Here is a 63,239-nt window from a genome sequence, read left to right as displayed (position 1 = left end):
AGACGTGCCAAGTCTCCTTGCACCGCTTTGAGATCTCAAATAAACTTTGATTGCTTCTCCACCCTGGTGTGCTCATTGGCACGACGCACACCGGGCAACGAACCCCGCTGTTGCTTTCCTCGGGCACTCTGTGCTGGCAACATTAACAAATATACAAATATCACTTTTCACAACAGCAGACTTACTAGCTAGCAAGTCTTAAAAATTAAAAGAAAATCAACCAAAAAAAGCAAAACAGGCAAAGCACCTTATTTGTGTTTCTATTCTGTTTAGGTCTAGTAAAGAATAGGGACTACTGTACATTATTTTTATTATTGAGTCTGCAAAAAAAACCCTACATAGATAAATTACAATGATTTGCACATGTATATATGCATATTTATTTGTTTTATTTGTTTTTCCTAAAGTTAACTAAATAATTTAGGAAAAATTGTCAGAGTGGCCACCAAAATTTTTGTTGTGAGAACCCCTGCACTAGGTCACTATTACCAATGTGCCTGATTTAAGATGGAAAAGTCTTCTTTAAATCCTTTAATTTTCTGTCTTACTGTACATTCCTCTTCATCAAAGGGTGGAAAAGCAGCATTCTGCAGATAAAGCAGGCTGACGTGTAACTAGTTCATTATACTATCCTGCAATTCATTTGTAGCAACTAACCCCACAGTAGCACTGGAAATCATCTTTACTGGGCAGTTTCCATTTACTAATGCAGTTCCTTGAAATCAGCTTGGCTTTTTTCCTCCCACTTCGGATTGTGCAAACTAGAGGTATGTTTCTTTAAAGTCAGATCAGGATGACCAGAAAGACAATTGCATTGCTTTGTGAGCACAATAAAAAGTGAATGACAAACACTGGATCTAACTAAGGCTACGTTTATGTCACGGAGGTCATGGAAGTCACGGAATAACTGACTTCCAGAGACCTCTCTGACATTCTCTGCTTCAGCCCCAGGGGCCAAGGGACTGGAGCTGGCAGCCAATGGAACCCCAGCAAGGTTCCAGCAACAGGCGACAGCTGAGGGGGCCCTCCTCAGGGTTCCAGCAACGGGCGACAGCCCAGGGTGGGGGTGAGGGAGTAAGAGGGAGGCACGTTGGGCAAGCAGCTGGCGGTGTCTCGTTTTCTCTTTGGGAAATATGGTCACCCTGCAGCTCCCAGCCACCGTGGGTGGAGGGGAGCCCCTCTGCAGCTTCCAGCTGCCGTGGGCAGAAGGGGTACCCCACAGCTCCCCGCAGGGGAAAACCATGGAGCCACAGCAGCAAAAGTCACGAACAGGTCACGGCTTCCGTGAATTTTTGTTTTTTTGCCCGTGACCTGTCCGTGACTTTTAGTAAAAATAACCACGCAAAATCTTAGTCTTAGATATAAACTGAAGATTAGAGAGTTGTGCTCTTAAAACTAAACAGTGCATCAATTTTAATGCAACTAAACTTTCATGCATCTGTAGCAAGTACAATGAAGTTTTAAAGCTGTTACTCTGCAGTATAGTTTTTGTGATGCCCTGTGTGGTTCAGATAGTTCAGTCAGGCTCAGAGACGTGTTTATAAGCACTGAAATATTTGATGAAAATATAAGAAAGCATCTGAAGTGAACTGTCAGTCGATTCATCCACAAGCAAAGAAAATGGCAGTGTGTCAAGGTCATTGAGCAGCTGCTGTTTGAAGTGCAGGCCTAGAAGCAAATCAATAACTGCTGTATACTTTGGTTCATCTGAAGTGATCCAATTTCATCCTTGAGGATTTCTGCCATCTTACTGACAGTATCTGTGGATGTATTGTTGGCCACACAGGGGATTATACTCAGTTCCCTTCATTTGTGGTTCAGATCTCACCCCAGATAATAATATGCACAGATTTCCACCTTACAGTACTTGCAAAGCGACTATTTAGTACAGGTTCAGATTCCTGTCCTTTTCTGTACATTTTCTTATATTGAGCTTCCTTGACCATGCTGGATTTTAATTTGCAGCAAACTGAAGTTCAAGCTTATGAGGTACAACAGAGTAACTATTAATATGCTCTACTCTAGAGGCTATCAGCTCAGCAAAGAGAAGAGAAATTCTCCCTTCTCTTGAAGCAGGAATAGGCATTGATGCATCCCCCAAACTGTTTACTCCAGACAAAATTCATACGGCCCACAAATTTCTGTGCCCCCCGCGCAGAAAAATGCAAAAGAAATCAGCGGGGGGAGGGGGAGGCTGGCTCTTACCCGGCAGCCCAGGCAGTGCGTCTGCGCCTGGAGCAGCCTCGGAGATGCAAATCACTGGGGGGGGGGGGGGGGTAGGGTAGGTGGGCAGGGCTTGCATGCCTGCGGGGCGACGTTGATCCCCGTCAGGGGGTGGGGCTGGGCCTGCCTACAAGCAACGTGCCAGTGCCTGTTGTGAGGACCAGAATACAGTATGGTGCAAACAATAAAAGGAACCACAAGAACCAGAAAGTGAAGAAGCCAGATTACAAGGTTGCGTACGTGCAGCTGGGTCAGGGACAAACCTTTCAGTTCCCAAACCTATTTCCAGAGAAAGAAGAAACCCAGAACCTGGCTCTGTCGAAGACATCCAGAAGCAATTGATGGAGATCGAGAGACAGAGGCAGACAGCTGACCCCAGGCGAGGAGGAGTCACCGACTGGTTTGGACTTTGATGGAACAAGGCAGCTGCCTTTCTTTATGCCTCTCTGATGGATTTGAATGAGCGGAACCTGCGTCTTTCTCTCCCTATGACATAGGGTTTATTTTCGAGCAGCCTAACTGTGCAGAACTACGACAAAACGGCACAAAAGAGAAATCAAAAGAAAAGACCCGCCTTCCAGAGCTTTCTGAAACAAACGAACAAGCCAGAGACTGGTCTGGCTTCACTAGCAGTGTGAAAGCGCCGCCGTGGCGGAGCGCTTTCCCGGCGCGCTAAAAACCAGCTCCGAGCCCTGCAAGCTGGTACTTGCACCCCTGTAAACGGGCTGGTGGGGGCGAGATTTAGTCTCTTCTGGCCCTTTAACTAGGCCCCGCCCCATGACAGCCCGGGGTCACCAACAGGGAACAGCAGCAGGCCACGCCCCCCCGCAGTGCCCTGCGTCTCACGTCGCGGACGGTGTTCGCGCGGTGTGTTCCACGTCACCAGTTCACGTGCGGTCGCTTCATGTCGTCACCGCGTCGGCGCAGCCCCTACCTGGGCCCGAGAGCCAGGAGCCAGGCGCGCAGCCAAGGAGCCGCCCGGCCGGGCTGAGCGGGGCCGCGCACCGGCGGGGGAGGGGCTGCAGTCAGGGGGCGGCCAGGTACCACGCGGAGGAGCGGGCGGGGGCTATCGGGCGCGGTATGGGGGGGGGCTCCCTGCGGGCCCGCGCGGTACAGGCGTCGGGCGCGCGCTCAACGTCCGTGTCGCGTGGGGCCGGGCCGCGTCTGACCCGCTTCCTTAGTCCGCAGGCGGCGCCCGGCGCGGAGCGGGATGGCCCCGCGGCTGCAGCTGGAGAAGGCGGCCTGGCGCTGGACCGAGACCGTGCCGCCCGAGGAGGTGACGCAGGAGCATATCGAGGCGGCCTATCGCATTGGGCTGGAGCCCTGCCAGCGCGGCGTGTGCAGGTACCGGGCCCGCCCCTCCCCCCAGCGGCCTGAGGAAGGCCCAAACCCGCCCGTCCCCGCGGCGTCTGGGCCGCCCCGAGGCCAGGCTCTCCCCGGCAGGCTGGGGAGGAGCGGGCGTTCTCTCCAGGAAGAGCCTGGCGGGGCCCCGCCAGCCCTGAGGGGAGCGCCTGGGCCCGGCTCCGATGGCAGGAGCGGGAAGGGGCCTCCCGCCAGCCGGAGAGCTCAGCGCGTCGCTGACATGGGGGGGGGGTCGCTGGTTCTGGGGCGACTCATGTTCCCTTGGCTGCGGAGTTCAGCCCCTTCTGAGAACCTCCCCTCCCGCGGCCCTGCTCCTTCCTCACGCCCAGCAGCGCCCAGACTGAGCAGCTGGCTAGAGGGGACCAGAGCCCTGGGCAGGACATAGAGCGTAAGCACTCTGAAGCAAAGAAGATCTATTTTGTCAGTTAATTTTTCTGCGTGTTTAAGAGTAGTAAGTAAAAACAAAACATTGGTGACGTTTAAGGTGGCACTGGTCCTTTAATTTTCAATGTCTTGCCAAAGTTATTAACTTTGGACTTTATGCCTGGTGGAAACCAACCTGTTCAAACTTCAGATGGACTTACCATAACTGCAGCAGAGCTATTTCTGTGTCCAATATTGGGGGGGGGAAGGTTGTGTACAGAAATTTCTTTGAAAACTCTCATACCACAGGAATAAATGCCTTTAGGTAGAAAATACACCATTAATGCATCCAGTTTAGTTTAAGTATGTTAAAATAAAAAAAAAAAACTGTTCTCTTCTCCCCCCCCTTCTCCCCAATGGGTTATAAGTGCCTCCTGAGCAAGTTACAACATTAAGCCCTTTCCACCCTCTCTGACTTGTCACCATATTCTGTGTGGGTGCGCAGGATGAAATTGTACATAGCTGGACAAGGCATAGGAGCATTGTCAAGAGCAATCAGGCACAGTCACCATGAGCTGTAAATTGTCTTTGTAAAACAAAATAAAAATGCCCTGTGTGGAGAAAGTGGCATTTCTGCTCATTTCGACAACTAAAACAAGGATTTTGTTTGGGCGAGCTGTACTGAGATTAACATTAAACGGTATCTCCAAGCCTGTTCAGTAAAAACCAGAGCCTATTGGTCATAAATTCAAGAGCACGTACTATTAATAAAGAGAACTTCTTAAGTTACTTCTGAGTGTTCTTTATTCTGTTTGCTGTTGCCCTTTGTTTTGCAAATAAAAATAATTTGGTTCACCTTGTCTGTTGCCTGTTTATGCACTAGTTACAAATGGCAAATGTATGGTCTATATTTTAATGTTTTCATAACTGTTTTTGTAGAAGAAACTGCAGAGGAAACCCAAACTGTTTGGTTGGGATTGGTGAACATGTTTGGCTAGGAGAAATTGATGAAAATAGCTTTCACAACATTGATGACCCAAACTCTGAACGGAGGAAAAAGGTAAAAGAAACTCATTTTTGTCATTCAAACTGTAGCTCTAGTTTGGCAAATGCTTTCTACTTATGTGAGTAAAGTTTACATATGTGCTTAAGTGTTTGTAGGTTAAGGGCCTACATAGAAGAACCCTCTTCTTCAAAGAATACCGTATTGACAGGATTCCCACTACTGGGTTTCAGCTCCCTAGCATGAGTCTGGAATTCCCTTAGCTTTCAAAGATTTGAGGCACTAGCTGCTCATTCCCCATCTGAGACCAACTCTGAGTGCTCAGTGCCCTAGAGCAGTGGTCTCCAAAGTGACGTGCGCAAGAGGATCCTTGGGGGTGTGCGGCAGGAGGAGCGTGGTTTTTTTTTTTTTTTTTTTGCTTTGGCTTTGGCAAAAAGGTAGAGCCGGCGCGGCAGGGGGTGTGTGCTTAAAATTTTTACTGATAGGGGTGCGCGATCAAAAAAGTTTGGAGACCACTGCCCTAGAGCATTCAATTTCATTTCCTTGATGAGCAGAATGCAATAAGCTCTCTATATTCTAAGGGTAAGGGGCATCCAAAGAAATCACCAGAAGAGAACTACACTTGGGGGGGAGAAATCGATCTAAGTTATGCAGCTTCAGCTACGTGAATAACATAGCTGAAGTCGATGTACTTAGATCTACTTACCGTGGTGTCTTCACTGAGGTAAGTCGATGGCTGATGCTCCCCCGTCAACTCCGCTTGCGCCTCTCGCCCTGGTGGAGTACTGGAGTCGCCGCGATAAATCGACTCTCACTGGATCGATTGCTGCCAGTCGATCCAGCCGGTAATGTAGACAAGCCCTTAGAAGTTCAAAATGTTACATGCTTCCCTTCAGAGTTAAGAAACAGGACAGGGACGTATGTTAGTATAAATGGAGTCAGATGATATCTGCAGATAAGCAGAATTACAGATGAACAATTGTCTATTTAATGACATCATGTTGATCGGACACGTACTGTTGGCGACTAAGAAGTTTAAAGGAAAACTCCATAAACCTGTAGAGTCTCAGCACCAATAACTAGTTACTAACTCAGTTAAAAGCAGTAGTGTAGAAAGAGCCTAATTGACAGTCAGTTTTATTAATCTGCTCCTTTTAAACAGGAATTAATTCATATAATGTTTTCTGTTTTATGTTAGAACGCCTTTGTAGGCCTAACAAACCTTGGAGCCACATGCTACGTGAACACTTTCTTGCAGATGTGGTTTCTTAACTTGGAACTTCGGCAGGCCCTTTACTTGTGTCCAAGCACCTGCAGTGAATATGTGACTGGTCAAGGCATCCCAAAAGACCAAGGTTAGTGGAAGGTCATAGCATCTTCTAAGCTTTTGTTTTGTTATAAGCAAAAGTTGCTTTAATTATCTGAGCAAAGAGAGAAGTTTTAATGTATTTGAATGAGCTACTCTGAAATTTTGTGAACCTTATGGTGTGAAGTCATTTTCTGCTTTATACAGTGAAACATGGTAAACAATATAAAGTGACTAGAGAGGGAAAAATTATAAGAAATATTAATTTTCATGTTTCAGGACATTATTCTACCACCAGCTGACTGGGGTTAGGAAGAAGATTCTACCCATAGGCATATTTCATGCGAGAACTTCAATCCCACATAAGGAAATTATGTAGAAAAATCTGGCATTGGCCACGGTTGGTGCCAGAATAATGTACTAGATTGTTCACACCAGATTAGACCAGTGGCCCATGTTTTTTGTTTAATGTGCTATAGGTGTGCTTTGCAGTTAATGTGGCTTAACAGTACGCTGCTTTCTGTTTTACACCATGGATTATTGCATGGTAATATCTGTTTTACCATGCTGCTTAAATTTACTATTGCAGCTGGTACTTCACACCAGATAAAATGAATTTTTGTCCATTTTTTGTGAGGTATTTTTAGCCCATCGTTTCATTTGATGGAGGAGGTACTCAGAAGATATGGTACTTGAAAGCAACAAAATACTGTGGAAAACCTCAAGTGTACAACATAACAGAATTTATTATTAACTAATAGCCTTAGGGCCTTCTCCCCCTACTGAGTGTTGGCTGTGGGAAAGGCAGCACAGTCTAAATGGGAAAATCTGTCATCTTTAGAACTGATTTTCTGATTCTTAATTTAACCACTTTAGAACTCATGACGATTTATAATCTGAGCTGTAAACAAGGACAGCTTGTTTCTGACCATGAAGATGTGTATTAAAAATAGTTTAATCCATTGACTAACAAAAAGTAAATTATTCTAATTGGAATTACTTTAATTTTCTCTTGTATTGTTTTGAGAAAAACAGTAACTTTCTGATCACTAACTTGGGCATGTTTTTTTTCCCAATAGATTATGAACCCCAGACAATTTGTGAACATCTTCAGTACTTGTTTGCGTTGTTACAGAACAGTAATAGACGATACATTGATCCCTCCGGGTTTGTTAAAGCGCTAGGTTTGGATACAGGACAACAACAGGTAGTCGAGGTTTTTAAATTTGGCGAGCTTTCCTTTTGAACAAATTGGGCATGGTGGAACATTTATCCTGTAACAGAGCATAAAAACCTGTTGATTGGATTAAATTGGCATTGTTGGTAGATTTAATTGGAGCTGTGCCGATTTACACCTTGAGGAGCTGCCCCTAGATTTAAAATGAAACAACTGATTAAAATCATACTGTCTTGTTTGCTTGTGCTTCTACTTTTCTGTTGCTTGACTAGAGCTATCATGTAAACAGAAGTAACCTGTATTTGTGTGCTGAGACACTGCAAAGTGGTGTCATGATGGGTCTCAAAGAGGTATGAGAAACCCAGAAGGATAATGGAGCCACACTTGGGTGATTGTTTTTTCTAGAGGTCATCTAATGCATCCGAGGGTGATGAGGGAGTTGGCTGATTTGATTGCAGAGCCATTGGCCATTATCTTTGAAAACTCGTGGCGATCGGGGGAGGTCCTGGACGATTGGAAAAAGGCAAATATAGTGCCCATCTTTAAAAAAGGGAAGAAGGAGAATCTGGGGAACTACAGACTGGTCAGCCTCAGCTCAGTCCCTGGAAAAAACATGGAGCAGGTCCTCAAGAAATCCATTTTGAAGCACTTGGAGGAGAGGAAGGTGATCAGGAACAGTCAACATGGATTCATCAGGGCAAGTCATGCCTGACCAACCTGATTGCCTTCTATGTTGAGATAACTGGCTTTGTGGATATGGGGAAAGCGGTGGACGTCATGTATCTTGACTTTAGCAAAGCTTTTGATACGGTCTCCCACAGTATTCTTGCCAGCAAATTAAAAAAGTATGGATTGGATGAATGGACTGTAAGGTGGATAGAAAGCTGGCTAGATCGTCGGGCTCAACGGGTAGTGATCAATGGCTCCATGTCTAGTTGACAGCTGGTATCAAGGCTGAGGGAACTGGGCTTATTTAGTCTGCAGAAGAGAAGGGTGAGGGGGATTTGAGAGCAGCCTTCAACTACCTGAAAGGGGGGGGAGGTTCCAAAGAGGATGGAGCTCGGGCTGTTCTCAGTGGTGGCAAATGACAGAACAAGTTGCAGTGGGGGAGGTCTAGGTTGGATATTAGGAAAATCTATGTCACTAGGAGTGTGGTGAAGCACTGGAATGGGTTCCCTAAGGAGGTGGTGGAATCTCCATCCTTAGAGGTTTTTAATGCCCGGCTTTACAAAGCCCTGTCTGGGATGATTTCGTTGGTGTTGGTCTAGATGACCTCCTGAGGTCTCTTCCAACCCTAATCTTCTATGATTCTATGATTTTAATATTCAGTATGGCAAGTGTGTTCTGGCCTTTTTAAAAGAAATGCCATAAAACATTATTTTGAGAAGATAAGAAATGATGGCATGAAACTGATTGAGTATTGTCACAAATTGTTACTTAAAAACATAAGAACTGCCATACTGTGTCAGAGCAATGGCCCATCTAGTTCAGTATCCTGTTTTCCAACAGTGGCCATGGCCAGGTGCTTCAGATTAAATGAACAGAACAGGTAATCATCAAGTGATCCATCTCCTGTCATCCACTTCCAGCTTCTGGCAAACAGATGCTAGGGACACTCAGAGCATGGGGTTGTATTCCTGCCCATCCTGGCTAATAGCCATTGATGGACCTATCCTCCATGAATGTATCGCTTTCTTTTTTGAACCCTGTGATAATTTTGGTCTTCACAACATCCCCTGGCAACTAGTTCCACAGGTTGCCTGTGCATTGTGTGAAGGAATACTTCCTTTTGTTTGTTTTAAACCTGCTGCCTATTAAATTCATTTGGTGACCCCCTAGTTCGTGTTATGAGAAGGCATAAATAAGACTTCGTTATTTATTTTCTCCACACCAGTCAAGATTTTATAGACCTCCATCATATCCTCTCTTACTCATCTCTTTTCTAAGATGAAAAGTCCCAGTCTTTTTAATCTCTCCTCATACAGAAGCTGTTCCATAACAAAGGAAGATTAATACACTTTAAACTACTGTGTGCTGTTTTTACAACATAAGCAATGCTCTGAAAAAGCCTGTCAGTCAAATATTTGTTTCAGTATTCTTCTGGGGAAAAGATTGGTTCACAATGTGGAGTTATAAAGTGAGAATAATGGGATTTATACAGTATATAAGCCACTCCTATTGTTCAGAATCCTGCAAATTGCAATGCAGAAATCAAACATTTCTTAGCTACCAGCACTGTACCAATTTAATTCATGCTGCTGTTCTCATACTATGTGTCTTAATCTCCCTTTAGTCAAGTTCAATTTTTTCTTAGCCCTCTTGATTTGTATTTTTCTATTCATCGTGCTCCTTAGTAAGCTTTTGTGTAATTTGGTATGTGGGTCTCCATCACTGACATTTCAAGTAAATTAGAGAGGTAGGTTCTGACTCCACTTTTGAGTTGCAATATATTACCAAGTATTGGTGTTTTGTTCTAGGATGCCCAGGAATTTTCAAAGCTATTCATGTCACTACTAGAGGATACTTTGTCTAAACAAAAAAATCCAGATGTACGGAACATTGTTCAAAAGCAGTTTTGTGGAGAGTATGCGTATGTCACTGTGTAAGTAGTTGGTTTAATTCTCTAGTGGTGCTTTCTTTCTCAGTGTGTTTGCCTATTCTTCTGGTCACCTTTCTACAAATATTGAAGGCTTTCTTCGGGGGGGAAGGGAAGGCATAAGTGGGAAGGAGCCTTTTTAAATCTGTAGCAGAAGGGAAGGTGACTTTCTAGTTTAAAAATAATTTAACAAATGTTTTCAGTGTTTTTAAAGTCTTGAGTTTCTTAAAAATAAGGTGGCATAATTTTTAACATTCTACAGTTTGCCTATTTTTCTGTAATTCATCCTTTAGTAAAGGAAAGTAACTCACAAATAAATAGCCACCTGAATTAAAGTATGTGGATTAATTCCCTATATCTAGAATATATGGTATTAAGCTGCCCCAATGCCTGTTTTGTTTCCCGGTAATGGACTCGTAAACTATATTTGAAACATAGCATAAATATCAGTTGTAAATGGGCATTTCTGCACTCCTGCTAGATGCTGTCTTCTCTCTGTACAAGGTCCTCTTCTGTAACCCATGCAATTTTGGAAACAGTGTATTGGAGATCATTTAATCCAGTCTCTCTCCTGGTTTAACAATCAGAGGAAGAACTTCAGCAGTAAAGTTTTATGATGGTTAAATGACTGACACGTTAAGCCATGTACTGATCTGTTTTCATTTATTTTTAATTCTAGCTGTAACCAGTGTGGCAGGGAGTCCAAACTCATATCGAAATTTTATGAACTGGAGTTAAATATCCAAGGGCACAAGCAGTTGACAGACTGTATCACAGAATTTCTTAAGGTACCAACTCCTATGGAATCCTACTGTTTCTGTAGCACCCACAAAGCATTAGTCTCCTTGCCTGTTGAGAGGGTGTTTAAGTTTTTCCCCCTTTTGTTCAAGAAGTGCTTTAATTTTCAACCTGGTATCACAGCAAAGTTAGTTGTCAGAGCTTTGAATCTACTCAGTGGGTTGACTAGAGTAACAATTTGAGTTTTCTATCCTAAATGTGGGCCCAGTCCTGTACTCCCAATTCAAATAAAACGTCTAATGAAGTCAGAGAACAAGATGTGTGGTAATGGTAAAATAATGGCAATTAAAGAGAGACATCTGAAAATATCACACCTGTCTGAAAATATTCCACCTAAAATTACTAGAACGGATAGATTAGAGAATATTTCTCAGTTTGTTTACTTTTTAGTTCATAGCACTCTGTATATAGTCATTTTCCTTGCTTCCCTGATTTATCAACTGGAGAGCTTTTTTTAAATCTAAAATATTGGCAGGTGGCTGGAGAAGCAGCATCAGCACCTATATCTGCTTTTAATGCATGTTTAAAATTTGGCTAGAACTCAAGTTAAGGGTGTTTAAGGTTTGAGTTATGAAGATCATTAAAAATATTAAGGGCAGAGTTAATTAAAAGTTTAGTCTTTTGCCCTGTAAATAGTCAGATAGTTTGGTGAAGCAGAGTGACTTGCTTGACCAACAAGTTGCTTTGCTTGTGGAAGGCCTTCTACAATAAAAAGCAAACAATTTAATACCTGCAAATCTAATAGATGCATTAGGAGGCTACCACACCCCAAGACTACAGTATCTTCACCTTGCAACAATGAACTTGGGCTTGAAAGTTTGCCTTACAATTAAAAGGAAAACCTTCTCGCTTACATTTGGCCCTTGTTGATCCACATTGGAGTTAATTTGGCTCAGCATGGGGAAAAGGATCCATCTATATGGGTCTCATTGCATGTTCATTGCTAAAATATGGCTTTCTATTAATTCTGGCCATATGGCCATGCCACACTACCTATGTGACCTCATTAAAGTAGAATTTTCCACCATCTTTCTGGTAGAAGCCAAGTTTGCACATCTCTCTGTACTGTGGAGGGCAATTTTGATAATCTGCCTGATACTGCAACTAGGGCTTCTGACTTCAGTCTGGAAGACATGTGGTTTACTCAGACTGACAGCTGCCTATTAACAGCTCTGATAATTTTACCAGGTGGTGAACCCAGAGCTTTCAGTATCTTATATGCTGTCTTGTACTATCATTGCACAATATTTTGGAATACAGCTTGAATGATCTACACCTCTACCTCGATATAACGCTGTCCTCGGGAGCCAAAAAATCTTACCGCGTTATAGGTGAACCGCGTTACATCGAACTTGCTTTGATCCACCAGAGTGCGCAGCGCCGCCCCCCCCCCCCCGGAGCACTGCTTTACTGCGTTATATCCGAATTCGTGTTATATCGGGTCGCGTTATATCGGGGTAGAGGTGTAGTTAGAATTCTCACATTTTAACTTGGTTTCTTTATATAGTTTTTAATCTCAGGCTAGAGCATAGAACTAATGTTGCACTCTCTTAACATGTACTGATGACCTTTCTTTTTCTCTTGGTCAGGAAGAAAAGTTAGAAGGGGACAATCGTTACTTTTGTGAAACTTGTCAGAGTAAACAAAATGCAACAAGGAAGATCAGGCTGCTTAGTCTTCCATGTACACTCAACTTGCAGCTGATGCGTTTTGTGTTTGACAGGTAAGTGACCTAACCTGTATGTGTTGTAAACATAGGAAGGGTATGGGTCACTCAAAAATGCTTGTAGTTACTTTCTCTGCCATGGCTTTTACTTCATACAACTTGGTTCTATTCAGATCATTTAACTCAATTCAGACTTGCTGAATTTGAGCATTTGTGCACTTAATTTTTTGTGAAGTTCATTTAACTATCCAGTAGTCTCATCTGTTAAAATACAGTAGTGATTTGCAAATTAAAATTTTAGATTAAATATGCAAAAAGATGTTTACTCTCCTTGCTGCATTGAATACTTGTACATGAAAGTCTCGTAATTTGTTTTTGAATAGACAAACTGGCCATAAGAAAAAGTTGAATACTTACATTGGCTTTTCTGAATTGCTTGATATGGAACCTTTTATGGAACAAAAAGGTGAGTTATACACAAAGTATTAATTTACTAATTGTACCAATACAGCCATTAGCTGCCAAGATCTTGCCTGAACCTGTCCTCTAGCTGAAAACAACTAAAATGGTTCTGCTAATAAATAAGTCATTTCTGGCTCTTAACCTTTTTATTTAAAATGGAAGCTTAAGCAGTGCTTGTCCTCATTTGATAAACCAGCAGTTGAGATTAGGTACTTTAACAAAAATTCCTATATTTCAAACTGGTGTTTGGAGTTCTGCTACCAGATTTGTGAGTTAAGAATGCATACAGCACAGTGTTTGTGGTACTGCTCTCTTTGGGAAATAATAGGGAAAAATTATACTGTTTTGTGTATAGGTCTTGTATAAAGAAAGTCTTGGTACAGTTCTTAAAAGAACTTATTTGCTGCTTGTTTTTCACCTTAGAAGTATCAGATGATCAAATCTTGTGTTCTTTGTATTTCCTGGTGGATTAAAAAAACTGCCTGTTCTCTTTCAGATGGTGTCTATATATATGAACTTAGTGCAGTTCTTATACACAGGGGAGTGAGTGCATACTCTGGTCACTACATTGCTCATGTGAAAGACCCACAGACTGGTGAATGGTACAAGTTTAATGATGAAGACATAGAAAAGATGGAGGGGAAGAAATTGCAACTAGGGATTGAGGAAGATCTAGGTAAAACCTTTAAGTTGTGAGTGCCCTTTTAAAATAACTCTTTTCACCAAAAACATGGAGGCTAAATCAATTGCCCTGATATATGTATTGAGTGATTTGCAGTCATAACTTTTACGTTTTTTTTTTTAAGGGTAACTAATGAAATTGCAACTTAATTAGTTGCAGCCAATTTTTAACCCTCACCCCAACCCCATCTGATTGTTGAATGTCTTACGGGTCTGGTGATGACTGACTTTACTTCAGTTCTCTTATAGATTGTAATATGGCAAGTAGTGTGCACGTCAACCATTTTTTAAACAAATAGGTAACTTGCATATCGGTAAAATGTATGCAAAGCTGTTTCTTCCCAAACCAGCATTCAGAATGGGGCTTTATTATTAGACAGCAAGATTATTTTTATATATTTTGTATATTTACTTCCATTGAGGAGTTTATTCTTTATCTTTTTGAAGGGGAACTGAAAAGTTTCCATAAATCTCAAAACCAAAACATTTTTGGAGCAAAAACTACAAAACAATGTTTTTATCTTTTATGTCACTTCTTTTCCTCTTCTTCCCGCCCCCTTCCCCTGCCAACCCCCCCCCCCCCCCCATATCTGTTTACATTGGCACTGTTGGTCTTGACTTCCCTGAGTTTGCTGAAGAACTTCAGCTTGCTCTGCTTGCAACTGATGTGGAGACGCTATTAGGTTCTAAACTAACAGTCTGAGTGCCTGAACCTGCAAAGTCCTATGCCTGTGAGTAACTTCAGTGAGTCAGTGCTCGCACTTCTCAAGATGGGTTTGTAGGCTTGGGCAGAGTACTGCAAGCGGCATTTAAGAATCCCCATTCTAGTGCTTTAACAAACGCAGGGAAGTGTAAGACCAGATTTTTCTTATATAAAAAGCAAGCTGACTAACTTAAAAGGCCCTCAGTTTTCTGACAGAGCACCATAAATATGGCCTTTAGGATTTTTTAAATCTATTTTTTTACCTGAGCCATCATTTGTTTTATAAGTTTTTTTTCTGGGGAACCCTGAGAACAACACCAAACATGCTCATACCTCCCCTGTCTTCGTGCCTCCCTCCTCCCCGACTTCCTCCATGCACACACCTATCTGATGTCTCTTCATTTTCAGCTTTGCTGCTTGTTGCTGGTAAAGTTAGTCGTGAAGAGCATGTATGTGAACTCCCACTAGAGCTGTGATGTTGTCATGCTTAGTGCATGAGTGATGAAATTGACCCTCAACAAAATCATGAAGCTGATTATACACAGTGCTGTCAAATCCTGAAACACAGAAAAATGGTTTTCTTTGATCTTTGTTCTGTTAGCCTCATGGGTTACTCCTTGGTTTACTTGTAACATTTGCATAACATTAAAACATTCAGATCACAAACAATATTAGGCCAGGGTCCCACAAAGTCTCATCCATATGAGGAACTTAAGCACAGATGTAGTCCCACTGAAGTCAGTAGGGCTACTCAAGTTCAGTAGGACTAATCGTGTATGTTGATTAATATTTGTGGTATTGGAGCTTTCATGTGCAAAGAGTTATAAATACAAACTTTGTTCAGTGTGTGTTAGGGATATTCCTAGCTCCTCCCAAGACCTGAGTTCAGGTTTCTCCCGTAAGAGCAGATGCCATCCCAAACATATACAGCAGTGGAAGGAGTTCTGCTTCAGGTATTGGAGGTCTGCTTATCTGCTGCAGGGAAACACTCTTAAACTCTGGCCCTGCGGGGGGGGGCAGATTTACAAATAAGTGTGAATAGTTATGCTGGAGGGTTAAGCGTTTGTGGACCCTAGCAATGTAGTACTGGAGTTTCCCAAGAAATAACAATATATGCCTACAGTATTTTCCATGTGTTGTATTAAAGGTTTGATCATAAGCAGGTTTTTCCTTCATTTAAAAAAAAAAAAAAAAAACTTTTAAAATTGCAAATATACACACACTTTTGTAAACTTTCTTTTTCTGGCAAGCTGGAGATTAAGATAGAATTACAGGTTCAGAAATATTGGTTGGTAGTATATGGCCAAATTCTTTCCATCTCTTAAATCCAGTTAAAGGTGGAAGTTGAACCAGCCATTCTGGAATAACTCTTTATTTCCTGCACTGCACTTCGATATTTATAGGTGTCATGCAGTGGGAATGGACACGTTTCTGTTATGTGCATAAAACAATGTTTAAATTCTCTGCAACCCAATCTGAGTAAGCATTAGACAGTGTTACTTGGTATAAGGAAATCTGCATTGATTTGACTTGTACACAGTACGCAGGCCAAACTGTCCATATTATGTTGGAGAAAAGTTCTGGTGAGGTTGGAGGTAATGTGTATGTGTTAGGGAGGAATTGAAATGAGATGTGATACTCCCCATTAAAGGAGAATAAATATGTTGGAATACATGTTTATTATTTTTTGGCTTCTGTACCTCAGCAGAGCCTTCTAAATCTCAGACTCGTAAACCCAAGTGTGGGAAAGGAACTCACTGCTCTCGAAATGCTTACATGTTGGTGTATCGACTGCAAACACGGGAAAAATCTCTAACAGCAGAAATCCCAAGTAAGTGAACTTGGACTCTTCAAACCTATTCCTGTCAGACGTAGCAAGGCCTCATACGTCTGTTTGGGCCAGTTCCAGAGGGAAATTAGCACTTCCTCTTAAATACTTTTTGCAGCACTGAGTCCAGTAGAATAAAAGCTTACCTTAAATGCTCCAACAATTATTCCAATAAGCACTCACTCTATAGTACACTGGTAATTATAACTGATACTTATTGAGTAGTCTACTGGTCCTGATACACACACCAGCAGTGGCTTATTGATATTTGTTACTATTTGACTTGCTAAGTACACCTCTACCTCGATATAACGCTGTCCTCGGGAGCCAAAAAAATCTTACTGCGTTATAGGTGAAACCGCGTTATATCGAACTTGCTTTGATCCACCTGAGGGCGCAGGCCGCCCCCTCCCCCCCCCCCCCCAGCGCTGCTTTACCGTGTTATATCCGAATTCGTGTTATATCGGGGTAGAGGTGTATATGCAAAACTTAATTCTTTAAAAAAGTTATGTAATGTATTCTTCCACTATGAAAAATAGTTCCTAGGAAAGTGGAAAAAATAAGAGCAAAAAGGCCATACGTACCTTTTTATCTATCTATATATATATATATATATATATATATTTAATATAGTTGTGTTGTTTTTTAACCTTTTGTCTTCCACCCCTACTGTGCTCTTCTCCTCCCTCTCTAAAAGCCAAGCTGTCCTTTCAGCAGCAGTTTGTGGCCCATCAGCCAGTCTTCGCTCATTTTCTTTTACAAAATTATTTAGAACACTGGCAAGTTACCCCAGTTAGCTTTTCACTAAAAAGAGTGGAGTGTCTGAAAGGATATCACATTGCAGTTCAAATGACAGTTTGACACTCTGTATGAAGGAGGGTAAGTTTAAAATTTCACACCCATAACCACTCAGTGTCCTTGTCCCATCGATGTTACCACCTGAACTCCTGTAACATAATAGCTGTGAGGCTTTATCATGTGTGTTGAAGTAGACCCAGTTGTTAACAGCAGAGTCAGTGCACATCATCACAAAATGCTCAGCTGGCCAATCAAAGTGACTTTGAATAATTCGTGCCCACAGCCAGATTCTCATTTTAATTTTTAAACTAATTATGTCTAAAAGTTAAGCATAAAGCTAAATAATGATGGCTAAAAGATGTTAGTGGTGTATATACTGTAATGAGTGTGGGCGGTCCTGGTGTTTGACAGTGGCTCAGTTCTCTTGTTTCTGTCAGAATGGCCTGCTACACCTCACAAGTACTTGTTACTTCTCTTAATGTGAACAAAGGGTATAATGCAGGCCATTCAAGGATTTTTCATTTAAGTATTCATGGCCTATCTTAGAGCTTCGGGGAGGTGGGAATCCAATTGGTGAATGGATTTAATAATAATACCTAACAAAGCACTATATATGAATAAAAGCAACAGAGAGTCTTGTGGCACCTTTAAGACTAACAGATGTATTGGAGCATAAGCTTTCGTGGGTGAATGCCCACTTCATCGGATGCATGTGAAGTGGGCATTCACCCACGAAAGCTTATGCTCCAATACATCTGTTAGTCTTAAAGGTGCCACAAGACTCTCTGTTGCTTTTTACAGATCCAGACTAACACGGCTACCCCTCTGATATATATGAATAGTAATTAATCTTCCTGTGGCACTAGGCATGGAGGTGTTAGTCCTGTTTTAGCGGGCGGGGGAAGTAAGGTGTTGGAGTGAATTGACTTGCCCTGGGCCTCACAGCAGGTCCTACAGATAGCAGGAATACACCTGGGGTCACCTGAGTCATGGCCTCTTGCCCTAGCTACCATGCCATGCTGACTGCTAAGTTAACTGTAAAAGTGAAAGGATAAACCTGAATGTATTGAACTAAATACATTGTCCCAGAAACAAATAATTTTTTTAGCATCAAGGTTAAAATTAAGAACATTCTATGAGATTTGTGTAGCACCTGTCATGATGGTAAAATGAAAAATACTTCTGAGTTAATGTTTCCCAAACAGCTTAGTTCTTAAATTCTAAATGTAGAAGAAAATTTCACAGGAAATATTTTGCACCTTCTTTGTACCATTACTGTAAGGATGTAGGTGATCTTCTGTCCTTTCTCCTTTGTCCTCTTTTCACTATTAATTGACTGCTACATCTGTTTTGTGTTAGGCCTGTTATTGCACACCCTCACTTATTTTTCCTCCCTTTCCTTCCCCCTTTATGTGTGAATTCCTGTCATTCCCACAGTTTCCATTTCTTCTTGTGAAGTATCCTATTTTATTTCACTGGTGACACTAAAACTTCCAGTCACCCTCCCCTTTCACTTGAATCAGCAGCCTTTCAGTTTCCCTGCCTGTTCCCTTTAATCCACAGGAGTTCTTAACAGTTTTCTGCGCTTATCACTAAACCATGTAGAACCTGGATCACTAAGATTTCATACGTGCCCCCAAATCCTTCTTGCTGGCCTCTCTGGTAGGTGGCATTAAGGATTCTGGTGTGCTACTGGGACTGAAGACCCAGATTTTCTGCATCTCAGTAGGAAGAACGATTGCTCCAAAGAAATAGAGAGGAACAGCTAGGGGACCTGTGGGTTGCTGAGATGAGTGGGAGGCAAGGAAATGGAACCAGGGGCCTCAAAGAGAAGTAGGGACATCCCTGAAACAGCCTGGTGGACTCAGTCTGCAGCCCTTCACCATTACAGCTGTACAAAAACTCTTGCTGCTTTTTTCCTTAGTGTGTTTAACAACATATTGTGGTACATTATTGATAATCATTTCAAACATGTGAAAAGTATTTATTTGTCATGCACCAAAGATTTTTATTCTAAAACACTGCAGGTATCATGTCCTCCATAGTAAACTCTGTTGGGCAGTATTAAATCATTTGCATCCCATGTCTCCTTTATATTGAATTACCCATATGGGCACAAATACTGACATGTAAATATTGGCGAGAAGGAATATCCAGGCACTTGACTTCTAGAAAGACTCCGTATTTCATTATTTGTGTGAGGAAACCTTTAAGTTCGGTGGTTGTTACCATTGGATATTACTGCTCACTGGGAAAATTGGCATAATTGACTTTAATTTTGGCCATCTTTTTTTTTTTTTTTTTAAAGGCAGAGTAGGATTAGTGGTAGCTAGTACTTCTGCTTTCTTTCTTTCTCCATAGCTTTTCTGCAGGAGCTCGTCGAACGGGATAACTGCAAGTTTGAAGAGTGGTGTAACGAAATGGCAGATATGCGTAAACAAAGCGTGGTCAGAGGCAAAATCAAACATGAAGAGGTGAAGGAGCTCTACCAAAGGTTGCCTGCTGAAGCTGGTCTGTAAGATATTCTGGTAGTATTTTATAGTAGACCATTGTTAAGATTAGCACTGTAAATAAATCACAAAATTAATCCTATTTTCTATTTATGTATAACTTCATATAGTGGATGTTACTCCCCTTTTCCTCATAGCCTTTTGTGAGCTGGTATTTGTGGTAGCTACTGCAAGACTTCGGGCAGTGGAGAAGTTACAGTGACATCCACTCATTCTCTACCTCACTCAGACTTCCTGCTGCTGTAGATTTTAAAGTAACTAAACAAGATTTGGAAGGTTTGAGTTTTGCAAATATTAATATAAATTTACAAGTGTTTAATTTTCTGTAGGAGCCTTTCCCCAAAAATTCATTCCTTTTTTCTTCAGATATGCTGTTTGTTTCTAGATCATTAGTGCCACATTAATACATGCTAGCACATGAGTTTATGATCAGAGCATATCATTAGAAGCTGTTAGATGCTATTGTTTTTTTTCCCCTTAGGAGAGAAGGGCATGATGACCAACACTTAAGACTACAGGAGAGGATGCATGATCATTGTTGCTTTTCCCCGTAATGCTTTCTGCCACAGCCTACTTTCTTCTTCTTACTCGTTTTTCCTGTCCCTCATTATAACTGCCATCAGTGCCGTCTCTCCCCGTCTTTCTCTTTCTTGATTTACTCCCTCACCATCAATGATGCCCTTGTCAGTCACCCTGTGCTTTTTCCTTGTACCACCATGCCCGTTTTCTGCTGCCCTATGAACAGCTTAGCTCACGGTTGATTGATAGCACTGAGAAGGAAGTAACTTAGGTAATCCTGCATCTCCAGCTCACTTGCATGCTTTGGTGCTGTTGATCCAAATGAATCAGCAGGTAATAGGTCACACGTTCACTCAACTTTTTGCCAGAAAGTCATTAATTTAATTCTTACAGACACTTGGAAAAACTATGTAGGCAAGCTTTTATCTATGAGAATTCCATGATGGGGTGGCCAAAATGTGGGGTTTTGGTTTGCAAGAAAATTTTAGTATTTTGGAATGGAAGCAGATTTTACTGAAATTTTTTGCAAACTGAAGTCACTCTGAAAATTTCATTTAATAAAAACACCGAAATAGGGTGTTCCAGAATAGAAATATGGGAAATTGACATTCTTGTGAGTTTACCCATTGCATAGTTGAGGTGAAACTGACAAGAATATCAATTTCAGCCTGGGCTCCAAAGGCTGCTGTCACAGAGCAGGGAGGTTAGCAACCCCAAGAGTCCTAGCCCCAGCTGGGGCTCCCAGTGTTACTACTTCAGAATGGGGAGCCTACCAGCCCTGAGAGCCCCTGTAATAGATTCAGCAAAGCATTTCACTTCCGTTAATTGGCATTTTCTGGTGAAACTAAGTTTCATCAGAAAATTTCCAACCAGCTCTCTTCCAGGAGTCACTCTGTCCAGAGCTTTGTGTGTCCCATGAGTAAGTTGTCACTGACCGATTCTTCTCTCCTTTCCACTTTTCACTTACTGCCTTTTTCACGTCTTTAAATACTAAAAGTTTGATTTATTCCTTTTCTCCTCAGTTTTCCATGGGGTGAGGGTACAGACATGTGCTATGGTTACTTTATATAGACAGTATTATCCAAAACACACGTCTCCTAGAAACTTTTTCAGTAGTTTTCAATTAAAATTGCAACTCCTTTTTATAAAAAGAGCAAGCAGACTGTTGTGATATTTCAGTTTAGTTCATAAAATACTTTGGCCAAATTTTTCAAACTTGGATTCCCAAAATTTAGCACTTGATTCCAAATTAAGGTACCTAAATACAAGGCCTGACTTTTCTTCCAGAGGTATTGAGCACCAACAACTTTAGGTCAGTGGGAGCTGCATCTAGAGCTCAGCACCTCTAAATATCCAGTCACTTCTGTTCAGATTCTGTATCCACGTTTGAAAATTATGGCATTTATGCTTAAAACTAATGAAAAGCTGTGATGTTAAGATAGATGTTCACACTGGATTCCCCACTGTTGGGTTCGTGCTCTGAATGTATTTTTAAAGTGCCATTGCTAAATCAAGGATGTGGGGCATTCTCTTCACAGATATGGGTCACTTTTGGAGAACAAGAATTACAAGTAATTTCCTGTCATTTTGGCTTTCTAAACATAATTAGAATAGTTTGCTATTGGTGATATTTATTCCTTATATAATGTTCATATCTCACTGACAGGTTTCCAGATAGTGCACTCTCATGCTGCTTACATTTTGGAAATCAAGGTGGTGGTCCGAGTTTCTCTTTCAGTTGCATGAGTTGGGATTTTTTTTGTCCCAAGATGTCCCATTAGAAATGGTTTAACTAAATCCTCCAGAGATTGTGGCCATGTTTTATGTAGAGTAAATACAATATAGCCATAGTGAAGCTTACACTTTTTCAGATAAACCATATTTATGTAGTATCATTGCCTGAGATGGAGAAGCTGCTGATTGTGCTGAGGAACAGTTTGAGGCCTAAGATTATGAAAAGTCCAGTGTTCATTACAGTACATAAAGTATTTGGTTACAGCTTTGCTGTGCCTCTCTATATGAAATGTGAAGGATTCTGTTTCCCCATATTCACTTTATAAATGCAACTGGCAGTGGAAATTTCAGAAGTGTTGTTGATGCATCAGCCAGGTGTATTTAAGTTCCTGACCTCTCCCTCCCTCTCTTTCTTCATCCCCCCTACCCTGTTAATTTTCCAATATTCTTTTAGATATGCCACTGATTATATTTTCAGTATTGACTAGATTTGGTGTGCAGAAGTAAATCTGCTTTGTTCCCACAATCAACACATGTTGCTCAATATGTAATTAAATCTATCTTAGAACCCAAAGATGATTGTCACTAATGGAAAATAAGAAAAAGCATTATTTGAGATCAGCTTTTTGCCACTGTGTCATTTCATAGCAATTTGTTAATTACATTTCCTGTTGCTTTTTCTGTAAAATTCCTGGTTTTACAAGTATAGCCACACTGTTTTGGGTTACATATGTCATTAGTGTGACTTTGTATCAAGATATTTGACTCAAGTATTTTATATAAAGCCATTCATTCCTTCTAGTGTCTGTGCTGGTATGTCTGATCCCCCAGAAATTGCACCTGTGTATTTTGTAAATGTGTAGAAAAGCATTTCTTGTTTAAAAAACAAAACAGAAATTGCTAAAATCTTAAATTGTTAGTATTGTGAAATTTTGAGTCAGCTTCTCCTTCAGTATAAGTTTTTAATGTGGGGTCTGTGTGCTTTTTCTGAATGCTAATTTTTGACAAATAGCCTAGACTTATCAAGCAATTATTATTATTATTTTTATTTTCATGGTTTCCTCCTTATAGCCAAATCTTGCATCGTTACTGTGATATCCTGTTGCTCTTGAGTCTATTTTGATAGTTCGTTGTCTGCTTGGGCAGCATGGATTAGGCATTCAAATATCAAAAATATTTGTCCAACCAAAATGCAGAAATTGAGCATTATTTTAAATCTGATAGATGAAGGAAATTTGGTGAAGTAGTTCCCATTTATTATTTAATTTGTATTACTATAGCACCTAGGAGCCCTAGTCATGGGCCAGGCCCCCATTGTGCTGGGTGTTGTAAATAAATCACAGAATTAATCCTATTTCCCATTTATACAATTTATATTTCCCATACAATCTAGTCTAATCTAAAGAAATAGCTCTCTGCCTGATGAATACATGTGGTAAAAAGCAACCTGTAAATTCAGGTTAACTTGACTGATACTGTTGATAGTTTACGATATTGAACAAAAACTTGTTCTGGGGAACATGTATCATCAGAAGTTTGATGTCAGAGCTATTCAGAAGAGTGACAGGTTCATGTTACTGTTGAAGCACTGAACATACAAGGTTCTGTTTTGGAAGCAACACACATCAACAATCTGTATTTGAAAAATTGGCAGCATATCACATGCAAGCTTCTATTCGTCTGTTATATAGGCAGTAGATAAACTTACTGTAGTTCTAGTTAGGGTTAACTGCTAGCATTTATCATCTAGATTCCCCTTGTTTCTTTTAATGTACTTTAAGCACATAGGGGTTTGCGTGTTGTTTCAAGACCGAGATCTAATTCTTTATAAAATTGTATCCTGTCCTCTTTTGACTATCCTAGTTAATGTATCTGTGCAATGTATAGGCGTGTCAGTCCCAGGATATTAGAGAGACAAGGTGGGTGACACTCGGAGTGCCTTTCCCAGGCCTGAAGAAGAGCTCTGTATAACCTTGAAAGCTTGTCTCTCTCACCAGCAGAAGTTGGTCCAATAAAAGATATTATCTCACCCGCCTTGTCACTAATAGTTAATATATATTAGATACACTAACCTTTATTACACTCCTACATTATTACTTTAAACTTATAATTTACATATTTACCTCATAATTAAGGAAAACAGACTTTTGAATGGAGCATTTAACTTCTCAAAGTAATACATTGCATTCTCTCCTAATTTAACAGTAGGAAGATTTGATCACACATTTTTCCTGTAATCTTCTGAAATAAAATAAGCTACTGTAGCCAAAAGGTGTTGCAGTTTGAAAATGTCCTCTGGCTTCACTAGCCAGTTTCCTATTTGAATTTAAAATACTTGTCTCAGATGTAATTTCACACAGCTGCTGACTTTTAGAAGGGACACCATGATATAAAACTGCATAGTTAGCATCAGAATTGGCATGGAAACAGAATTAAATGTTTGAAAATATTGTATAATGGGAATCTAACTTTTTTGGGTGAAGATTCCCCCACAAACTTTTTAATTAAAAAAAAAAAATACTGTTGAACAGTAGAGTAATTTTAAAATGTCATCTCTTGTATCATGTACTTGTGGAAATGTATAGGTTTGTTTCTGTTCACTTTTTTTCCAGGGTGCCCGTATGAGTTTGTCTCTCTTGAATGGTTACAGAAATGGCTGGATGAATCTGCCCCTCCCAAACCCATAGATAACACTGCATGCTTGTGTTCACATGGCAAATTGCACCCTGATAAAATATCAATTATGAAGAGAATATCTGAGTATGTTGCTGACTACTTCTACAGGAGATACGGAGGGGGGCCCAGGCTAAATGGTAAGATTAAACCATAGTATCTGGATATAAAGCACTCTCACATGGCAAGCTTTTTGGGGATTTTAATTTTTGTATATTGAAATTTGTTTTGCATCCTTTGTCAATATAATGTAGCTTCATCTTTGGCCAGAATAGCTGTCCTGCTTGTATTTTTCCTGATGGCTGCTTTTGAGAGCACTGCTTAGTTATGACCAAGCAGATAGTTAGGCTGACTAGGGAACATGAATGGTGTATATATTTCAGATCTTGATTCTGCTTTGTGACTTGAAGCAGTTTTGTTCAGTCGCTTTAACCAAAAAAAAAAAAAAAGTACATTTAGGTAGAAACAACTTGAAACTTTAGTATTTTAAAAAGTTTTATTAAAATAAACTTTCTGTAAAATAGCAAAACTTGTATAAATACCCTAAAATTGGGGAGTGGTGGAGCTCCTGGGCCCATTATTTCTACAGATGCTGTATAGGCAGTGCCTCGTATATTGTATCATTCTCTGCTGACAAGAGCCAGTATTTTGGAATCCTATTCTCAGAGCAATGAAGAAGTGAGGGTGTGAGAGAAACTGTCTTCTGTCACTTGTAGCTTCCCCCAAGCAGCCCAGTGCCTAGGAAGTATATTTATAGTGTGTATACACGGCATGTTTACATACTGTGACAGATCCACAAACCTGGAAATCCTGGACGCCCCATCATCTCGGGCATTGGCACTCTCACTGAAGGACTGTCTGGATATGTGGACTCCCTACTCAGACCCTACGCCACCAGCACTCCCAGCTATCTCCGTGACACCACAGATTTCCTGAGAAAACTACAGTGCATTGGTGACCTCCCAGAAAACACCATCCTAGCCACCATGGATGTAGAGGCTCTCTACACAAACATCCCACACACAGATGGAATACAAGCTGTCAGGAACAGTATCCCTGATGATGACACAGCACAACTTATTGCTGAGCTCTGTGACTTTATCCTCACGCACAATTATTTCAAATTTGGTGACAATATATACCTCCAGACCAGTGGCACCGCTATGGGCACCCGCATGGCCCTACAATATGCCAACATTTTTATGGCTGACCTGGAACAACGCTTCCTCAGCTCTCGTCCACTCACACCCCTTCTCTACCTACGCTACATTGATGACATCTTCATCATCTGGACCCATGGGAAGGAGACCCTGGAAGAATTCCACCATGATTTCAACAGCTTCCACCCCACCATCAACCTCAGCCTGGACCAATCTACACGGGAGGTCCACTTCCTAGACACCACCGTACAAATAAGCGATGGCCACGTTAACACCACCCTATACCGAAAACCCACCGACCGCTACGCCTACCTTCATGCCTCCAGCTTCCACCCCGGACACACCACACGATCCATCGTCTACAGCCAAGCGCTGAGGTACAATCGCATCTGCTCCAACCCCTCAGACAGAGACCAACGCCTACAAGATCTTCACCAAGCATTCTCAAAACTACGATACCCACACAAGGAAATAAAGAAACAAATCAACAGAGCCAGACGTGTACCCAGAAGCCTCCTGCTACAAGACAGGCCCAAAAAAGAAACCAACAGAACTCCACTGGCCATCACCTACAGTCCTCAGCTTAAACCTCTCCAACGCATCATCAGTGATCTACAACCCATCCTGGACAATGATCCCTCACTTTCACAGACCTTGGGAGGCAGGCCAGTCCTCGCCCACAGACAACCCGCCAACCTTAAGCATATTCTCACCAGCAACCACGCACCGCACCATAACAACTCTAACTCAGGAACCAACCCATGCAACAAACCTCGATGCCAACTCTGCCCACATATCTACACCAGCAACACCATCACAGGACCTAACCAGATCAGCTACAACATCACCAGCTCATTCACCTGCACGTCCACCAATGTTATATATGCCATCATGTGCCAGCAATGCCCCTCTGCTATGTACATTGGCCAAACTGGACAGTCACTACGCAAGAGGATAAATGGACACAAGTCAGATATCAGGAATGGCAATATACAAAAACCTGTAGGAGAACACTTCAACCTCCCTGGACACACAATAGCAGATGTAAAGGTAGCCATCTTACAGCAAAAAAACTTCAGGACCAGACTCCAAAGAGAAACTGCTGAGCTCCAGTTCATTTGCAAATTTGACACCATCAGATCAGGATTAAACAAAGACTGTGAATGGCTATCCAACTACAGAAGCAGTTTCTCCTCCCTTGGTGTTCACACCTCAACTGCTAGCAGAGCACCTCACCCTCCCTGACTGAACTAACCTCGTTATCTCCATACTGATTTATACCTGCCTCTGGAGATTTCCATTACTTGCATCTGAAGAAGTGAGGTTCTTACCCACGAAAGCTTATGCTCCCAATACTTCGGTTAGTCTTAAAGGTGCCACAGGACCCTCTGTTGCTTTATACTGTGACAGGTTTTTTGTGAATGGTAAAACTGCTATTGCAAATTTCTGAACTGTCCTTTTTAAACCCACGGTTTACCTAGGTCTACACATAGTGCTGTTTTCAAGCTTGTTGCAGTAAATATAAACTGGTAATATCAGAAATGCAGACTTGTGAAACTGAGGTGATGAGAAATGTCGATGCTAAAGGATCAAACCCACCCTTACCAAAACTTACTACAATTGTATCTAAATTTGGTCCAGTTCAGCTGTTACCCATTCATTTCCATCTAAATCATAGGTACTAGAAAATGCCACTGTCAGTATCTACATTAAGCCTACTTGACTGACAGCACCTTCAAATGGTGATGTTCGCACTTGCAAAAATCTTACTTTTGTTTTGAAGTTTAGCAGTAGTATTCTTGTAACATGGTGTTGTCTTTTTTGTTGCTCTAGTTAAAGCACTTTGCAAGGACTGTGTGGTAGAGAGATGTCGAATACTACGACTGAAAAACCAATTAAACGAAGACTATAAAACTGTCACAAACTTGCTGAAAATTACAGTAAAGGGGTATGTGGTGCTGACACCTTCCAATGTTTGCATTGCACAAGTCTATTGTCAGTGATATTTAAATTTTTTAAAATGAGATTTTAACAATTGTTTGCAGCATTGTAGCCATGTTGGTCCCAGGATATAAAAGAAACAAGGTGGGAGAGGTAATATCTTTTATTGGACCAATTCCCGTTGGTGAGAGAGAGAAGCTTTTGAGCTTACACATAAGCTTCAGGACATGAAGAGCTGTCTTTCACCAACAGGAATTGGTCCATAGCTGTAAATGTAAGTTATGGTTTGTACTGTAAATGCTAGTCTTTTTTTTTTTTTCTCTATACAGTAATGATGGATTTTGGGTTGGAAAGTCATCCTTGCGGAGTTGGCGTCAGTTGGCTCTGGAACAATTAAATGAACAAGATGATGATGCAGACCAGAATAATGGAAAAATGAATGGAGATGCACAAAACAAAGGTAGCTGTTTAAAACCAAGCAACCCAATTTCTCCCACTACCTGATAAATAGATCGGATAGTATTGATTAAGCATTCTAGCTGTTCTGTTTAGTTGTAGGGATTGTTTTGAGCAGGTCTGAATGATATACATTAGAACCTCAAGTTACGAACTGTCCAGTCAACCACACATCCCATTTAGAACTGGAAGTATACAATCAGGCAGCGGCAGAGTTCTCCCTCTACCCCCACCCAAGAAAAGCATAAACTACTAAAATAATAAAGGGATAGCAACATTTTTCTTCTGCCTATTAAAGATCAAAGCTGTATTAAGTCCATGTTCAGTTGTAAACTTTTGAAAGAGCCACCATAATGTTTTGTTCAGAGTTACGAACAGCCTCCATTTCCGAGGTGTTTGTAACTCTGCGGTTCTACTGTAGTACAAAGTAGCATATAGTAGATCCATATTTTGAGCAATTTCAAAAGCAATATATACTTTTGAAGGAAAAAAAAGTTTTCAGCAGGTCAAACTCTGCCCTCACTACACCTACGTAATCCCACTAGGGATGTAAATAGTGTTTTAAAAAAGTAACCGTTTACACTATTAAAATTGTATTGGTTAAACATGTAACTGTTAATGAGTTCATAACATAGGTGCGGGAACTAGGGATGAGGGGGGGAGGGTCCTGCAGCACCCCCATGTTTTACACAGCTGCTGCCCCATGTCCAAACTCAGGCAGGAAAGGGGCCAAGGCTGGGGCCACAGCTGGGGGCAGGCAGAACCCCGGGCGCGGGCCTGGCACATTAGGCATTTAAATGTTAACTCAATACATTACCAGTAAGACTGATGCTTATTGGTTAACTGGTTAACATTTTCTAACTCCCAGTTAAAACTGAAGGTAGAATCTGGCCCTGCAATTGGAACTCTAGGCCATGTCTACACTATGGGTGCTAAAACAGTACAGCTATGCCACTGTGGCACCGTAATGTAGATGGTTCCTATAGCGATAGAAGGGTTTTTTCTGCGGCTGTAGGAACTCCACCTATGGTAGCTAAGTTGATGAAAGCATTCTTCCATCGGCCTAGTTGTATCTACACTGGAGCTTAGGTTGGCATAGCTATGGCACATAGGGGTGTGAATTTTTCACACCCTCTGAGTGCAGTAGCTATGATGACTTAACTTGCAAGTGTAAAACAGGCCTCAGTTGTCAACTGTGTTTAGGTGCAATCCATTTTATTTTCCCCTGCAGAGCTAATGGGAATGACTAGTAAAAACTTTCCTTTGTCAAAGTAAGCACATGTTACTTTTTATTACTCCTGATATTGCCCACCGTGTTGTAGGCACTTTCCAAAACAGAAAAGGCACAATCCTATCTGCAAGTTCCTCACATTGAAGCCTTCCAGGCGGAGTGGTTCTTGGCCTCATTTGAAGCCATTGTGGAGCAGCAATGGGGACATCTGGTTTGGATCAGACTCCTCAAAGTAGAGAGCTGACTAATATTTTGCCTGTAAGATTTCTGTTCCCTCCACTCTGATCTGGTGGTAACTTTTCTATTAATTCTGATCTGAGCTATTTGGGAGCAGCAAAGAGCCCAGGTGTTCTAGCTATAATGAATGCTACCTTTGTAGTCTCATATAGAAGATAGTCTTGCGCTCCATGAACTTCAGAGCACTCAAAATATATTGGGCCAATAAACTTAAAGGTATATTGTTGAAGTTTCCTCAGTATTAAAATTTTGCAGCACTTTGAAAAGGAAGCAAATTGTTACAGTTCCTCCAAAAAATCTAACTCTACTACAGAGAGCTTTTGTGCAATCTACTTTTTCTTTTGGTCAGATGAGTCCAATGAAGAAAAGAGGGAGGAGGAAGAGGAGTTAAATTTTAATGAAGACCTTGTTTGCCCACATGGTAAGTGTGTATGTAGGGGACAGAACTGAACATGTCTATTCGGATGACCCACCATTTACAGATGGATCTTCCATATTTCTTCTGCAAAACCCAAGATTAGCTGGGCTTAATTAAGTTTATTTCTGACTTACTTTGCTTTTCTTAAATGTTTATCATTTGATCTTGAGCTGTGATCGCATCAGATCTCGCTAGCTAGTGTGATGTTGGGATAGATTTGATGGGAGACCTACAAGGAGAACCTAGATCAGTGATACTCAATTAGATCTACCCATAGGCTGATTTGAGAATTTTATGACAAGAGGCGGGCCATTTGTAGCCGATGCTATCGTAAGAACTTAAGATTCAGTAAGCAGTGCTTAATTTGGCCCCAGCACCTCTGGGCTCCAGGCCAGCAGCCACCACTCTCCGGCCATCCAACTCTGAAGGTGGCGCTGCTGCTGGCAGCTGTGCTGCCTTCAGAGCTGGGCACCCAGCCGGCAGCTACCACTCTCTGGTCACCCAGTCAGTGGTTCATTTGTAGAGAGGCTTGCTGGCACTGAGCCCCGACACCTCTTTCTTTACAAATGAAGCACTGCCAGTAAGTTACTTACTAAGGAAGTCCTAGGCAAATAATAGGCAGCGCACTGCTGTTTTATTAATTTAATTATAAACATTTTTTTAAGGTGTGCTGGTGGGCCAGAGAGAGAGCCTGGGTGGGCCACATTTGGTCTGCGGGCCACCTATTGAGAATCACAGACCTACATGTTGCAGAAAGTTATTAGCAATTCAGTTGGTGTTGCTCTTCCCTCTGATCTTTTGGTGCTGAACTACTGCCTCAATATGAAGTAGAGGGATTCTGTTCTGTGGGAGGGTGCTGTTTTTTGGATAAGACAAATGTGCATGGTCTGTGGCCACTTAAAGTGTATGAAAGCTGTGAAAGTACTTTGAGGTTTTGGATAAAATATACTGTGCAATCAGTCATGATTAAGGCTACATTTTAGTCACAGGTATTTTTAGTAAAAGTCGTGGACAGGTCATGGGCAGAAAACAAAAATTCACATGTCCATGTCTTGGGGGGGGGGGGGCAGAGGGGCGCCACGGGTGGTTAGGGGTGTGGGGGCATGCCAAGGGTGCTTAGGGGGGGGGGGGGCAGCGGCCTGGAGGCACTTGGGGGGTGCTCCATGAGGGGAGGGTTTGGTGGGGCTGGCAGGCTCCCTATCCGGCTCCGCGCCTCCCCAGAAGCAGCAAAATCCTAGGCGGAGGCACAGCCCGGCAGCTCTGCGCGCTGCCTCTGCTCCAAGCGCTGTCTCCGCAGCTCCCATTGGCTGGGAACTGTGGCCAATGGGAGCTGTGGGGGTGGCGCTTGCAGGCGGAGGCTGTGCGCGGAGCTCCCTGGCAGCGCCTCTGCCTAGAAGCCAAGGGATGTCGCCTCTTCCGGGGAGCCTCCCAACCCGCCCCTGAGGTAAGCACCGCCCAGAGTCCTCACCCCCTTCCGCGCCCCCTCCCACATCCGAACTCCTGCTGGGGAGGGGGGCACGGTGGCCCAAGACTGCCCTATCAGCAGCCAGTGCATCTGGCCCAGGGGCTGCCTGAGCTGCTCAGGTGGCCCCCAGGCCAGCTGCACCGGCCGCTGCAGAAGTCCCAGAGGTCCCAGAAAGTCATGGAGACACTCGCACCCTTAGTCATGATTATTTGTGGCATGGTATCCATTCCCTTCCTTCCTTGTACATTAAGACAATAAAAATTCTGTGGACGTGCAGGATAAAAAATACTTTCTCTCAGTAAGCATTTCGGTGTCTTCGACATCAGGATTGTAATCAAATTGCTGGGTATGTTATAAGCCTTACATGAGATGCTGTATAACATTAAATGATGGATAGTTAGTTGCATCCTCTACTATCCATGTCTTCAAGTCTCCCTTTTTGTGCAGAATATTGGCACTTTTAATAGACTATAACTGCTCCATTTTGGAGGCATTATCATAATGTAATCGTAGCAATTAGGCCTTCAGGTCTGTTTGGGACAATTAATGGCTATGTGACAAGCATGTATGCATTATTGTCAGTTGATATGAATTAACAATGCAAGCTTCACCGCTAAAACTAATAAGAGATGCACGCTTTTGGATTAATAAAGCTGTATTCTCAAATAGAATGTTTAAAATGTCTTTTTTAACCCTTTTTCATTGTTGTGCATTGTAATTGACAGTCCCACAAGGCTAATATAAAACTGCAGAGCAGAATGATGAAACGCCATAAAAATAAGCATTTTGAAAATATTTCTCTAGAAAATTACTAGTTTCATTATAAATTGATCTGTGACTTTGGTCCACATAAAAAAATAAATGACATTAAATATTGGGGCCATCAAAAGTTCAGGTTTCGTTATCCTGAGCTAACCTCAGATTGTTCTTGTAAAATGCTCTTTTTACCTTGTGTTCAAAATTTTCCATTTAATTAAGTGTATCAGCTAATCTGTTTTCTCTGTAATAGACCCTTAATTTTGCAGAGGAGGAAACCACTTCCTTCATGGTGCTTTCTTCAGAGTCCAGTGCTTGATCTATTAGGTCTGGCTTGCATCCAAAAATGTCATAAAGGTTTTTCCCTTATGAATTCCCACTACCGTCATCTTATATGCATATGTCAGGAACCTTTTTCATCTCTAATTCCAGAGGATTGTTATAATTTCTTTCTCTCCGGTAGTTTCCTGACCCCGTTGAATAATTTTTGTCTGATTACCAGGTTAGGCCATCTTTGATGTTCATGCCCAGAATCTACTCTGAAAAGAGAGAGATGATGAGAGGGGACAGTGGTTACTCCTGAGGGCATTCTGTGCCAAAAAATTAAAAATTCTGTGCACAATATTTTAAAATTCTGCAAATTTTATTTGTCAATAAATAAATGCAGAGGCTCCAGCATGGCAGTGGGGAGCACAATGGCTGTATGAAGGTGACAGATGACCCTACAGTAGGGGTGGGCAAACTATGGCCCGCGGGCTGTATCTGGCCCCTGAGCTGTTTTAAGCCAGCCTACAAGCTCCTGCTGGGGAGCCGGGTCGGGGGCCGCACCACTCGGCTCCCGGAAGCCACGGCATGGCCCCGCTCAGAGGGTCGGGGGCAGCTCCATGCATAGGAGCCGGAGAAGGGACATGCCACTGCTTCCAGGAGCCACTTGAGGTAAGCGCTGCTTGGAGCCTGCACCCCTGAGCCTCTCCCCATTCCCCAACCCCCTACCCCAGCCCTGATCTCCCTCCTGCTTTCCAGATCCCTCTATCGTAGCACGGGGCACCCTCCTGCACCCCAAACCTCTCATCCCCAGCCTCACCCCCATCCAGAACCTGCACCCCTGTCCCAGCCCTGATCCCCCTCTGAACCCCTCAGTCCCAGCCCAGAGCACCCTCCTACACCCCAAACTCCTCATCCCCAGCTCCACCCTGGAGCCTGCACCCCCAGCCAGAGCCCTTGCCCCCTTCTGCACCCCAACCCCAATTTTGTGAGCATTCATGGTCCACTATACAATTTCTATTCCCCGATGTGGCCCTCAGGCCGAAAAGTTTGCCCACCACTGCTCTACAACCTCCCCACCCCCAGGACACGGACTCAGTGGTGAGGCTGCACCTGACCCTAACACAGCACAAGGCCTGGGCCTGACCCAGATACACCCTGGGGCCCTGCACCTCAGCGCCAGGCGCACCAGGTGTGGGGCAGGCAGGCTCAACTAGGCAGGATCCAAATGTGGAAGGGCTCAGTGTGGAGAGATCCAGGTGTGAAGTGAGAGGATTCTGTGTGGGACAATTTAGGTATGCAGACAGCTCAGTGGGGGATCTAGGGATGGGGGGTTCCAGGTGCAGGGGCAATGGGACTCTGCAGGGGCTTCCAGGTGAAAGTGGTTGGGGCTTAGTGGCAGGGTCTGGGGGAGTGGGGCTTGGTAGGGTAGGGGTCTGGGTGCAGCTAGTTGGGGGACAGTGGCATGGGGGTCTGGATGTGGAAACTCAGCAGGGTGCAAGGGGGTGGGGCTTGTCAGTCTGGGGGGTTGAGTGTGGAGCTCAGTGGGGAGTGGCATGGGTGTAGGGGGGCTCCAGATGCCGGGGTTGAGGTTCAGTGGGATGGGGTTCAGGTATGGAGGGCTAGAGAGGCTCTGGGTGTACGGGGTGAGGCTTGGTATGGGTGTCTGAGCATAGGCGGTCCAGATGCATGGGGGTTGAGCAGATGGAAGAGCAGCTCCCTGTGCAGCGACCCCTCCCCTGCACAGCTGATGAGTGATGGGGGCAGGAAGCAGGGAAGGATGCTGAGCTTCCTGCAGCTGGGGGAGGTTTCTGGGGGTGGGTCTGACACAGCCCCAGCCAGTCCTTGCAGGGGAAGAGGAAGTCCCGTCCTCTCCAGCCCAGCTGGGACTAGCAGCTGATCCCGGCTTAGGGTAGGAGCCACTGGCTGGGGTGTCCCCAGCCCTGCAGTGATTTACCTCTCCTCCCGGTGCCTGAAACAATGTACCTGCGCAGCTAGAGAGTGGGGCTTGACTGCTCTTTCCGCTTCCCTTTGCTTCCCAGCCAGAAAGTCATTTTTCTGCAGAGAAGCAAAGAAATCTGCGGGGGATGTGAATTCTGTGCACGCGCAGTGGCGCACAATTCTCCCAGGAGTAAATGGTCAGGGTCTTTGCCTTCCAGATGGTACAACATTTGTACATTCTGATCAGATTTTGCACCTCTCACTGTAGCTTATTGGTCTGTTTTCATACATCTTATGATGTTAGAGCAATTACTTGCACAATCTTATTTTCATGTCCCTGATGGTTTCTGGAAATCATCCCAGTCCTGCTTTCCCCATATGGTGAGCCTAGGTTAATAATTGGTCAAATTTAGCAACTGTTTCATTAAATGCTATTTTAAAACAATCCAGTCTGACCTTCATTTATTGTAATAAATCCAGCAATGGAGTGTTGCTATTTTTTCTTTGGGAAATTGGCAGGAGTTCAGACTTTGTCAGAATGAGAGAAGATGACAGGTCAGTGGCATTGAAGACTTGTTCTAATACTAAAGAAATAGAGCCAAGGAGTTTCCCTGGTGTGTTTTTCTGTATCTTGTGGCTAACAAACCCATTTCATGCTGAGGTAGACTATAGAAAGAGAAGAAACTTTTAAATAGTTCTAAGCTAGCCTCTACTCCCTCAAGTACAGCAACTTTTCAAGTTTTTTTCTTCCCACGGTTGGTTAATACCCACTTTAAAGGTTGAGCATCATTCTTTCCTATGTTAGTGTTTGGTTGTTTGCTGTTTGCAGTTCACTACTTTACCCTCTGTACTGAAATTAATATTATTCTCATTTTGTTGTGCATCAGCATTGTTACCACACCTTGTAATACCACCGGGCTTTTGACTCAGCAGCAGCAGTTAAATAGTGAGGGCTCAGTTGTGTTGTACCTCTCACCTTTACAACTATAAGTCAGGCAAAAATTATGGCTGTCAGCAATAAAGTAGCATAGTTTCTCATATATGAAATACTATGTTTTCCCACCGTGTTAAGTCTTGCACATAAATTTGATGCCTGTATTGCAGCGCAGTGACCTTTTTGGCATAGCTGTTACCAGGATAACTCATAAATGCTTTCTCTTAATTCGTTATCTTACTGATTGTCAGTTTCCTGAAAAATAGTTCAAGATAAATGATATGTAATTGGCATCACTTTTTAATAATATTTGGTACACCTCACTTCATATTTTCCTCTCACACAGAATTAATTCCACCCAACTGGATGTAATAAGGCACTCTGTTGATCAAAAGACTCAAGTGATGGAGTGGCATACAGCTTTTTGTGCACTGTTTGTGCAGTTCACTTTTTTCAAGATGGGCATTATGGAAAGCGGAATCTGCCACGTTTAATTATGGATTCTGACTGTGTTTGAGTGTCTTGTGGAGCTTCACATTCTAAGCGATTGCTACAGAAATGTGGAGTTTTAAATGCAATAACACTTTCAGAAGGGTAGTTGTGGGATGTATGGGGAGAACATGTTGGACAGAATTTTCAGTGCCTGAAGTTAGGCACCTAAAGCCATATTTAGGCAAATAAATCATGGTAGCCTTATTTTTCCAGAGGTATGTAGCACATGCAGCTTCATTTTTAAGTCAATAAAAGTTGTGGGGTGCTCAGCAGCTTTGAAAATCAAACCACTTTTTTAGGTACCTAATTTGAAGCACCCATGAGTGCAGGGCCGCCCAGAGGATTCAGGGAGCCTGGGGCAAAGCGGGGGAGCTGCGGCGCTTGTACTCACCCGGCGGTGGTCCGGGTCTTCGGCGGCATTTCGGCGGCGGGGGGCCCTTCAGTCGCTCCGCATCTTGGGCAGCACTGAAGGGCCCCCTGCCGCCGAAGACCCAGATCGCCGCCGGTCCAGGGCTCGCGGGGCCCCTGTGGGGCCTGGGGCAAACTGCCCCACTTGCCCGCCCCTCCGGGCAGCCCTGCATGAGTGGGAAAACATTAGCCCTTGTGTGTGCTTGTATCCTCTATCCTGGTTCTGTTCTTGCCCTTAATTTCTCTTCCTGTTCTGTGGATTTCTGTCTTTCCTTTCCTTTTGTTGCATTTGAATCTGCTGCTCAGGCCAGTGGTGCTGGGACATTTTTAATAGTGGGGGAGCTGAAAGCCAACCCCCTAACCCTGTCCATGCTCCCCCCTCCCAGAGCTGGGACCAGGAGCAGGACCATGTCTCCGGGGGGGGGGGCGGGGGCAGACGGGGGTAAGGGAGCCAAGAGCCCCATGTAAAACCTGGGGGTACTGTAGCACCCATAGCTCCCGTGCCTATGGCTCAGGCACATGGTTTTATAAATCCAAAGGGCAATCATGGTAGATTAAGATCTTTCTGTTTTTAAATAGGAATGCTGTTTTAAGAATGTATTGGGTTAGCTTTTAAAATAATTAGCTATAATTCTTAAACCATACTGTTGCTGTGAGTAAGCACTGAAATCTTACCTCCAGGAGGAAACTTAATCATTGATGGGATAGAAATAAAGGCTGAAGGTGACTCTTCGGTATAAGTTGCTTTTTTTCATTTTATTCGAAGTGCTGACACAGGTGTCAGATTATAAGGGTGTAAAATCTACTTCTGTATTCATACAAGTAATCTCTTTAATCTGTTTTAGTGCTGTGAAACTTTTGCTGAGTATGTGCAGAACAAAAATGCTTTCTTGGATTTCTCCATGCAGGTGACCTATGCATATCAGAAAATGAAAGGAGGGTTGTTTCTAAAGAAGCCTGGAAAAAGCTCAAGCAGTATTTTCCTAAGGCCCCAGAATTTCCAAATAGCAAAGAGTGCTGTTCCCAGTGCAAGGTATCTGAATATCTGATGACTTTGTAAGCCTTTTCACAGTTCATGTATGGTGGTAGCTCTAGCTTTCATGTTGGCATTCACCTGGGTTAAAATGTATGGGAGGAAAAAAATCTGCTTTTACCTTTTTAATAGCACCTTTGAAAACAAACCCAAGTGACCAAAAGGACTCTGTTTTCACACAGATTCTGGAAAGAGAAGGAGAGGAAAATGAAGCCCTGCATAAGATGATGGCAAGTGAGCAGAAGACTGCTCTGCAGAACCTGTTCCAAGACAAATGCAGACCGTGTCTTGGTAGCTGGCCTCAGGTACAAAGACTAAGAAAGGTTGATTGTCTACCAGATCTGGGAAAAGGCTATTGGTGTACTCTTGCATTTGATAATAGAATGTAAAATTCTGATCTATTAGAAGGGAATTTGTGTGTGTAATCCTTGAGCAAAATATTAGACCATGCGAACATGGTGTAAAGCTTATTGAAAAAATGTTCCTTACAAATCCTTTAAGCACTGACTTGGATACTCTCTTTGGATAAAGAACTCCAGGGTGCTCTATTGACTGGCATTTGTAGAAGTGTGTATCTTTCAAGAGAATGTCCTTTTAAAATGAAAAAGAATAGCAAATATTAGTTAAAGTAAACTTCCTCCAGTACCGTCTGTGTGTCTTAAGTATTGACCTGGCCCTATTTCTGCAGTGTTTTGAGTACCTCACAAACTTGAATTGTTCTTGCAACCCCTCTGCGAAGCTGAGCAGGGCCATTATCCCCATTGTACAGATGGGGAACTGAGTCTCTCTGTGCCTGCGAGATGTGCTCAGGAGTGTCTGGGATAGAGCAGGGAACTGAACCTGGATCTCCTGAGTCCTAAGTTGACATTGGAGCTGACCTTATTGCATGGAGGTTGATACTTGATCAGAGAGAAATTTAGTGTTTTTCCCCTTCCATCCAAATGTCACTCGAACATCAGTAAACCTCTCTTTCAACCTAATCTTGAATCCCAGCTAGCTTCTCAATGTCCCCTCCCCTTCTCCCCCGCCCCCCCCCCCCCCCCCCCATGCGTCTCCAGGCCTCCTGCCTGGATCTTATCCCCTACCTTTTGCTCCCACAACCACCACTTCTTGACCCTGTCTGTAATCATCCATCTTTCCTCCAGCATCCTATGTGGTGCTAGCTTTCCAGAGAGGAGATGTTTGTGTATGTCTGGATGGGGAAAGGCTGCTGTGAAAAGTTGTATGCTGAAAAGCTCTTTGGGGCCGTATGTGGGAGCAGGCTAGAACAACAGCCCAGCTCAGGGGGAAGAAGTGAGAGTAGAAATGGCAGCCCACAATCCAATAAGTTTTTTTTTTTTTTGCCTTTTTTGTTCTTTCTTTCAAAAGAGGAGCTGTTTCCACTGTTCTTGTTTTGCAAGGCGAGTCTTAAATTTACCAAAGAATGGAATTTCCTTTTTATCAACCAATTGCTGATATAATTAGTGCCACGGTGGTTTGCTCTTTGGTGTTAGGGTGATACTTTATCTGTTAATTTATCTGTTAATTTGTTTATTGGAATATATCTTAATTTTTTTTCTGTCCTGAGAAGTACACCCTCGTTTGAGGGCAGCATTTGGTCCTTGCTCTCCTCAATACATTGTAGAAGAAAGTAACTTGACAGTAGTTGTGTTACCTACACCTGCTGCTCCCATGGTACTGAGCCAGCAGTAAGAGCAGCACCTTCGAGCAATTTCACATGGAAGCGGTACTAATTAATTTTGTGCACCACAGGACTGGGTTTAGAGCACTAGCTGTTGCTGCGGTGCTGGCGAATTCCATTCTGAACCCTGCTGGAGGGGGAAGGGTTTTTGTTTTGCTATACAGTTGGTGTGTCTTTCTTCCAGCAGCAGGCAAAAACTCTAGAGAGGGAGTGGAGTGCCTTTAAGCAGCAAACAAGTCACAGGTAGGGTAGGGGTTGTGAATGCTTGGAGCCAATCTTGATAGGAGTAGCAAAGCTGTTTTCACTGTCACCTCACTGAGCGTGTGTGGGGGTATTGTGGTAACAGCAAGAGGAGAGTTTTATACACATTAATATTTCTGTTTGAATGCAACTTTTGAACACCACATCGAATCAATTCCAAAATTTCAGGGACTGTTCTAATATCAGTGGGCAGAACTCTGTTGATTTTGGTGAAAACCAGAAAGGGGAAATGACGGGATGACAGCCCCGGCTTCTGATTAGCACATCCAGCAAGTTCAGTCATCTCTGTAATTTTCTGTAGATCAAAGAACCAGTTCATGGCTGACATTACAACATTGCTGCATAACTCCATCCCCATCCCAACTCTGCCCCTCCCCCCAATAGAGTTCAACATGTTGATGCCCTGAATGACTTAAGAATGGTGGAGGAAATAAGGATGCACACAGAGATCCTGGGATGGAGGGAGAATAGGGGTTTCTGGCATGAGGGGACAGAGGAATGGGGACATACAGCCCCGAAGGCGAAAATGAAGGATAATGGTATGGGGGATACACAGTGGCAGAGGGGAGAAATAAGGGGGACAACGCCCCTGGCATGTGTGTTGGGGCGGGGGTTATAGGGAGTACCTGAAATAAAGGGAATGGGAGGCTGGCATACAGGGAACTTGGGGGTGGGGAATGGAAGAATACCAGTAGCCCCTTTTGTGTGCAACGAGATCTGCCCTTTGAAGCAGAAAAGTCTGCAACTCTATAGGTAGTATAATATGCTCTGGTTAATCACAGGCTGAGTATGCCATAAGGCTTGCTGGAGTTCAGTAGAAATGATTTATACAATGGATTGAAGATAATTGGGTACATAACTGAATTAACTTTCTAATATAATATAATAAGCAGTAACACAAGGGTTCACTGTGTGCTATGTTCTTGGTACTGGATCTCAAATTATTGTAGTTGGCTTTCAGAAGTCACACTTGAATGGAGTTATTGTAAAGAATGTTAGGATCTTGAAAAGGAGCAGGTATAACCAAGACAGTGAAAACTTAGGTTTTTTCTATCTCCATTGTTAGGTTAATTTAAATGAAGTCTGTTTTTCCAGGAGACAGATGAGCTCTACATTGTATCACAGTTTTTTGTAGAAGAATGGAGGAAATTTGTAAGGTAAATTGGTTCATATTTTAAATCTTCACTGAACTCCTTTTATTCCTTTTAGGTTTATATGTAGTAATTTGACTTTTGGATGATGTTTGTATGGTGCAGTGTAGAATTGTGCTAAAATTAAAATATCTTGCTGTGTAGTGACTGACCTTGTGGAAATAAGGAAGCACTGGGATTTTTAAGCTGGTATTGGTTATTATAGGTTCTGAAAAACAGCGAATGTTCATGTTTACTCTGTCTCGAAGAGAAGGTCAAGTTAGATACCAGATTGATTAGTTTGTTCTCATGACTAAAGCTATATCCTGGTCAAAGGACATAACTCAGTCCTGCTTCTGTAGTCTGTCATTAATAGGAGATACTCACCCTTCAGTGCTCTAGATACAAGAGTAACATCCCAAGATAAAAAAAAACCACATATGATTCCCTGAGCCTAGCAGTCTAATACTACTGAATTTTGGCTACTTTTCTATAAAATCACAAATTTAAATACTCTACTTATTTCTCTTCTCAGTGCTATTTGCTGACTTTTGATTTCTTGTTAAGGAGATAGACATCACACAGTTATGCTAACTAGAGCTCAGTGAAAAATCCCCCCCAAATTATGCTAGTTTTGAATCAGTTTTTCTCACCAAAATGAAAAACCAAAATTAAAATTGTTTGGGTCAAACAAAAGAACATATTGAATGCTGTTTCAAATCAACCTTTTCAAAACAATGTCCATTCAAAACATTTTAAAAAACCACAGGCTGTTTTCGTCTGAAATAATTTGCCAGATTTGACCCACATTCATGAGTAGTTTCCATGCCCATATGTATATTTTTCGGTAAATGTACTTATCTGCCAAAAAAATTCACTTAGCTCTGTCTAACCGTGCTAAGTACACATTTGTTTTCCCTTCTCCTGTTTGAGCAGGAGGCCTACAAGATGCAGTCCTGTATCATCAGTAGGAAACAGTGCTCTTCTCTGCCCACATGGGGGCCTCATGTTCACATTTGCTTCCATGACCAAAGAAGACTCTAAACTGTGAGTTTCTTCTGTTCACTTGTTTTCCTTTGTCAGGTATTTCTCTCTCCGCCTCCAGAAATATATGTGAATCAAATAACTCGCGAGAACAGTACTGTTGATCTCTTTAATTGTAACATTTCCCTCTGAGATATCTCTGTTTTTGAATTACCTTGATGTGAAAACCCCTTTACACCTTTAGATAAATCTTCATGAGGAAAGTACCATACATGTTCAGTGATAAGTGCTCTGCAGAAGCAAGGCTAGCGTTGACGAAAGAAATATGATCAGTAAAGTAAAGTTCATTATTAGGAATTGAATGAGCTCAAGTGAGACTATTATTTGACACTGGAAACTCACTTCCTTACCTTTACCATCAGAATGGACACAGATCTTCTCAAAGCTGATTTCCACAAGACTTATCTTCAAAGTATCAGATACCATCAATGGATTTCATGCTTTGTGGGATTGCTTCTTCAGTGGCACAGAGCCAAATGTAACACATCTTCCACTTTCATACTTTTTCTTCCATCTCAATCCTTCCTCCCTGCATAGTTTTGCTTTAGGTGGTAGAGAGACTATTCTTGTTAACATTTAAAAGGTTCTGAAACCTAGAGCCCAGTGCACTTGTAAGGCTTGTGCACAGAGTTTCCTTTAATGACTAAGCTACACAGCTGTAATTGAATACTTGTGGTTTGGTTTTTCTATGTCATGAAGCATGTTGTGTTTCTTTGCACAGTATAGCTCTAATATGGCCCAGTGAGTGGGAGGCAATACAAAAACTATTTGTTGTGGATCACATTATCAAAATCATCAGAATGCAAACTGCTGAGACGAGCCCTGAGAGCACGCTTTTCGATTCTGAGCCCAGTAAGTGAGTCTTCTCTTCACCAGTGTCTGTAGAATAGCTTTTCCAACTGGTACTGGCTCCCTTGTGGGGTTTGGAGAGGGAGCTGCCATTTTAGCATACATAGTCAGAATTTAAGGGAGGAGTGGAAAAGGTAGATGCCAGTTTCTCAGTAACAGCTACAGAGTTTGGAAAATATACCCCCATTGTGCAAGCTACTCTCAATTTAATCATGAAGGTGGTGAATATTTGTAGCAGTGCCTTGTGTAATGTCACTGTCCCCAAAATATCTGTTCGCATTTTAACCATATTTTCCTTGTTTATCCTTCTAGAGTTGTGTCCAGAATGCAGAGAAGGATTGTTATGCCAGCAGCAGAGGGACCTGCGTGAGTACACCCAGGCCACCATCTATGTACATAAAGTGGTGGATAATAAAAAGGTACTGATCCCTCACTGCTGATCTTCACTGAATTTTGTTAAAGGTAAACTGTACTGAGTAGTAGCCAAGATAGCTATAAAAATAGTTATCAAATAATATATATTGGAAAAGAGAATTCCTGTGCTACGTGAGAAATTACTCAGCATTGTTTCTGTGCCTCCATTCTGCAAATGGGGCTCTCAGTGGGAGCTGCTATGTTGAGGATACCTCTTCAGCATAGGTGACTTTTGATGATACTAGAGATGGTTTGAAGCAATCTGCTTGCTTTCTTATTAGAAACTCTTGGAAAAAGCACCAATGCTATTGTAACTCTTCAAACTACTGATTTAAACCAAACCAAAATGTCCTCCTAAATATTAAACTTTCATTACAGTAGATTTGGATGTTTGATATATTTTTTTCCAGTGCTCGCTACTGGTGAGTCGAGATGCTTTTTAAAAATCAAACACAAGGTTAGGTTATAAATTTACTATACCAAAAACCTAAACAGCATTTTACAGGGTAAATAATGGCCCTAGAATTTGCTTTACAAATATCTGAAGGTTCTTACAGTACGCTTCCAGTCTTCTTTTAGGTTTGTTTTAATGTTCTATAGTTCTGGGTGAGAAACCAAGACTCATTATAGGAAAACTCCTCAGATAAGCTGACAAGAGCCAGATGATGGTAGCACGATAGAGGCACTTTAGTGTGGGACGGTCACAGGATTTTGTTGTACTAGGAGTTTTTCAGAGGGCATAGTGGATAGGAGGGACAGATTTTACTGATGCCCATCAGCCCATGAGTTGGGCTAAATGTAGCCCTGCTTCATCATGCTGTTCAGATTGGGAGTGTGGTGGTTTGAGGATTCAAGGGGAGTGATAGTGCTGGGAAAGGCAAATAGCTGGCTACCGACAGTTCCCTGAAACGTGTTTAACTTTTCAGCTGTCAGGAGATTTGTGAACTCAGGCTCTTGTGAAGTGGCTGCACAGTGTATTATGTTCAGTTTGTGACATTTTATTCTATTTTGTTAGAGACAAACTAGCCAGTAACTCTTCTAAAGCATGTTAGGCCTACGTAGGGTAACCTTTCTCTCAAGGTGTGGCTCGAGTGTCTTCTCTGGTGCTAGCAGCGTGGAGAGGCATCTCCCCTCTCCTCACCTGGGTTTGGGTCCTGAGTTCTTTTTTGTGATGCCTGGTGACTCCTCACTGTGCCTGAGACTCAAGAGGTGCTGTCCCTTGGGAAAATGAATAATTCTACCCCTATCTGCAAGGAGTATAAAACCCAGTACACAAGATACAATAAAATATATAAACAAAAACCCCAGTAAAGGAATGACAAACCCCAAAATAACAGTATAACAAAGAGGACTTCACTGCGAATAGGAAAATTGGATCTGGGGAAGGAAAAGGGTTAGGGTTAATTAAAAAATACTGACCAGAACCAACCATTTCCCACCTCCCAACCCTCTCAACTCTTCCTAACCCCCAGCTTCTTCCGTGGCACCTGCCCAGGTAGAATGTATGCTGGGAATGAGTCCAGAGATAAGTGCTGTGAGCTTTGGCCACCTTAAGAGTGGGCCCTTTTATTGTATCATCTTATTGTGGGGCAGAGTCCTCTGCTGGCTCCCTGATCTGGAGTCCTGTGGAGGTCTCAGTTGGCTCAGTCAGTGGTGTCAGGTCATATTTCTGCCACTTTGGACACTGGTCTCTGTAGGGCTGGAATTGCCTGACCTATGCACTGAATCCCACAGCAGATCAAAGGCTCCCTTTGGTCTGAGACTTTAATCAGAGACTTCCTGAGCAGCCCCAGTAAATTGCCTGTCCAGATCACCCCATGTGGAAGCCTCCCTTTTGGCCTCAGTAGGCATTTCTAGTTCATTCTGCCTCCATGCCTGACTGCAGGCATGGTGGGAAATGATGTCATAGGGCTCTAGTAGCCATTATTGTTGTATGTAGTCCATAGGGTAGGACCCTCTAGAGCAGTGGTTCCCAAACTTTAACAACCTGTGAACCCCTTTCACTAAAATGTCAAGTCTCGCGAACCCCCTCCTAAAAATGAATATTTCCAGGGATTTTCTCCTTTACCTGAGTATAAATTATAAAAGCAGTGATCTTGGAAATATAAAATTTGTTTTTATGACATGCTTATTACACACTATTTATTATTAATTATTATTTATAATTACATTATTTTTATTACATTATGAAAACGGCAACACTCTTCCAAGATCTCACTTCCGTAGCTTGTATCACTTCGAATAAGCCTGGTATAAGACAAGGCTCCTATGTTTAATCAAGGAGTATCAGATTTGAAACAGCATGAAGGTATTTAAGAAGCCAACTCAGAGTTCCTCCTACATATGCATTCAGGTCTTGAGTAGTCCAGGCAAACAACGCACGTTACAACAAAGCTTAAACTTGTTCTTCATAATAATTTTAAAAACAATACTACCTGCCTATTTAATTTTAAAAACAGCAAAAAATATCCACCTCCCTTTCCATTTCTTATAAGGAGTCTTGAAGTTTAAATCTCCTCAGTATGATAGATATGCTTGCTTTGATCTGCTTAGCTCTTGGAAGTCCAGGGGCTCCAGGCTGCTGGCCCCATGCTGTCCGGGGTCCCTAGGGACAGCTCTGTCCGCCATTAGGGAATTTTCCCCCGAGAACCCCCTGTAACATTTCGTGAACCCCCAGGGGTTCACGAACCCCAGTTTGGGAACCACTGCTCTAGAGCAGTGTTTCTCAACCTTTTTGATACCAGGCACTGGCTTGCTGCCTTCCTAAACTGTGTCAGGGAGATCTCAGGGACTGACGCCGGTCCGCAGACCGGTCGTTGAGAAGCACTGAGAGGCTCAGTCCACTGTTCCACTAGCCATGTGGGGGTTACACTAGTAGCTGTAAGTGTACAAGCTAGCCCCTGTGGGCGAAGAAGGTGAAATAACTACTGTTCATTTTATCCCATCTGCTATCAGTTTCAGAGGAAAATAAATGGAACAGTAAGAATTGTTTTCTTTTGGGTCAGGGCCAGATCCTGGGAGAGGCTCTGCCTTCTGAAGGGTGCTGAGCACCCTCAGTGCCCAGTGAAGTCAATAATAGTTGAGTGGCTCAGCTCCTTGCACATTTAAATCTAGCTTTAAATAATGAGTATAAGAGTTAACAGAAGCAGCTAGGGCTCTGATGGCCTGTGCGTTGCTGAAAGTCATAGTTCTCAGGCACAGAGAACTGTCTCTGCCAGAGGTGAGCGGATTTTGAGTACTAGAGTAGAATCTGCATGTAGGTAGATCTGGTGGGACCTTGCAAATTATTTCTAGATGAGATTTTTAATCTACTGGACCTCTACTCAGGAAAGTTTTTTAAATGCCCTTGTACATGATCACATATATAAAAGTCTTAAATTGATGAGAAAAATCATTAGTACCAAAATGTTGTTACTGCCCATTAACATCTGGTGTCATCGCACCAAGGTTTATGGTGTTCCTGGGAGTGACTGCTCACTAAACAGTGGGTATTTTAACTAATAACTTTCTGCAACACAGATTTATTTGGCTTTGTAAATCAATTAAGCTTTATTCGTCACTACACTTGCCTTCAGTTCAGGGCAGATATAGGTACTTAGCAGTAACTAGTATAAATTTAGTTAAAGATATATATTAAGATGGGCAGTTTGTCTCTTCACCTTGCAGCCACGGTTGTATATTCTGTAAACGTGAGAACTTTGATAAACTGCTAATAACTTTGAGAATGCTGCAGTTCATGCTCAATGTTTAGATAATGTGCCAGTTTCTTTAATTGCAAAATACATGTATGGAGAAGCATACACCTATATGGGTTAGCATGCTCTGAGGCATTCAGGTGGGAGTATGCGTAACTTCCATATTTTCCCTTGAAAATTCCAGCCTCCGACACTATCTGAGGAGCCTAGCACAAGTGTAAATACGTACGTTAGTGTAGGGTAGGTACATTTATCATGAAGTAACATAGGGATAGATATGTATAAATTATTTATCTGTAGCTTACTTACAAATTAACTGCAGACAGACCAATAAATAACTAATGAGCACTTCTGTCAATCTGCTAAATGCAACCACACGACTGACGTGTATGTGTCATTTATGGAGAATATTAGTTTCTCTTTGTTACAGCTCTCTCAACACACTGAGGTTGGGTTGGAGAAAGAGCTGGCTGAAGGGGAAAGAGTTCTGAGCAGCAGATGGTTTCTCCCATTTTAGCCAGAATCCATTAAAAGATCATTTACAAGCTATATGTGTGTTACCAAGCTGTAAGAGACAAAACTCTAGTTTATGTCCTAGGTTGATGCACTCCAAGTATCTGCCTAGGTTAGGGCTTCACAGCGCAGCTGGCGTTTTATCCCCTATGGTTACTTGTCCTTGTGCCCTATTTAAGCTCATTTTATTAAGGTAGCATCCTTAAAAACGCTCTAAAAACAGCTTGCTAAAAGGCCTGGGACAACCTGAGTTTGTGCTGTTGGAACAGAGTTGCGCAGTATGTGATTTGTGTAACTTCAGGTAATGAAGGAAGCTGCTCCAGAACTGAATGTGAGCAGTTCAGAAGCTGAAGAGGAAAGGGAGGAAGCCAAACCAGAAGGGGAACAGGATCCAGATTTTAACCAGGTAAAGATCTAAAAAGCTGCAAGGTTTGCAATTTTGAGTTTCCCTCTAGATAGCAAAGTGTCCAGCGCTGACAATACAGCAGTCTTCTTATATTTACCGTTAGCAGTTGAAACCAGAAATATATCAGCTTCTTTATTTTAAGCTTATTGTTGTAATACCTTCTTAAAATTTCAATTTCCTTACCCTTTTGTTCCATTTGACAAACCAATTGCTCTTTGCTCCTGTGTGTCTCATATGGTTGTGGAGCTAATATTGTTTCAATTAGTTTCCTTGTTAGTACATTTTACGGGGTATTGTGAAAATGTATTAATGTAAAGCACATTTTAAAGCTCTGATAGAAGGTGCTCTCCAGGTTCAAGGTTTTATTAAATTACTGAACGTAGTTTTTGTGAACCCCACAAAAATGGTGGATATTAAGTCATCTTCTTTAAAAGCATTGTAGCCATGTTGGTCCCAGTATATCAGTCACGAAGTAAGTGAAGAAGAGTTCTGTGTAATTTGAAAGTTTGTACCTTTCACCATCAGAAGTTGATCCAATAAAAGATATTACCTCACTTAACTTACCTTCTTGAAAAGAAACTTAGAACCTAGAGGACTTTCATAGGTTTGGAACCTATGAAAATTTGGGCTTAGAATTCTTAAACTTTCCTAGTCCTAGTACATCTGTCCTAACACTGATGCATGCTCTTCTTGGTACCCATATTAATACTGAGGTATTTCCTTCAAGTGGTGGTAACGCATACTGTTGTCTTACCCCTGACTTCGGCAGTGTCTCCCTTCCTGTACTCTTTTTGAAGAGAAGTGGTTGCTACAACGTTAAATATTTAACACGTTGAAAAGTGGTTCAGTACTCCATGCTGGTCTCAAGTTAAAAATGGAAATGTGGATATCTTTGAGCAAGTCCTTCAGTACTTGCAACCTCTCTGATGCCTGTGTGCGTCAGTTGATTATCACAGATGTACTTTAATATTTTGTGGCTTCTCTTGCTTAAATAGCTTATTTACAAGGCCACCTGGGCAAGAGGCAGATTGAAGAATTTGCATTGTCCATGAATTCAGTAAGCAAACTTCCTATTTCTGACCCTTGTTCCTAGACTAATGGTGGTGCGAAACGACAGAAGATATCCCACCAGAACTACATTGTTTATCAAAAGCAAGGCATCAGACGGAGCACGCGACACAGAAAAGTCAGAGGGGAAAAGGCACTACTTGTTTCTGCCAACCAGACATTGAAAGAGCTGAAAATACAGGTGAGGAACTTCCTTTGTTCCTAAAAACAGTGTTCTCCTCTGCAGTCATGTGTGCACGCACACTGGTGACAAGGAAGTAAATCTAGACGTCTTGTACTCCTAGCTGTTGCCATTTATTTTAGATTTTCCTATGTAAGAACTTATAAAAATACTCCAAGATCTGTCATGGTAACTCACAGCCAAATCTTGTTTCCCACTTCATGGACGAGGAAGGCTCTAAATACAGTAGAACTGTCACATTTCTACACCAGATGGCGGCAGTGCACAAGGGGGCTCTTGCAAAGCACTGCTCAGTGGTTCTCTGTGACGACATAGAAGGGGTGGGGCGGTGGCATCTACAATGATATACTAATCAGTGGCTCTGTTTTGTATGATGTCCTAAGACGCATGTTTTTTGACAGTATTATTGGTGTGTGTAGGACTTATATATTTTGCTTTTGCACAAAATGTTTTATTGTGTTGGCACAGATCATGCACGCATTTTCAGTTGCTCCGTTTGACCAGAATTTGTCAATCGATGGGAAGATACTAAATGATGACACTGCAACACTTGGCGCCCTTGGAGTCATTCCAGAGTCAGTCATTTTATTAAAGGTAATGTGAGAATTGTGGTGGTCTGCTGAAAGGAAATGCTGACTGGCAACAGAAATGATATCAACTTAGAATTACACTAATACGATATTGAGATTATTCAGTAAAGCATTCGAGTCAGGAAATGTTGCAATTTGAACACTCCTCCTAGGATGCATGCATTGTCTTTATTTGTCTGATGTACGGTATCTGAGAAGTTAATATTTTTTCTACAACTGAAGGTATACGTGTGTAATGAATGTGAAAGCTGCTGTAGCGCATAAGCACAAGGCCATCAGAATTAAGGTTGTGCACTCAACTTTCACACTTAGATTTTTGAGCACTAAACTGTGTAATCTCAGTATAGTTCTTCATACTTAATTTCCTGTCCTCCTTTTTGAGGGAAGAAAAATCTTAAATTCTATAAAGAGCTGTTGTTGATGGTGAAGGCTAACTAATGCCTTAACTAGTGTCACTAGTAACCTGTGCACTTGTAAGTTTAACAGGTGCCAGTTGGGCAAAGGACAGTAAGTGCTTCCATATCTGTGCATGTACATGCCTTCGTAAGCATGCAGCACAACAAAATACAGTGGCCCCAGTTGGCATATGCTTAGTTGACTTCAGTGGGACTAAAGCATGGTAACTTAGGGTAACTTAAACAGCCCTTCCTAAACAGAGATACATTACTGAACTGGGGATCCTAAAGCCTCAGAAGTGCTACCAGTCCTCTTTTTATTGTCCCCCAAACCCCACTGGAAAAACTTCTTTGGCAGCAGATATTTCTTTTCTTCTCCAGTCTGTTTAAATGCACATCTGCCAGAGTCTCTTGCTTAGCTAATAGGACTGGTAAACTTCTAGTATTCATGTTGTTTTATAGTTCTGTGTTTGTTTTGTTTTACAGGCTGATGAACCAATTGCAGATTATGCAGCAATGGATGATGTTATGCAAGGTAAAGAGGACTTCATAATTACACTCTAGAAACATTCTTCTTTGTGAAAACACATTATTACCACTGTACTCTTTCCTGGTTGGTTGCTTCAACAAAAATTATTTGTGGTCATGTAGTACTGCATTTGGGACAGAAAATGTTAAGCATAAGAGAGGCTTATTTGTGGAGCTGAAGTCACCGTGTAGAAAGGTAGGAGAAATTAGCAAAAGACAGAAGTATTCAAGGTTTCCCTGTAGCCAGCACCTGAAAGTTGTTGAAGCTTGCAATATGCTATAATTCAGACACCTGATTCTTCTCTTTGAAGTCATGTTGTCATTAGAGGTTTCTGATGTGGTATCTTTCCTTTTCAGTTTGTATGCCTGAAGAAGGATTTAAAGGTAAGACACTTATTTCTTCTCCATTTATTTGAACCTACCTTAATTTCATCTTGAATGTGTGTAATCTTCTTTCTTGCTTTCTCACTTACAGGGACTGGTCTTCTTGGACACTAATGTTTTTTTATAACCTCTGGCAGCAGAGAAATGACCAGAAAGGAAGAGGATTTTGACATGGTAGGGCATTAAAGCAAAGGTGGATATAGGACTAAATAGTTGCTTGACTCTTCCAGAAGGCAGAAACCCATTCTGAAATGACTGCCCCAAATGCCTTATGTCAAAGCAGATTGCACTGAAGGGACATCCTGACTTCAAGAGAGCGTTTCAGATTTTATATTTAATAAAACAGAAGTAAAAGTATAGTAGCAGTAACAATATATCATGTTTACAGACAGAAATTTTTAGCTGAGGAAGGGAGAGGCATTCTATTGTTTCCTTGCTCTGATTTCATACCACAGTCATCTGTCCATAAAGAAATAGTATTACAGTAGATCAAAAACATCTTGATCTGTCCTAAAGTAACTCTTTAGAGATAAACCTGCTTACAGATATCCTGTCTTTGATCCACTCTTACTCATTCAGTACAGCATGGAAGTAAAGAATTTGTTAATTGTGAAGAATGACTAGCTTTTTCAGACTTCATATATGTACCCCAAAATGTAAACTGTGGCTTGCCTGTGAAAGCCTTCTATCAATGGCTCTTCAACACAGAGATAAGGGGGATAAGGAACTGCCTTCTCTGCTGTCTCTGGAGGCTCTATCACATACCCATCCTTTTTGCAGTTTCACTTTCAAACTTGAAGATGATCCTAACTTTAATAATCACATGGTCTTTCTCTGTGAAATGTGTTTTTAGAAATGTTGGATATTTTAACAACTTTTGATAACATCTTCTCCAGTATGCTACTGCCAAGAGCCAGAAATCCATTTCCACTCTACTGATCAATTCAGGAATGTTGAATTAATCTTCACTAGAACATCAGAATCAGAGATACTGTAGGGGGTGAGGTGTCATACTTGGGGCACATTTTTCATGTGAAGAGATTTTCCTTTTGTTTTCAGGAATGCGCTAATTTTTTTTTTTTTACTATCTGTAATTCCCAGAAAGGATCTCTTCCTGACCCTATTAAATATTAGCTGGAAATAGCTTACCACTAAAATATTTAAAAGGACACTGTCAAGATATCTTTAATAATAAAGTTAAATATTTCCTGGTAGCTTCATGCTCAACTGTGCTCCCTTAGCAAAATAGCCTCTTGCTGAGTTTGGGCTTCGGCAGTGTTTTATTATTGTTTTTAAATTGGCTGTTTAGAGCAAAACTACTGTATTTAACAATCCCATGAGCATTGCAGGCAGATTTAAGGGGTCGGGGTTTGGAGAGTGGAGGGTATATAAAAACATGGGCCCGGTAACCTTGATGGTGTTCTTTTTAACATTTACCTTTTATCAGAATAGTTATAGCTCTCCTTCATAAAATGATTAACCTTTGTTCTTTTTCTCTGTATTGTTTTAATCCATCTTTTTCCTCCCTCCCTCCGAAACCATTTAGGGAAGGTGGTAGGGAATTCAGGCAGCAGGTCTGGACCAGTGAGAGTGGCAAAACAATTGATATAAAATATCCTATTTGGAGCAGTTGTAAAGCCATAAATAATGGCTTGGAAATGAATCAGAAAAGGGGACTTAAAAACTGAGATTATTTCTAATGTATCTTGATTTTGTACTTCAAGATACAGGGTTTGGATCCAATAAAAGGGCTGGATCTTAGAGAGATGAAACAGTGCAGCTGAGCAATTTATTCTTTCCCAAGGTAAAGACTTCAGTAAAAGTTCAATATGCTATTGTTAGTGCTTGATTAAGCAACTCTACTTCCCTTGAAAACAGGCTTGTTTGCCTGAAAGAGATTTTATTCTTCTTTTTAGACTGAAGCACTCACTCATGTACATAGCCCCTGGAAATTTGATATTTTTTTCAATTTGCTGGTTTTGGGGGGGGTGGGGGGGGTTGTTTTTTTATTTTTGTTTTTTTGTTACTAGAGTCTCTTCCTTGAGATTACAATGTTCCAAAACTAAGTCTCTTAAACTTCACAGGGAAGAACTGTAAACCATGATGTATAAGTAGACACAATTACAGAGGTAATGTATAGATGTACCTAATGGCCTTGGTATTGCTGTTTCTTACAGCTGTGCAGGGGAAACAGGTACAAGATGTGATCAAAGGCACATTAACCGTTTTGTCTGTATTTGCAAACATATTGGACTAAAATTGTCATTTGAGCTGTTGAAGCCTTATTAAAGTGCATACACATGGTCTATCTTCTCGTATTTTAATGTATTGCATAAAGCATTTTTCACATTGATCGGTTCAGATATCTTCTGTAAAATTTGTATCTTCTTTTTCTAGCATTTCTGAGAATTCCACAGTTTGAAACTTTTTTCCTATGAGTTGAACGTTCCATAAAGTGGGGAGTTGACAGTTTGATGGCAGGATCAATAGATAACTTTCCTACTGGCTTTAGTTTAGTAGTAGAGTAAAAAAACAAGTTTCACATGGGTCTCAGGATATTTAAACTGTAGCAGAACAATCGTACAGATTCCTCTAGTAAGAAGCACTATACGTGTAAACACTTAAGCGCAGTCCAAATTGATTTTCTGATTGTTGACTATTCACCGTTCCCAAATTAATATCAGAGACAGCAGCTTAAATTGAATAATCTTGTTCAGATACTTAGGCATATGGATCTCATCTACCATTAGTTGTATTGCAGAGGCAAAGTTAAGGAGGCACGGAAACATTCCTGTAGTACTAAATACTTCATAGTTGTGAAAGAAGCCATGCTGAGTGAATCCAGAAGGCAAGTCAGCTCCGTGTAAGTTTATGATTAGATAAGGGGCTTCACATACACAAATCAGACTCCATGTCCAGGAATGGTGTCCCTAGCCTCTGTTTGTCAGAGGATGGAGATGGATGGCAGGAGAGAGATCACTTGATCATTACCTTTTACGTTCACTCCCTCTGGGGCACCTGGCATTGGCCACTGTCAGTAGACAGGATACTGGGCTAGATGGACCTTTGGTCTGACCCAGTACGGCTGTTCTTATGTACTACACCAGAATGACTAGCTTTGCATGTGGTGATGTTTGAGAAACCATAAAGACATAAAAACATCAATAAAACCAGTCTTTCCTCACTCTAGGTCATGTGATCTCTTTGACTATAGCATACCGAGTTAATGGCTCAAGAAGACTACTTTGTGTAGTGTAAACTTTGGCAGCTGTTCTTCTGCAGAAGTGAAAATAACTGATACAGCAATTGTCCTTCATGACAGAGGTGTTTCTATGTCAAGGGAAGATACACTTAATGCAGGCCAGAACAAAATCCCCTTCAGTCCAGACAGCTGTAGTTTAGAGCATTTCACCTTCTGCGTGAGATTCTAAACCAACTGGATGCTCTGTTGTGTACCAAGAAAAATGGCCATAGAAATGGAATGATCTAGTGTCTAACTAAGCATCTATTGTGCTTCTCGTAACTGTGTCTTGGGGTGTCTCTCCTCTGCAGGGAGACAGTATTTCTCCTAGTCTTACCCTGTGAAGCACTGCAGTGGGGTATCCCTATGTGCTGCTAGGACTCCAGCGGATCACTACCCATTACAGGTGGGCAGAGTAAAGAAGCTGAGCCCTCATCAAGAGGTGATATTGGTGCAATATTAGCAGCAGTCCCCTGGCCTGCTGTTGAGTGGGATCTCCTGTCAGGCCCACAACACACTTTGCTGCTATTTGTTAGTGTTGGGGGCTGATGGTGGGGTGAAGGTGTTGAGAAGTTTGTGGAAAATGCATATAAAAGAGCTGGAGCTATGTGCAAGCATGTGGGGTTACTTTTGTGCGTCAGCAAAATGTTTTAAAACAACCTGCTGCCTGCAATACAAAATAATGGCAACAAAAACATCAACATGAAATGTCAGTGCTCCACTTCAAATCCCATCCTGGGTATCCTGATGCTACTGGTAATGGGGGAGGGAAAACTCTTACTAGCTCTACTCAGTGTGACACATTGGCCCATGTTTATTGTGTGATCTCTGGGCTTCTGGTGATACTGTCCCAGTGCACTTGTGCCTGCATATTGGCTGATTCCAGTGCTGAGCTCTGGCCTCCCATCAGTTGCCTTTATAGATGCAGCTTTGGATTTCTCTCCCCATCCTCACAATCCGTTTGAGCTTGATCCGTAAATTGCCCACTTCTAATATATAAACAACAGATCTACCATTGATAATCTCGTCTAGTAAGCACATTTGTACTTCCCATATGTCAGGTAGAAAAGAGGGGCTATATCTGAATGGGAAGTGGCAGAAGGAGGGTTTAAAATATTTTAATTTAATGAATGTGTGATGGCATTTGAAGTGAATGTGGGATCTACTGCCCTATTGCACTTCCCATCCCAATCCTGGGTTGCCACTTCTGAAAAGCTGTTGCTGCTTGCACTTCCCATTGTGGATCGTGCTTCCACAACTTCCTTTTTTTCATTCAAATACTTACCAATCCCCTCCACCACTCCCTCACCTGTACACTCCTGAGCCTAGACTCCTGCTATAAATGGAACTTGTGTATGTGCACATTTAACTAACCACTTGCTTGGGCCCTGTGGAAAGGCTGCCAGGAACAGCTGAGCAGATACTTGGGGTAGGTCCCTCTTCCTCACCCTTGCAGAAGCACCCACATCATAAAAGCAGTGGGATGCTAATGAGACCTGCATACTTAGATACTTTGTTCTCTCCCTCATCTCAGCAAGCTCCCTTTAGTTGGATCACTTTCTAAAGAAACCTCTGAGGCAGGCTGTACCCATATGTTCACCCCTTTTACAAGATTATGATAAATTTTGTACAACGTATGCTTTGTGAGGTATCATTTGAAAACTCATAATTCACTGATTATTATTATCCTGGAAAAATACATGTGGTAACATTGTAAAATCATAAGGTTTCAAGTTTTTAAACTAAAGGCTGGGGGAAAGCTGACAGGTGCAGAGGAGCACGTGGTTTGGACAGCAGCACCCCTTAGGGGAGGACCTATTAATGGAGTTTCTTTATGTCTAGTAAGGAGGAGAGGATGGAAGATGATAAAATACAGGTAGGATCTGATAAGAAACAGTCAAATGAAAAAGTCATTCAATTACATCATGTAATGGCAGACAGCTGAAAAGTGACAAGTTTTTAAGTGCTTATATGCTAGAAATCTAATAAGATGGGTGAACTAGAGTGCCTCGTATTCAATGAGGATATTGATATAATAGGCATCACAGAAACTTGGTGGAATGAGGATAATCAGTAATTATCCTCATTCCACCAGTATGAGGGCACAGTAATAGCAGGGTACAAAATATACTGAAAGGACAGAACAGGTCATGCTGGTGGGGGGTGGCACTATATGTGAAAGAAAGCATAGAATCAAATGAAGCAAAAATCTCAGACGAACCAAACTCTACCATAGAATAGTAATTCCATGCTTGAATAATAAGAATATAGCAGTAGGGAATATACTACAGATCACCTAACCAGGATGGTGATAGTGACTGTGAAATGCTCGGGGAGATTAGAGGGGCTATAAAAATAATAAAATCAATAATAATGGGGGATTTCAACTATCCTCATATTGACTGGGTACATGTCACCTCAGGTCAGGATGCAGAGATAAAGTTGCTTGACACCTTAAATGACTGCTGTAACATTCTATGTCTTGGGGGAGCATCCTGTAACCCCCACATTCTTCATTTATATATAATTGTGATATTGCATCTCAAGCAGGTCATGTGAGGTATCAGGGGAAAGGTTATGATCTGCTGAAAGTCGTTTATCTATCCACATATGTATATCATTAATGCATATGAAGTTGTGAGAATTGTATTGTATGGTTGTCACTAAAATAATGCTGTGGGTTTGGGAAACACCTTGATACTGGCTTCTCAGAGACAATGCCAAGGAAAGTGACCAACACCTGGGCGGGTGTCAAACAATCATCAACAGCCATTGTCCAGCAAGGGAGCTACAATTCAGTGACTCACCTGCATAAGGCCACACCAGGGGAATTGCTCAACTTTGCCTGGTGACAGCAATCCCCACCAGACATGCCTGGATTTGTGTTCTCCAGCACATGGGACTGTGGGTATAAAATAGAACACAGGGGTCCCATGCTTGGCCTTTCTCCTGTCCCCATCTATGCTGGAAGCCTCACCTCAATCCCTGGAAAAATCATGGAGCAGGTCCTCAAGGAATCAATTCTGAAGCACTTAGAGGAGAGGAAAGTGATCAGGAACAGTCAGCATGGATTCACCAAGGGCAAGTCATGCCTGACTAACCTAATTGCCTTCTATGAGGAGATAACTGGCTCTGTGGATGAGGGGAAAGCAGTGGATGTGTTATTCCTTGACTTTAGCAAAGCTTTTGTTATGGTCTCCCACTGTATTCTTGCCAGCAAGTTAAAGTAGTATGGGCTGGATGAATGGACTATATGGTGGATAGAAAGCTGGCTAGATCGTCGGGCTCAACGGGTAGTGATCAACGGCTCCATGTCTAGTTGGCAGCCGGTATCAAGCGGAGTGCCCCAAGGGTCGGTCCTGGGGCCGGTTTTGTTCAATATCTTCATTAATGATCTGGAACAGTGGTCTCCCAGGGGGTGCACAAGAGGATCCTTGGGGGTGCGCAGCAGGAGGAGTGGTTTGGTTGGGTTTTTTGTTTGTCTGTTTTTTTTGCTTTGTTAGTTCGGGCGGGAGTCCGAGCGGCTTTTTTTTTTTTTTCCTTTTGCAAAAATGGTAGAGCTGGCACAGCAGGGGGTGCATGTTCAAAAAATTTTTACTGATATGGGTGCGCGATCAAAAAAGTTTGGAGACCACTGATCTGGAAGATGGCGTGGACTGCACTCTCAGCAAGTTTGCAGATGACACTAAACTGGGAGGAGTGGTAGATACGCTGGAGGGTAGGGATAGAGGGACCTAGACAAATTAGAGGATTGGGCCAAAAGAAACCTGATGAGGTTCAACAAGGACAAGTGCAGAGTCCTGCACTTAGGACAGAAGAATCCCATACACTGTTACAGACTAGGGACCGAATGGTTAGGCACAGTTCTGCAGAAAAGGACCTAGGGGTTACAGTGGACGAGAAGCTGGATATGAGTCAACAGTGTGCCCTTGTTGCCAAGAAGGCTAACGGCATTTTGGGCTGTATAAGTAGGGGCATTGCCAGCAGATCGAGGGACGTGATCATTCCCCTCTATTCGACATTGGTGAGGCCTCATCTGGAGTACTGTGTCCAGTTTTGGGCCCCACACTACAAGAAGGATGTGGAAAAATTGGAAAGAGTCCAGTGGAGGGCAACAAAAATGATTAGGGGGCTGGAGCACATGACTTATGAGGAGAGGCTGAGGGAACTGGGATTGTTTAGACTGCAGAAGAGAAGAATGAGGGGGGATTTGATAGCTGCTTTCAACTACCTGAAAGGGGGTTCCAAAGAGGATGGAGCTAGGCTGTTCTCAGTGGTAGCAGATGACAGAACAAGGAGTAATGGTCTCAAGTTGCAGTGGGGGAGGTTTAGGCTGGATATTAGGAAACACTATTTCACTAGGAGGGTGGTGAAGCACTGGAATGGGTTACCTAGGGAGGTGGTGGAATCTCCTTCCTTAGAGGTTTTTAAGGTCAGGCTTGACAAAGCCCTGGCTGGGATGATTTAGTTGGGGATTGGTCCTGCTTTGAGCAGGGGGTTGGACTAGATGACCTCCTGAGGTCCCTTCCAACCCTGAGATTCTATGATAGATTCTAAGCAACAAAGACACTCAGGCCCTGTCTACACTGGCAAGATTCTGCACAGTAAAGCAGCTTTCTGCACTGTAACTCCCGAGGTTACACACTGCCAAGCCACTCAGTGTGGTGGGCTGTAGCCCACGAAAGCTTATGCTCTAATAAATTTGTTAGTCTCTAAGGTGCCACAAGTACTCCTGTTCTTTTTGCGGATACAGACTAACACGGTTGCTACTCTGAAACCTGCGCAGTTCTAGCGCTGTAAAAAAACTACCCCGACGAGAGGCATACAGCTTTCTGCGCAGGGGCTACAGTGCTGCGGTGCCAGTGTAGACACCGTGGTCAATTACAGCGCTGTGATTGGCCTCCAGGAGGTGTCCCACAATGCCTGTTCTTGCCTCTCTGGTCATCAGTTTGAACTCTACTGCCATGCCGTCAGATTACCAACTGTCATCCCCACCCCATAAATTCCTTTTGAATTTTGACCCCTTCCTGTTTGCTCAGTGGCGCATGCAGTGATCTCAGTGCATCTTTCCAGATGGCCATGCCTGCTCCATGCACCAGGCGATCCCCCACTTGGAGCAATGCTGAGCTGCTGGAGCTCATCAGCATTTGGAGAGAGGAGGCTGTCCTGTCCCAGCTGCGCTCCAGCTGTAGGAATTATGATACCTACAGACAGATTTCACGATGCATGACCAGAAAGGGGCTATGACCGGGACACACTGCAGTGCAGGGTCAAAGTGAAGGAGCTGCGGAACGCCTACCACAAGGCACAGGAGGCAAACTGCCGCTCTGGCGCTGTGCTCACTAGCTGCCAGTTCTACAACGAGCTGGACACGATACTCAGCGGCGACCCCACCTCCACTGCGAAGGCCCCTGTGGATACTTTGGTGGCTCGCGTGCCAGTCGAAAGTGGACTGAGCCAGGAGGAGGAAATCTTGGACAAGGATGTGGGGGGGGGGGGGGGACCCAGAGGCAGAGGATGACTCGGACGTCAGAGATGCATGCAGCCAGGGGCTCTTTTAGGGTGACCAGATGTCCCGATTTTATAGGGACAGTCCCGATTTTTGGGTCTTTTTCTTATATAGGCTCCTATTACCCCCCCCCCCCCCCGTCCCGATTTTTCACACTTGCTGTCTGGTCACCCTAGGCTCTTTTCTACCTCGGAGGAGGCTAGGCAGTCACAGCAGTCGGATCTTGGTGAAGCGCAAACAGGAGAGGTGGCCCCTGGTAAGTGGATCTGACTTTGGGAATCGCTGAAGCGAGTTGGTGGGAGGAAGGAGGGTTGCAGAAAGCAGACTTGTCTCCCACCGCATGCCTAATTTGAGCGGCAGAACAGGCTGTTGATGGACTCCCTCACTTCACGGGACTCTCCCTCAGAGATCTCTAGGAAACTCTCTTGGAGATACTGAGCAATCCGCTGCCGCAGGTTCTTCAGCAGAGCAGCTTTGTTTCTTGCCCCATTAACGATAAATCCTGCACCGCTGTGCCGTCATGGGGCGGGGGACCATTGCACACAAGTGAGCTGTATAGGGGCCAGGGCGGAAGCCACAGTCTTGGAGAAGACCCTCCCTTGATTCTCTGCTGACCCTCAGCAGCAAGATATCTTCCATAATGATCACATCTTGTGAAAAGTGTGGGGACAGGAATGATTATCAGCGCCCCCCCCCCCCCCCAGTGCTGGCTCTCCCCAAGAGCCACAAGCCCAGTGTACAGCACAGTCTGAGAAGAGTGACTTACCCTGCCCCTGTGGCGACTCACCATTTTGGGGGTCTTGTGGCTCATGTGTGCTTGCCTGGGGTCAGCCAGTTAGTGACAGGTGTGTGAATACTGGCTGTGTTTTAAATCACTGAATCAGTGCTTTCTGTGTTGCAAACAATACTGCTTCTATAAAATATTGCGTTTAAACTTCACAGAGATGACCTTGGGAGCCCAGCCTCCTTCTTTGTTGTCGGAGGCTGAATGGCTGCGCAGAATTAGAAAGCGGCCAAGAAGAACTAGGGAGGACTTTCTGCGTGATGTCATGATGCGCTCCACCGCCGAGAAACAGGAATTGAAGGAGTGGCGGGACAGTGAGAAGAGGGACCGAAAGGAGAACGTGGCACACCGGAATGAAGCCACGGAGCGTCTCTTAAAGATTATGGAGCGCCAAGCAGACATGCTCCAGGCAATACTAGCTCAGCAAACCGAACAGCTCCGCTCCCGCCTTCCCCTGCAGCCGCTGTGGCAAAACTCTTTCTCATGCTCCCCCCAGACACCAACAACACACTCTTATCAACCTCCTGGCTCCAGTCTACACCCACAGCATTCCACTCCTCCCGCGTCAAAGTGCAGCACTGCGGACTCCCACTACCCACTGCACTCAACACCCATCCCTCTGCAGTTTGGCCTTGCTGAAGTACAGCACCTGCTGCATTGTACTCCAAAGGAGAAGGTTGGATATGATCTCTGGACATACAAAATTTTTAGCCATCCCCCTTCACTGCTGATGGGTTGGGGTTTTTTTGGTTTGACTCCTCTGGTGGTTGTTTTTTCATAAAAGAATTGTGTTGGTTTGAAAGCAATCTTTATTCTATGAATTGAAAGCAAAAAGAGCCCTGCAAAGCAACATACAATTATGTTAAACCCACATATTACATTGTCTGCACCAATCATCTCCTAGCATTACAAGCACTGCACTCCCGGGCATAGCAACAAATATAAGTGGCTTTCAGCTTCAACTTGCTGCCTCAAGGCATCCCTGATCCTTATGGCCACACTCTATGCCCCTCTAATAGCCCTGGTCTCTGGCTGTTCAAACTCAGCCTCCAGGTGCTGAGCCTCTGTGGTCCAGCCCTGAGTGAAGCTTTCACCCTTCCCTTCACAAATATTTTTGGAGTGTACAGCATACAGCTATAAGCATAGGAATATTGTTATCGGCATACGTCATGCACCTTTCTGGACCAGCCTGTGTTAATGTCTGTGAAATGCCCATGGTGATCCACAAGCACCTGGAGAACCATTGAGACATACTCCTTGCAATTAATGTACCCAGTGGCTAGGTGGTCTTGTGCCGGAATTGGAATATGCGTGCTATCTATTGTCCCGCCGCAGTTAGGGAAGTCCATTTGTGCAAAGTCATCCGTAATGTCATGCACATTGCCCAGAGTCAGTCTTTTGGAGCAGGATGCGATTAATGGCCCTGCAGACTTCCGTCAACATGAGTCTAGCGGTCAACTTTCCCATTCCGAACTGGTTAGCGACTGATCAGTAGCAGTCTGGAGGAGCCAGCTTCCACAGTGCAATTGCCACACGCTTCTCTAATGGCAGGGCAGCTCTCATTCTTGTGTCCTTGCACCGCTGGGCTGGGGTGAGCTCATCACACAGTCCCATGAATGTGGCTTTCCTCATCCGAAAGTTGTGCAGCCATTGCTCGTCATCCCAGATATGCATCATGATGTGATCCCACCACTAAGTGCTTGTTTCCCGAGCCCAAAAGTGGCGTTCCACTGTGGTCAGCACTTCCATGAATGCCACAAGCAATCTCATGTCGTAGCTACTACTCATGGTGAGATCAATGTCGCACTCCTCTTGCCTTTGTAGTTTAAAGAATAACTCCACTGCCATTCGTGACGTGTTAATCAGAGCAAGCAGCATATTGGTCAACAGTTCGGGATCCATTCCTGCAGCCCAAAGAGGCAGGTCGCAAAATACAGAAACAGTTGAAGGACGACACCAAATGCGGACGGAATCACAGGGATTGCTGGGATGCGAAGCAATGCATCACGGGGCATTGGGACAGGATCCAGGATGCCCTGTGACCCCCCTCCCTTCCCATATCTCTTAGCAGCAGAAGAGAAAGAGGTGATCTGTGGGATAGTTGCCCAGAGTGCACCTCTCTGAATACCACTGCAAGTGCCACAAGTGTGAACTCACTATTGTGCAGGCAGCTGACAGTGTGAACACACAACAGCGGTTTCCCTTCAGTGCTCTCTGAGCGGCGCTGTAACTCTGCGAGTGTAGACATGCCCTCAGAAGACTGAAGACTCCAACAGAGGAGACTGGCCCAGGTTTAAGGGACAAACCTGTGTATTAAGGGCTGCAATATCCAGTGGGGTGAGAAAAACTAGTTAATCTAGATGTTGCCCAGTCTAATAGTTGAGAGTTTAGACAGCGTGCTTTTATTTTATTTATTTTGATAACTAACTCTCACTTTTTGCCTATAACTAATAGTCACTTAAAATCCATCTTTTGTAGTCAATAAACTTCTTTTATTGTTTTTCTTTACCAGTGAGTTTGCCTGAAGTGTTTTGTAAGGGTCTTTACTCAGGTTTACAAAGGCTTGTTGTGTATATCCACTTTCCATTGCCGAACTGGTGAACCAATGAATAAATCTGCACTACCCATCTTGAGCAGTGCAAGACGGTATATTCCTGAGGTACAGTGCTGGGAGCTGGGGGGATTTGGCTGGTGCCTTTCCCTGTGTGATTTGTGAGTGGCTCAGGGAGCATTCATGCAATAGAGCAGGGTGTGGGGCTCCACATGCTGTTGTGCTGAGTGATAACAGCACCTGGAGGGTGTTGCTGCTTGTCACTAGCAAAGCATTGAGAGACAGCCCAGGCTGCAGAGTTACGGGGGACACAGTGGTCCCACGGTCCCAAGCTGCACCCTGGGGATCCTGTCACAGCTGCTTCTTGGAGCAGCTAGTCCTGGAACCCACAAGAGGAGAGGCACTTCTTGATTCAGTCCTAAGTGGAGCACAGCATCTGGTCCAAGAGCAGGGCCGGCTCCAGGCACCAGCCCACCAAGCTTGTGCTTGGGGCGGCACCTGGAGGGGGGCGGCGCGGCGCTCCGGCCGCCGGGGAGAGCGGAGCCGCGGCGGGCTCTCCGCCCTCCTCCCGGCGCTCTGGCCGCTGGGGAGAGCGGAGCCCCGGCCGGGCTCTCCGCCCTCCTCCCGGGGCTCTGGCCGCCAGCGGAGCCGCGGTGGGCTCGCCGCCCTCCCCCCGGCGCTCCGGCCGGTCGGGGAGCGCGGCCCGCGGCCGGGCTCGGCGCCCTCCCATGCCGCGCTCCGGGGGGGGGCAGGAGGCTTTTTTGCCTGGGGCGGCAAAAAAGCCAGAGCCGGCCCTGTCCAAGAGTCAGATATAGCTGGACCCCTTGGTAATAGTGACCATAATATAATTAAATTTAACATCCCTATGGTGGGGAAA

General features: G+C 43.0%; 1 protein-coding gene across 1 annotated transcript; it reads left to right on the top strand.

Moving 5' to 3' along the window:
- Positions 1–3,433: 3,433 nt before the first annotated feature.
- Positions 3,434–50,401, top strand: USP48 (ubiquitin specific peptidase 48). The gene is made up of 27 exons (XM_065421156.1): positions 3,434–3,567; positions 4,888–5,008; positions 6,150–6,306; positions 7,337–7,464; positions 9,912–10,036; positions 10,710–10,818; positions 12,418–12,551; positions 12,878–12,960; positions 13,453–13,632; positions 16,046–16,171; positions 19,328–19,477; positions 24,342–24,542; positions 27,396–27,510; positions 27,833–27,963; positions 29,777–29,848; positions 37,014–37,138; positions 37,321–37,443; positions 40,176–40,237; positions 41,147–41,257; positions 41,976–42,106; positions 42,416–42,522; positions 47,027–47,131; positions 48,225–48,380; positions 48,849–48,974; positions 49,852–49,900; positions 50,251–50,277; positions 50,369–50,401. The coding sequence occupies exons 1-27, from the start codon at positions 3,434–3,436 to the stop codon at positions 50,389–50,391; spliced, it is 3,111 nt and encodes a 1,036-aa protein (XP_065277228.1). The 3' UTR covers positions 50,392–50,401.
- Positions 50,402–63,239: the final 12,838 nt, after the last annotated feature.

Source organism: Emys orbicularis, chromosome 22, assembly GCF_028017835.1.
Source record: "Emys orbicularis isolate rEmyOrb1 chromosome 22, rEmyOrb1.hap1, whole genome shotgun sequence".
Lineage (NCBI taxonomy): Eukaryota > Metazoa > Chordata > Testudines > Emydidae > Emys > Emys orbicularis.
The sequence above is the reverse complement of the archived record's forward strand: the minus strand, read 5'-3'. Positions and strand labels throughout refer to the sequence as shown.

Coding starts and splice junctions, on each gene's coding strand:
- USP48 (XM_065421156.1), top strand. CDS start 3,434: ATGGCCCCGCGGCTGCAGCTGGAGAAGGCGGCCTGGCGCTGGACCGAG. Junction 37,444..40,175: donor GTCTTGGTAGCTGGCCTCAG/GTACAAAGACTA, acceptor CTGTTTTTCCAG/GAGACAGATGAGCTCTACAT. Junction 49,901..50,250: donor AATGGATGATGTTATGCAAG/GTAAAGAGGACT, acceptor TTTCCTTTTCAG/TTTGTATGCCTGAAGAAGGA.